The 71,152-nt window shown below is 42.0% G+C and overlaps 3 protein-coding genes across 5 annotated transcripts; 1 reads left to right on the top strand and 2 right to left on the bottom strand.

Moving 5' to 3' along the window:
- Positions 1-20,918: 20,918 nt before the first annotated feature.
- On the bottom strand, positions 20,919-46,222 carry HMMR (hyaluronan mediated motility receptor). Of its 2 annotated transcripts, XM_073355915.2 has the most exons (19): positions 45,579-46,222; positions 42,105-42,227; positions 41,162-41,250; positions 40,183-40,233; positions 39,338-39,394; positions 39,066-39,254; positions 37,173-37,259; positions 35,032-35,132; positions 33,246-33,320; positions 31,784-31,962; positions 29,609-29,757; positions 29,130-29,344; positions 27,335-27,451; positions 25,372-25,530; positions 23,767-23,919; positions 23,527-23,626; positions 23,189-23,365; positions 22,460-22,622; positions 20,919-21,957 (listed from the first exon to the last, which is right to left on the bottom strand). In XM_073355915.2, exons 1-19 carry the CDS (start codon positions 45,622-45,624, stop codon positions 21,938-21,940), a joined length of 2,250 nt encoding a protein of 749 aa, XP_073212016.1. In that variant the 5' UTR covers positions 45,625-46,222; the 3' UTR covers positions 20,919-21,937. The 2 variants fall into 2 exon arrangements, with proteins under 2 accessions (XP_073212016.1, XP_073212018.1); XM_073355917.2 differs by lacking the exon at positions 39,338-39,394.
- NUDCD2 (NudC domain containing 2) lies at positions 45,855-60,589 on the top strand. The gene is made up of 4 exons (XM_073355920.1): positions 45,855-46,133; positions 48,186-48,234; positions 52,058-52,209; positions 53,325-60,589. Exons 1-4 carry the CDS (start codon positions 45,945-45,947, stop codon positions 53,406-53,408), a joined length of 474 nt encoding a protein of 157 aa, XP_073212021.1. The 5' UTR covers positions 45,855-45,944; the 3' UTR covers positions 53,409-60,589.
- On the bottom strand, positions 57,944-66,254 carry CCNG1 (cyclin G1). 2 transcript variants are annotated; one of them, XM_073355918.2, is made up of 7 exons: positions 66,083-66,254; positions 64,954-65,217; positions 63,675-63,931; positions 62,554-62,632; positions 62,362-62,460; positions 61,289-61,483; positions 57,944-59,660 (listed from the first exon to the last, which is right to left on the bottom strand). In XM_073355918.2, exons 2-6 carry the CDS (start codon positions 65,215-65,217, stop codon positions 61,292-61,294), a joined length of 891 nt encoding a protein of 296 aa, XP_073212019.1. In that variant the 5' UTR covers positions 66,083-66,254; the 3' UTR covers positions 57,944-59,660; positions 61,289-61,291. The 2 variants fall into 2 exon arrangements, with proteins under 2 accessions (XP_073212019.1, XP_073212020.1); XM_073355919.2 differs by lacking the exon at positions 64,954-65,217 and having other exon boundaries at positions 66,083-66,253.
- Between the last annotated feature and the right edge of the window lie 4,898 nt (positions 66,255-71,152).

The raw sequence follows: 71,152 nt of genomic DNA, 5'->3' as shown, positions 1-71,152 counted from the left end.
TTGCAGCCATGGTAGATCTGGTTAATGTTAATAGCAGTATTGCCAACTTCAAGCATTCAAAAATTATCAGGCCTCCAACAGTCATAAAACTGGCTTAAAAATCATGAGGGTGTTTTTTTTTTTCCATTATAGAACGGGGTGGTCAAATTTCTTGGCCCGAGGGCCACATCAGGTTTGAGAAACTGTATGGAGGCCCGCTAGGGAAGGCTGTGCCTCCCCAAACAGCCTGGCCCCCATCCCCTATCTGCCCCCTCCCACTTCCCATCCCTTGACTTCCCCCGTCAAAACCGCTGACACATCCAACCTGCCCTGCTCTTTGTCTTTTGACCACCCCCTCCCAGGACCCCCCCGCCCCTAACCGCCCCCCAGGAACCCACCCCCTATCCAACGCCCCTGATCCCTGTCCCCTGACTGCCCCACTCCCTATCCACAGCCCCACCCCCTGACAGGCCCCCCCGGGACTCCCACACCTATCCAATCCCCCCTGTATCCTGACTGCCCCCCTCAGAACCCCTGACCCATCCAACCCCCCCTCATCCCTGTCCCCTGACTGCCCCACTGCCTATCCACACCCTGACAGGCCCCCCGGGACTCCCACGCCTATCCAACCCCCCCGACCTCCCCCGTCAGAACTCCCAACCCATCCAATCCCCCCTGTTCCTTGTCCCCTGACTGCCCCCTCCCAGGACCGCCCGTCCCTAACTGCTCCCCCGGGACCCTACCCCCTATCCAACCCCCCCTGCTCCCTGTCCCCGACTGCCCTGACCTCTATCCAAACCCCAGACCCCTGACAGGCCCCCTAGGACCCCACACCTATCCAACCGCTCCCTGTCCCCTGACTGCCCCCCAGGACCTCCTGCCCCTTCTCCAACCCCCCACTCCCTTACCATGCCACTGAGAGCGGCAGGACTGCCAGCCGCACCGCCTGGCCGGAGCCAGGGGAGGCAGCAGGAGCGGGCCTGGGGGCTAGCTTCCCCAGCCGGGAGTTCAAATGTAAAAGATTCACAGAAAAAACTCCAGGAGCAGTGTTTTAAGAAAAGCACAAAGTATAATAAAAAAAGAACGAGGAGTACTTAGAGACTAACAAATTTATTTGGGCATAAGCTTTCATGGGCTAAAGTCCACTTCATCAGATACATGCAGTGGAAAATACAGTAGGAAGATAGATATATATACAGAGAACATGAAAAAATGGGCAAGTAATCCTCATTCTTTTTGCTGATACAGACTAACATGGCTACCACTCTGAAACAAAATATGATGAGACTCATATTAAAATTAAGAGAGTTGGCACCATTTTAGAGGCCCCATCTCTGTTGCTTTTACAAGTAATAAATAAAAGTGACATTCCTAGTGAGCGAGAGTGAGACGAAAATATCGGTTGAGGTTTAGCCACCAAAGGAATAGATGGGAAGTGTAATGTTTGGAGCTTGTTATCCTTGGATTACACTGAATAATCTTTCACTGCAAACTAGACTCGTAAGGTAGTTTTTCTAGCAAAGACAGAGCTTGAGTCTCTCCCCAGCCAATGAATTTCAGTGAATTTTAAATGCGTGTTCCTGTTTGTCTTCCCAAATGTACCTGTCCATAACTTTCTAATGCTGGTGAATATGAATTCTGTAGGCAGAATTCTTTCTAGAATTCACTGGAAGTAGAATTGTTGCCTTCCATTCACTTCTACTTGTTTATATCAGAAGCTGTTTGTATCCACAGTGGCTCCAACTGCAAAAATTAGTTCTCCACAGGAAACAGCTGGCCGTTCTCCTCTTAGTACAAATGGGGGAGGGACAAGGATTGGTGCCACTCTATCCAGATAGTACAAATTAATCAGCCTCCAGACTCCGAGCTAGATAAGGAACAGATTAGTTCTTTCCTGCTCATAAACAAAAGTAGATTTAATGGTAAGGCAGCAATGATCACTCTTCTCAAGCAAATACAGCCTTATCAAACAAGACTGCTGGTCTCTACTGAAACATAAGGACCAGGAGTACAAGGTCAGATTCTACAGATGCTGAGCTCCTTCAATTCTCAGTGTTTCCAGTGGGAGTTGAGGGTATCTGTGACCAACACCTTGAAAGATAGGCTCAACATAAAGTGTTTCACAAATCCAGTTAAATAAATGTGATCTGTGCACATATGCTACAATTCTGAAAATCATCATCAGGATTAGTGTAACATTCCTACCAAATGCTGGGTGGGGGTGGAGGTGAAATTACCCTTTAGGATTTATTTTACAACAAAACAAAACAAAAACCCCACAATTGGGTTCCTTTACCATTCACTCGAGCTGGATAGGAAACTCTTTTCCCATCCCATGAGAAATTTCAGTATTGAAATTTTACCCAATACAAATCAGGATGAAAATTTGCAATTTCAAATATCGGGGTAGCCGTGTTTTTTCAAAGATATTCACAAAGCCATTTTTTTTTTTTTTGCTTATTGATTATGTCAACAAACATTTTGTTTGGATTATTTTGAAAAGCTTCATTTTGATTTTGACCTTTAAAAATTAAATCTTTTTAGTGTAAAACATTTTCAAACAAAAAAAGTAGTTTTGAACCAGAAAATTAAACACTTCATTTTGAAAATGTCAAAATGGAACGTTTTGGCAATTTCTAAACTTTTTTTCCAAATATTTTTCTACTGGGGAGGTTGATTGAAGCAGATACTTTCCCACAAAAATTTCAGTTTTGATGAAGTGACATTTTCTGACAAAAAATGTTTTTTTAGAAAATTCTTGACCAATTCTACTATTTACAGGCATTTATTCAGTTTTATGAATTTCTAGGTTTGGTTGTATCATTTGCTTTTGCATAGTTAAGCAAACAAAACTGATATTCACAAGGCCTTATTATTTCTGAAAGCAAGAATTGAGTTGTATTGTTTTGACATTACCCAGCAAATCCCAGGAATAATTGTTAATTGTAATAAACAGACATTACAGATTTTTTTTGGCGTAGGGAAGTTTAAAACCTTATAGAATGGATGAAGGTCAGTTGCTCTCTACCCCAAAATTTACAAGTGAGAAAAACTCTTTTACTGAATTCCATGATAAATAGTAAATAATGTTCTGTCTTTTATGACTCTGAGGAAAAATTCTGTCCAGGTGTGTGAATAATTTGGTTCTGTGCTTTATAGAAGTTGTGAAACTTGGATCCTGGTAATTTGGAAAAAAATCTATTGGTTATTTTTAATATTTATTTTTCTCATGTTATAATTTACGTTAATGAGTAACTTTGATAATGTTTAACCCAGTTTAAATCATAATTATATTCTTTTGTAGAGTTCTAAATTTCAGTGAAGGCAATGAGACTACTTATTTGCATAAAATTAAACATGTATGTACATGTTTTTAGGATCAAGGCCTACAATTATATAATAAAAAGAGGTCTTGGAATTCAAGACCAACATACAACTATTAATAACTCATTTCACACCTAAGAAAAACCATACATGCAATTACTTTATATTTTTTTAAATAAAAAAAGTAATTTAATGGATGATTTACAACTTTTAAGCCCCTTTGTAAACTCCATCCTCCAAGCTCCATCCTGCAAGCATTTATACACATGCTTAGCTTTACTACCATGTGTATACTAAACTTAAGCACATGCATAAGAATGTGCAGGATCAGGGACTTAAGCTTTTGTGAGGGAGAAGGTGACTGTAGAAAATCTTGAGCTTGTTTTTGTACACACCTTTTTTTTTCATTTAAAATGTAAATGTCAAGTTGTCAATAGTTTGCAATAAACAAATATCCCTGGATCAATTCAGATGATAGAATAAACAACTTTCCCCCCAATTATTCTTACCTATATATTTCTATTTAATTTTATATAGCTTTTTTTCTTTTGTTTTTCAGCTTCTCTTTTGCTTTGCAGTTTTGTTTTAGTTCCTAAAACATCAGCTATTTTTCCTCCCTAGATTTGATCAGATAAGCAGATTTGTTATTTGTTGAAGTTCATAGTAGGTGAAGATATGATTTGTGTGAGTGTAGCCAAAAGATTGTCTTTGACCTTCATCCTGCAAGCATTTGTAAACTCTTCTGTATAACACAAGACAATAAATACCACAAAACAACAGGGGTTTAATACGTTTTTCATTAGAGGAAGCCTTTTGGGGATTTAAGTTTTCTAAACATTGAAAACTTAAAGAACAAAAGTTGAAATCACATTATTAATGATTAATCATTATTATTTTTACAAACTTAAAGTGATCCAGGAAGCAGTAACACTGAATAGGTGTTAAATTGAGTGTGAAGCTGATATATTAGTCTGATATTTTTATGTGCATTTTCATTACCAATATACTACAATGACATTACAATGTAACTAATTTTATCTGTAAGTAATAATTGATCTTTAAAAAGCATAGAAGGATAAAGAATCTTGAAATCATACTTATTTTGTAATGTGCACTTAATTTTAGTAGCTTTTATATAAATCTAACCTGTATTTCCTATGCATTTTACATCATTGTATGTGTGCTTCTATACTATGATCAGATGGAACATCAGAATCAGTGCAACTGACATTCAGTTACAATGTAATTTACAAAAATAGTCACCCAGATATACAGCAAACAAGATATATAGCTGGTCGACTTTCTCTTTCAATTTATCTTTGGATCACTTGATGATGACCTGTTCTGTTCATTCCCTCTGGGGCACCTGGCATTGGCCACTGTCAAAAGACAGGATACTGGGCTAGATGGACCTTTGGTCTGACACAGTATGGCCGTTCTTATGGTATTCTGACAGACAGGGCAGTTAAAAAAGTCTCTCTCTGCCTCTCATTGCTCATCCCCTACCTCCAGGTTTCAGCAATACATGAAAGTATTTTGCTCATCCTCTTAATAAATATATAGAGCCTTACCTGTTCCATTTCTACCAGTATTTCAGGCATTGTCCCAAATACAAAGAACAAATTATCAGGCTTGCAAATTGTCAGAGTACTGCCTCTCTCCTTTGTCTGCCTTTCCCTGCAGAGAGCACAGGGATTGGAATAAGTGATAGCCCATTTGACCTTTGAAATAAAAATGCTATTTCCAGCCCCAGATCAGTGTGATTCTCAACCCTCTACTAAAGGTATCCTTGAATCCCTGTGGCAAAAAATTCAGATGCACGGTGAAAACTTAAATTTTGATTTCACCAAAGCCGGTATGAGATAGCAGAACCATTTTATGTACACAAATTATTCCAGGAAATAGCTTGCTGTTGAGATCTTGTGCAATTTCCCTTTTGTAGGAAACAGTAGGTGGGCCTAACTAAGTTGGTTAGGTAGTTAATTCTTGTCGCTAATCTCTTACATGTAACCATAAATATCACATATACATCACTACAGTACAATTAAGTTGCTGCACTTGTCAAAAAATCTCGTTTGTTTTTAAGCAGTGTATTTATATCAATAAGTTGTGCAGATACTATACTATGGAAATAAGCAATTCCTATGCTAATAGCCAAAATATTTAAAATATAAATCAGATTTATACTATTGACATCTGGGTTTTTTCCTGCTAATTTATGATTTTAAAGATTTGTTGAATGAAGTTACCTTTAACTAAGACCCTCTCTCACATGCAACACTACACTAGCAGCAGGAATCCATAGATTGTACACTGTTCCAGCCCTGAGCCCACTCCTCTTCATTCCCACGCCACTTCAATACCTTATTTTAATGTTCAGTTCACTTTGGGCTATTTTTCCAAATGCTGCAGCATTATTTTTTTAAAAATAAAAATTGAAGCAGAAGCACCAGGTGGGGTCTGTGATGGAGTTCTAGGGTTTATATGAGGAAGTGGGTCGGGCACAGTGTTATTCAGCTGATTATGTGGCCATTTTGATGTGGTCAACCAGTCAGATCGCACACCAAAAGATTTTACAGGTGCAAGAAGGCACCTTTGCTCTTCCTCCGGCACCAGTCTCATATTGAGGGCAGCTTAGCTGGAGCAGAGGATTTGGCCTATTATTCATCTGAGCTTTCAGAAAGCTTTTGTCAAAGGGCCAGATTTTTAAAGGTATTTAAGCACCTAAAGATGCAGATTGGTTCCCAGTGGGATTTTCAAAAGTGCTTAAGTGCCTTTGAAATCAATGGTGCTTTTGAAACTCCCATTTGGTGTCTAGCTGCATTTCAGGTGCCTAAATACCTTTAAAAATGTGCCCCAAAGTCTTTCACAAGAGACTAGTAAGGGAAAAGTCTGAATAGAACTCGCTCATTCAGGTTTCATTTGCATGACTTCTCCATGGTCATAAACCTGTTAGTTCTCTGGCTACCCATAATAAACAGAAAAATAAAATTTAAACCCAGCTTTCTTCTTTGAGGAGCGTCGCTCCAATGTAGGTGTCGGTTCGTCCTTGTGCCACAGATCGGAGCTTCTCAGTAGCAGTGCTCAGTCGGGATGTACGTGCACAGTAGTCGTCTCGCAGTGCCGTTGGTGCCTCATGTAGCGCGCACACAACCCAACCCTTCTGTTCCTTCTTAACTTTCTTTGCCTGCAGACAGAGCTCAGCGGCTACCTCTTTGTTTTTTCTCTCCATAGAAAGAGTCAGATTAGTTCCAATTTAGTAAATTTTGTTTAATTAGCGATACCACCTACCAGCAAACGAGCTGACAGAAAGTACTTTGTCCCAGCTAAGGGGATGGACTTTCTCTTCTCTCATCCACGACCCAAGTCCCTAGTTCTGGAAGCCGCCAATCACCGCCGCAAACAACCTTAATTCCAGTCCACTCCACAAGACAAAGAACACAAACGTTTCGACCTTCTCGGTAGAAAGGTATACTCGTTGGCTACACTCCAATTCAGGGTAGCCAATTACTCCGCTCTTGTCATAAATATAAAGGGAAGGGTAACAACCTTCCTATATACAGTACTATAAAATCCCTCCTGGCCAGAGGCACAAAATCCTTTTACCTGTAAAAGGTTAAGAAGCTCAGGTAACCTGGCTGGCACCTGACCAAAAGGACCAATAAGGGGACAAGATACTTTCAAATCTGGGGGGTGGGTGGGGGGGGGGCAAGGCTTTTTTTTTTTTTTCCTGTTCTGGGTCTGTCTGTTCTGTGTGCTTGCTGGAGACAGATCAAAAGAAGCAGGCAATCCAACTCCATTCGAATTAGCAAGTGCAAGCAAGGGAATGCGTTAGCTTATCTTTGTTTTGGCTTGTGTTTTTCTTTGTGCTGAGAGGGAAGGTGTATTCCTGGTTTGGTTTTTTTGTAACTTTAAAATTTTGCCCAGAGGGAAACCCTCTGTGTTCTTGAATCTGAGTACCCTGTAAAGTATTGTACATCCTGATTTTACAGAGATGATTTTACCTTTCTTTTTTTAATAAAATCCGTCTTTTAAAAACCTGACTGATTTTTCCATTGTTCCAAGACCCAGGGGTTTGGGTCTTTGATCATTTTGTAACCAATTGGTGAGGATATTATTCTCAAGCCTCCCCAGGAAAGGGGGTGGAAGGACTTGGGGGGATTTTGGGGGGAAGAGGAACTCCAAGTTGTCCTTTTTCCTGATTCTTTGTCTAAATCACTTGGTGGTGGCAGCATACTGTTCAAGGACAAGGTGGAATTTGTGCCTTGGGAAAGTTTTTAACCTAAGCTGGTAAAAATAAGCTTAGGGGGTCTTGCATGCAGGTCCTCACATCTGTACCCCAGACTTCAGAGTGGGGAGGGAACCCTGAAAGCCTTTCTAGCCAAGTACAATTTTGATAACTACAGTAAGCTGCAAGAATTCATTGAGGTCTTACTGGAGGAAAAACACCCTAAACTCAATGCTATCATGATGGAGGGGCAACTAATTGCCCATACATCCCTACAGGTTTCAGTGGACATACAGGACAGTGCTGTGAGAATGATGGCCACAGCTGTCATAATGCACAAGGCCTTGTGGTTGCAGTTGTCTGGGATCCCAAAAGAGCTCCAATTCAAGGTGGAGGATCTACCTTTCGATAGGGAGAAACCTTTCTCCACAAAAACTGGTGACGATCTTCACTCGGTGAAGGACTCTCGGGCCACTCAATGCACTTTAGGCAGATAGATGCCACTAAAACAAACAATGTTGGTATCAACCATACCAAAAGGGGTAGAGACACCTCTTTCCATCACCCACAACAATGGCACTTCTACCAGAACAGAAATAAGCAACACTCACAAAGACGTAGGGCTCTCCACTCAGTCCTTGTCTTCGCAACCATCTACCACTAAGCCACAGTTTTAATTCTTGGTCATGGCATGAATGACCTTCTCCACAATACAATGCTGTGAGATACTCCTACCAAACCTTATGGTCACTGCCTGCACCCATTCTATCATGCCTGGGCAGCAATAACGGACCAAAGGGTACTGGAGATTATAAGATTGGGTTATGCCATCCTTTTCCTCTCTCTTCCCTGTCCCCCATCAGAGACCCCTCTCATGAGCACCTTTTACAACCAGATGTAAACCAGTTCAATCCTTGAGGGGGCCATTTAGGGATTGGAGCAAAAATTTGGGGATTGGTTCTGCTTTGAGCAGGGGGTTGGACTAGATGACCTCCTGAGGTCCCTTCCAACCCTGATATTCTATGATTCTATATTCTATGATTCTACAGTTGGGTGCTGTGGAACAAGTTCCAACTCAATACAAAGGGAAGGGCTTTTACTCCCTTATTTTCTCACCACAAAGAAAAATGGTGGATGGAGACCCATCTTAGACCTTCAGAAGCTCAACAAATTTGTGAGGAATCACATATTCACAATGGTCACACTGACCACTATCATCCTAGTGCTTGACAAGGGGGACTGATTTTCAGTCCTCAACCTCCAAGATGCTTATTTTCATATTACCATACATCTGGCTCACACATGATGATTTCTAAGATTCATGGTGGGCCTCAATCGCTGTCAAGACAGACTACTATCTTTTGGCCATTCCACAAATGGGAAATACATGACAGTGTTCTCCAAGCAATATTCCAGGAATGGGACTTTCCATCGGTAGACCTGTGTATGTCAGCAACGAACCACAAATGCCCACTTTTCTGCTTCAGAGAGGGAATACCACCCCAGTCCCTAGGGAATGTCTTCCTCAACACGTGGGACACAGCACTCATGTATGCATTCCCACCAATGTCTCTAATCCCACGAGTCATTCACAAGTTACGGACCAACAGGACCCATATTATACTGATTGTTCCAACATGGCCCAGACAGACTTGGTTCCCTTACTTGATGCGCTTGGCAGTTTGTGCTTCACGAGTTCTCCCCTTGAGGGCAGACCTCCTCTCACAGAACAAAGGCCAGACTCTCCACCCAATTCCGGAGAAATGTCACCTCAAAGAATGTCTTGTATGGTTCCAATGTGACAAATTAGCCTGTTCAGAAAGAGTGAAACAGGTATTATTAAATAGCAGGAGATCCACCACTCACCATACCTACCTCCAAAAATGAAAGAGATTCTCACTATGGTGCCAACCAAAAAATTTAACTGCAGTCACGGCACCTCTACCGATCATACCGGATAAATATACTGGAACTCAAAGAAGCTGGCTTATTCATAAGATCAATCAAAGCACACCTAGCAGCTATTTCAGCCTTTCACCACAAGGTGGAGGGAATATCAGTCTTTGCTCACGCAACCACTAGACCAGAGGTTCTCAAACTGGGGGTCGGGACCCCTCAGGAGATCATGAGGTTATTACATGTGGGGTCGCTAGCTGTCAGTCTCCACCCCAAACCCCGCTTTACCTCCAGCATTTATATTGGTGTTAAATATATTTAAAAATGTTTATTTGATAATGGGGGGGGTCGCACTCAGAGGCTTGCTATGTGAAAGGGGTCACAAGTACAAAAGTTTGAGAACCACTGCACTAGACCAGGGGTGGGCAAACTTTTTGGCCTGAGGGCCATATCAGGGAATAGAAATTGTTTGGTGGGCTATGAATGCTCACAAAATTAGAGTGCGGGCTCTAGGGTGAGGAGTTTGGAGTGTAGGAGGGTGCTCTGGGCTGGGACCAAGGGGTTTGGAGGGTGGGAGGGGGATCAGGGCTGGGGCAGGGGTGCGGGAAGGGGTGCAGTTCCAGCTGGGGGTGCAGGCTCTGGGGTGGGGCTGGGGATGAGAGGTTTGGGGTGCAGGAGGGTGCTCCGGGCTGGAGCAGGTAGTTGGGGCATGGGGAGAGGCTCGGGATGAAGGTTCAGAGTGGTGCTTATCTCAAGTGGCTCCCAGAAGCAGTGGCATGTCCCTTCTCCGACTCCTACCCAGAGGTGCAACCAGGCAGCTCTGCACGCTGGCCCATCAGCAGGCACCACCCCTGCAGCTCCCATTGGAGCGCTTAGGAGCCAGAGCGGGGCCACACCATGGTTTCCGGGAGCTGTGTAGTGCGGCCCTGACCCTGCGCCCCAGCTAGAGTGCCGGAGCTGGGTCGAACCACGTGGTGCAGCCCCCGACCCAGTGCCCCAGCTGGAGCACAGGAGTGGGGCTGAGCTGCATGGTGCAGCCCGCAACCCAATATTCCAACTGGACCGCTGGAGCGGCCCCCAACCCAGCACCCCGACTGGAGCGGGGCTGAGCTGTGTGGTGCGGCCTGTGACCCAGAACCCCGTCTGGAGCACTGGAGGGGCCCTCGACCCAGCCAGAGTGGGACCGAGCCACGTGGTGCGGCCACTGACCCGTGAGCTACGCTCACGAAAGCTTATGCTCAAATAAATTGGTTAGTCTCTAAGGTGCCACATGTACTCCTTTTCTTTTTGCGAATACAGACTAACACGGCTGTTACCCTGAAACCTGTCGTTTACTTTTCTAACAGTTTTTGTGCAGCATTTCAAAGAAAATTAAAACTAATCCTTTTTCCACTTGCTCATAGTTTCACTTTCAGGCTCTGATGGAGGGAGGAGAGAGAGGAAAAAAGGTGCTTTTTATAAAAAGATTTTTAAAAGAGCATTACAGTTTTAAATGGATTCTGACTCTAGGAAACAAGATATACCTTTAAATTGTTCTAGGCCTCTAAGGCTGTTCTTGGATGCCAATATATTGCAGTGGGGTAGGATTTGGAAGATCATGTGGTTTATATAAATGCGTTACACACTTCTCCATGTTATGTGTGTCAGTATAACAAAACCCTTGATTATAAATTCCTCATGAAATAAGTTGTGCACAACTGCTTGGTAGTCTGTGGTAGTTTAATCTTTCAGGAGGTTTCTGTCTGTATTTGGAGGTAGTGTGGGGGAAAAAGAGAAAGTTACTCACCTTGAATGATGCTCATGGCTGGGTCTTTGCTGCTTGGCACCAAACAGGCAAAACTCCCCCCAGCTTAAGGTTTTGACCCATGAGTGGTCTAGGTCTTCTATTGCATAGTGCATACCACTCATGGTCCATATAGTATTTTCTCCCTCCTCATATTTCAATGATTATTCCTCTGAACAAATGGGGGGAACAAAACTCTAGGAAAAAGCCAGTTCTGGATGCTGCGCATTAGATAGACATGTGCTGCCTCTAAACTTCTAAGCCAAGCACAAGAGAAAAAGATACATCAAAATCTATTTGAGGGGTGGTAGGCTGGATAAAGAATTTCACAAGAGGATCTCTTCAGCTCAGCCGAAAAAGGCAAATGGTTGAGTAAGAGAGAGCCATTATCTAAAGATACTATTTGCATAGTTTCTTTCTCTCCAGAAGTCAGACTCCTAAATAGATTTCTCAAGATAACATTTGCTGCTCGTTGCAGTTTTTGTATAAGGTCACTGCCTAGAGTACTAATAAGAGGGTTTTTTTATATAGTCTGTTTATTCACCTCACATTAAGGGGCTGAGGGCAAGGGCAGTATTTATATGTGGTAGGAGGAGGCATGTGGTAGGCAGTATGAGCAGGCTCTCTACTCTGCCCAACTACTGTTGTCTTCCAGGGTAAAACACGCCCCTTTGGGAGTTCTGTGAATCTTGTGGAAAGGAGCAAAGAACCTGGTGTATGAATCCCTGGAGAGGGTAGTGTGATGCAGAGGTCTGTAGTCTAAGCTGTCCAAACTACCCAATGCCCAACTCAGCCTGTTACCTACAATTGTTGATAAAAGTCAGGAGCATTCAAAAAAACAAAAAGACTGTTACTGGATTGTCTAGGTTAAAAGAACTGGGATAAGGGTTCTTCCAGGCTCCTCCTAACAGAGTCACAGCTTAATATGATGAGCTGAAAGATCCTAAAAATGGGAGCAAAGGCTTAGTCTTGACATCACTGCAATGTGTGTTGATTAATTTTAACAGAATGAGGCAGCCCCTTCCTGGGCATGGTTTGTCTGAGCATCGCTCCATGGAAACAGGAGGATGGGTGGACCAGAAGGAGTGAGATTTAGCATCATGGCTGTCACTCCCCTGGTGTCCTGGAACCCCAGGATCCCCAGTGACACCACTGGGCCTTCGCTGGTCTGATCCTGAAAGGTGTCCTTATCCAACTAGGGCTGAAGGAACAGATGACATTGGCACTCCAGGTACTTCTGCTAAATCTTGAACAATACTTGGAATGTGAGGTTTGGGTTCCTTCTCTTACACAAAGGAGGGTTTCTCTTTTTCCTTTCCCCTATGTCCCAATTGCCTCTGTCTCAGAGCCTGGCTTAGCCAGCTGTGTCAACTGAGACTTTTGTAACAGAAAAGTGAGTCTGTAACCAGTGAGACAGCTAAAGGCAATGCCTCACCCAGCCCACCTCTGGTACAAGTTTGTCAGGTCTCAGAATGGCTAAAAAGTATTTTCCCCATTAAAAAAAAAAAAAAACTCCATATAGCTAAATGGAATAAGGACTATTGTTAAAATAAAAGCCTTACTTAATACTTGTTTGCAATGTTGTTGTAGCTGTGTTGGTCCAAGGATATGAGACATAGAATCATAGAATATCAGGGTTGGAAGGGACCCCAGAAGGTCATCTAGTCCAACCCCCTGCTCAAAGCAGGACCAATTCCCAGTTAAATCATCCCAGCCAGGGCTTTGTCAAGCCTGACCTTAAAAACCTCTAAGGAAGGAGATTCTACCACCTCCCTAGGTAACGCATTACAGTGTTTCACCACCCTCTTAGTGAAAAAGTTTTTCCTAATATCCAATCTAAACCTTCCCCACTGCAACTTGAGACCATTACTCCTCGTTCTGTCATCTGCTACCATTGAGAACAGTCTAGAGCCATCCTCTTTGGAACCCCCTTTCAGGTAGTTGAAAGCAGCTATCAAATCCCCCCTCACTCTTCTCTTCTGCAGGCTAAACAATCCCAGCTCCCTCAGCCTCTCATCATAACTCATGTGTTCCAGTCCCCTAATCATTTTTGTTGCCCTTCGCTGGACTCTCTCCAATTTATCCACATCCTTCTTGAAGTGTGGGGCCCAAAACTGGACACAGTACTCCAGATGAGGCCTCACCAATGTCGAAGTATGAAGGTTGAGGTAATAGCTTTTATTTCACCAACAAAAACTGGTCAGAGACCAGCTTTTGAGCTCAATAAAGCTGTTCTTCAGGGCTGGAGATTAGTGGGGAAAGTAATCAGAACATCACAGCTAAATACAAGGTGGATCAGATTGTTAATCATAAAGGCATTAACTGCATGTCACAAGAAACCATTCAAAATGAAAAGGAGTACTTGTGGCACCTTAGAAACTAACAAATTTATTAGAACATAAGCTTTCGTGAGCTACAGCTCACGTCATCGGTATGCATCCAATGAAGTGAGCTGTAGCTCACGAAAGCTTGTCCTCTAATAAATTTGTTCGTCTCTAAGGTGCCACAAGTACTCCTTTTCTATTTATGGATAGAGACTAACAGGGCTGCTACTCTGAAACTATTCAAAATTAAGTGGGCAATTAACACCTTAGCAGTCAGGACAGTTAGTGGGTTGCAGATTTCTGTAATGAGATATAAAACTAGTATTTCTACTGAGTCCATGATTTTTGGTGTCTAGCAGAATTATAAATTTAAACTTTGAAGCCTATCCTTTGAAGGTGTCATGCAGGTTTCCTTGGGAAGCTTTCAGGATTCATGGTTCCTACACATGGCTGTGTTGTGAGGGTTATTGATCATTGGCCACAGATTTTTGCATCTTTGTTATGGCAAAGTCTGGTGCTGCTTAACATCTTCATATCCTGAGAGGACCTGTTCAGTACAGAAAATATCCACTGACCACATACCCAGAGATAGCACAGAATGCGGTATACCATACGGGTATAAAAATGCCCCAACAACTACTATGTGGGTGAAGCCATACAATCCCTATGGTTTTGAATGAACTCACATGCAAAAAATGATGAGAAAAAACAAACACCCTTTCACTTCTGCATGAACTCTTCACTTTGCAAAACAAACACTTCATAGCTGACCTCAGTCCTTGGATACAGTGCCACACTGGAACCCATACAGAGTATCAACAGTTACAACCCATGCTTGATGGGGATCCCATCTGGAAATAAATCTTTCCTGAATCCTGTCTTCTGGCCTTCAAACAATTTCCCAGACTCACTAAGTTCATCATCAGAAGCAAGCACCCCACAGATTGGGATACATTGACTCATAGTAGTACTACCAGAACAACAGATGCAAAACCTGCAGCATATTGTCTCTGCTACAGTGACCAACAGAAGTTGGTCCAATAAAATATATTACCTCACTGTCCTTGTCTTAATTAAATGTTATTGCATTCCAGGGTGCAATCAAACTAGTGAGGAGTTGTGTCACCATCTGCCCTGTAACCTTAGATACCTCACAATGCTTTGCTGCTCTAGCTCCCAACCTGGGCCACTCACAAAACAGTCACACACTGGCTTCCAGCAGCCTTGGTTATTACTTGCAGAGTAACCCCCAGCACAATCCCAGTCTAGAATTTCCCCCAAAATGTGTTCTGCACTGTCTAGCCCGCTCCTGGACAGTCGATATTAGAGGTCTGTTGCTCCTGTAAGGGGTCAGTGTACAACAGTTTGCTACTTTAACTGGAGTTAAACAAATCAGTTTAAACAGAATGCTGGATGAGTTTTGATTAAAGAATAAAACAAAAGTTATTTAAATAAGAGATTTTGAGTACAAGTATAAGCCATTGAAGTCAGAAATAGTTACTAGAAAACGTTTATCTTGTAACCAAGACATATACTAGACTTGGTTCAAGGTAAAAATCCTTACAACATGCTCCTAACAATATAGCTGGCCAAATGCTCAAATCAGCATCTGTCCCCAAAGGGCTGCTTCCTTTGCCTTCTTAGGTGAAAGTTTGAGAGCTAGAAGGGAGATACCAGAGCTGTTTTTGGCTCTCACTTTTTAGTCCAGTCCCCATTTAAAGTGGATTCCTCAGAGGATTACCCCTCAAGGCAAAGTTCATTCAAACAGTATTTATTCAATGTGGAGTCTGGGGATGAAAGTGGCCCCAGGCTCTCTTCTTCCCTGTGTCTGGTGAAATGCAGATTTGCCCTGTCTCCATTTTGCTGTCTCAAGGACCTCATTTACTACTTGTACGTAAACTGAGGTAAACACATTCCTTTGTTTAAGATAGACCTGCTTAACCACTCCTGCCTAATCAGGGCGACATGGGTTTGAACATGTGCTCCCAACATCATATAGGGTGAATTTGTAACTTTACATATAATGTTGACACAAACATTTCACCATGGTATCATAGGCTAGTGAGTTAGTTTTCAAGTGAGACCTTACAAGCATATTTTGTACAAAGATTATTACAGTGGCATGTTGGCTGTGAATACAGGGGTGCATTTGTCACAAATATTTTACATTTCAGCTGCTTTAGCTATTTTTCCTGTCTTTAAATAAATAAACTTTAATAAAAAGTTAACAAAATTATAATAGTGTTTGTTATAATGGGAGTTGACAGTCAAATTGACATGCAAAACTGAAATGTTAAGTGTGGTCTTGGGTTTTATTAGCCTCCTATTGGGTCCAAGACACCCCTTTTTGAAATACTGAGCCCTTCCCACATGGCATCCATGGGGAGGGCTCAGTATTTGCTCCCTAAGCCAAAAATTGTGGGCTTTACATCCACCCTTGTCAACCAAAAATTGTAGATCCAAAAATCTTTCTAGGTGTACACAGCATAATTCACATGCAGCATTAAAAGGATCAGCAGTATAAAAACTGGAAACCTTTATTGTAAACCTTTATCCACTTCACACAAAAGCTGGTTTTAAAATTCTTGAACACATTGAGCATGTTTGGACTAAGCATGCAAAACAAAAGGGTTTTTTTTTTTTTAAATCATGAAATAAGGGTTTATAATTTTACTCTTAGTAAATGTTTTGTATTTTTCTTTCATATATTTTCAGGTTTGTAAGTTTTCTGATTGCAACATTCATGTAAAGGATAGACTTTTCTTTCTGCCTCCCCCCCCCCCTTTTTTTAAAGCAGTAAAACCTACATTGCTAAAAAAACCACCCATACGAAATTAACACCAGAAGTAACTCCTGTTAACAGAATGCCATCTTGATTCAGATCTGCTGGTACCACAGAGATTCTGTTTGCAGTCAAGGCACCTGAACTAAAGGCTAGTGCAGCACCAAACTTTTTGTTGTGGTTGATTAAGCATTTATTTTATGCATGTAAGTCAGCCTAGTATTGCAGGTTAAGATTCCTTAGATGGGCTAAATTGCCATGATGTCCTCACACAGATGCTGGGGGTAAAAAGGTGAACATCCCACCATGAAATAAAAATGCCTGCCTATTTTTACTGCCCCTGGTTTTGCAAGTGGCTGATGAATACAAAAAATGGCTTCAAAGATCATGAATTTGTTGCTTCTTTTGAAACACTATACTTGGGTAAAAGAAAATGGAGAAATGTTTAGCGTTTAACAAAGTTTAACCATTTCTGCATAGAATTTTCAGTTTCTGTAAGTGTGCAGCTTTAACTGTACAAGCTTAAAAAAAGGGAAGGGGTGTTATTTCCCACTCTCTTCCCCCATCTCTACCCATTCTGGACACACAGACCAAAAAAAAAGTGACTAGCCCTGCCATGTTTTTAATGCATCTATGAACAGACTGCCACTACTAGGTTAGTGTTTGTGTTTACTGCAAATACAATACATTTTTAAGCTTTAATATTGAAAAGAGCTAACAAGTTTTATGACATCTAATCAAATAAGGTAAATTCCAATTTTGGGACACAATCTGCAGACCTTAAAATACAAAGTACTTTGTTGTTTTATGTTAAAAGGAAATATTTTATATTTGTAATTTATGAACCAACAGAGCTATTACACAAATTTAGTTCATAACTAGACGGAATGTCATGCAGGGGCCTCGCTTATGAACTGTCCAAATTAACCTTTTACCTAAAATTGTTTGTAAGAATCAAGAACAAGTAGACTGGTACATATCGGATTGCTTACGAGAACAGGGATAAGGGGTCTTCCAGGCTTGGTAGAGCCACTAGTTGATCTAGCAAGCTGAAATTCTAAAAGTGGGAGGAAACATTTTTAGTTGAGGGCACCAGTGCGTTGATTGGTTAGTGGGATGAGGCTGCTGCCCCTTCCTAGACACTTAGTGGGTGCAAGGTGATGGGTAATAGGAAAAGAGTGAGCTTTATCATGGCTGCCACACCCATTGGCTCCTGGGACCCTGCTATCCCCCAGGATACCTGCGGGGCATCATCCTGATCCTGAAAAGCATCCTAAAGCCCTCAGGCTAGAGCATGGACAACAGCAGCACTGGCACCACTTTCAGCTAAATCCTGAACCCCTACTGAGAATCTGAGACCCGGGTTCCTGCTCCCAACCCAAAAAAGCCATGCCCTGCACAGCCCAATACAGTAAGTCTTCACTTACCCTTGTTACATTGATCAATTAGAGAACATGCTCTTTTAAAGTTGCGCAGTGTTCCCTTATATTGTTTGGCAGCTGCTTGCTTTGTCCACCGCTTGCAGAAAGAGCAGCCCGCAGGAGCTTGCTGGTGGGAGCTTGAAACCAGGGTGGACCAGCAAACCCCCCCCCCCCCCCATCAGCTCCCCTAAGTTCCCTGTGCAGCAGCTGCCCAGCAGGCTATCAATTGCTGGGTAGTCCAGCTGTCCCTCCCCTAGTGCCATGTGCTGCTCCTGCCCTCTGCTTTAGAGCTGCCCCCAGGAGGCTCCTGCTTGCTTTTGGGGGGGGGGGGGGGACGGAAGGAGAGAAAGAGAGGTGCTAATGTCAGGATGTCTGTCCTCCGTCCCCTACTTTAAAAGGCAGTGTGCTTTGAGTGGGGTCAGTGTACTTAAAGGGGCAATGTGTCTGTCACACACATACAGTTTGTCTCTCTCACACAAAGTGTATATTTATCTCGCCTCCCTCCATTCCTGCTGCCTTGTAGAGTGAGGCTACATTAGCCATGTGTTAACCACTGAGGGCTCAGCTGAGTGCTACTTCATCATGTAGCTGTAAGGTATTGAGTGGGAAATAGTCCACCCTCTTCCTTCACCTCAACCAAGCTTCACAATCATTGTGTACAGTATTAAATTGTTTAAAACTTATACTGTGTAGACATATAGGTCTTGTCTGGTGAAAAAGGTTTCCCAGGCCTTGAAGTAGCAGAGAAGATACTGTACCTATTTCTCCAGCCTTGAGGATACTTGTGGGAGAAAGAAAAACAAACAAAAAAAGTCAGTACCAGACAAGCTGTATTTTCCATCTTTACTGTTCCTTTGCTCCCTTTAGAGTGTGAATATACACACCCCGTCTTCTCAGAAAGTAGAGTTAATGTCAAACAGCTCTTCTAAAAACCTCTAGTTACAGGGAATAAGGAATACTGTTAAATCATTCATAATTTGCAAACTAGACACCATTAACTTAGGCTTGAATAAAGACTAGGAGTGGATGTGTCACTACACAAAGTAAAACTATTTCCCCATGTTCATTTCCGTGCCCCCAACATGTTCTTGTCAACTGCTGGAAATGGCCCATCTTGATTATCACTACAAAAAGGTTCCCCCTGCTGATAATTGATCAGGTAGGGTGAGTTCTCTCATTATAGTGAGAATGAGAACACCCATTGTTTCATGTTCTGTGTATATAAAATCTTCCTACTGTATTTTCCACTGCATGCATCAAATGAAGTGAGCTGTAGCCCATGAAAGCTTATGCTCAAATAAATTGGTTAGTCTCTGAGGTGCCACAAGTACTCCTTTTCTTTTTGCAAATATAGACTAACACAGCTGTTACTCTGAAACCTGTCATCTTCTACATGAAGACTCTGGTAGGTCTGTTCAAAGTTTGTCAGATCTTTGTTCTGAAAGAGCTTAGGCTCTGAATCTGTATTAGTCAGCCTTTCTTCCTCAGGCCTCCTGAAAATAGTAAACAAATCACTGACCCCCTTTTTTGGGGGCGGGGGGGAAGGAGAGGAAGGATAGCTACAAAGCTTCAGGGGGCTGAGTATCTACAGCAAGCCAGAAACACAAAAGATATATTCATCTCTTAATTCAAGGGTCTATGAATACTCCCACATATCCACAACATGACATGCTTCAAAAGATCTCACTTCTTCACAAGTCACCCTTTTCAACATATAATCTCATTGTGAAGGGAATTCCCACCCCTTCATCTACCATTAAGCTCAGAGTCAACATAAATGGGTACACAAAAAAAACAAATAAATCCTTGGTTTCATCTATTTGTGCAGTACATTCAGTTATTTGAAATCCTATCCGCTGTTATAACTGACAGGTTCTGTCTCGGGGTACGTAAGAGCCAAGTTTCAGTTTTACTTTCTCAACTGGGACAGCAAGTATTAGGTGTCTTTATGGTGCTACCTGGACAAATAGTATCGCTAGATAGAATGAACCATACACACATTTGATAACAAGGTAGGTGGTTTCAGACTTCCCCCTCCACCCCTCAAATCATGTACATGACTATCCATAAACTTCGTAGTAATAACCTCAAGGACAGTGTACATAGAAGATAATACATGTGATAACATGTCACGTGTTCTACAGCTCATGGGCACCTCTGTAATTTGCAGCCTGAAAGCTAAGATATCCTAGCCATTTCCAGCTGAAATTGTACCTGCTGATGTCTGAGACTGCAATGACTTGTAAGAAGGCAAGAGTTTGGTTCAGGAAGGGTGCATTTGCTCCCACACTACATTTGTGCATTTGGGGGGGAAGACTCTGCATTAGACCCCCCCGCCCCAAAAAAAACCAAACCCCAAACAGACATTCCTCACACCAAACAGTGCTTCTTTGCTTTAGGGTGGACTGTACAAAAAGTTATAATCTTTCCCTGAGCTTCTCCCAGATCATAGAATTTTGATATGAGATTGTGCTGTCAGGCAAGTTTTTGACGAGGTGAAATTTGTCTAGAAAAAGATAAGTTTACCCCTGCTGGCCCCCACAAGTCCCTTGTGGAACATTTCACCTCATATTGAATTGAGTATGTAACTTAGCATTATACTCTCTAATAACCCTTACAGTCATACAGGTACAGGCAGTAATAGAGGGCATAGCTAGCTTAAGAAGGGGTGGGGGGCGTCGGCAAAGGGAAGAGAGAGACTGCCCCACCCAGCCCAGAAGTCTTGTCAGAAAAACAAAAACAAACAACAAGTTAGATTTCTTTGTGTGACAAAATAAATGTTAATGGCACCAGTCTTAGAGAACAAGTGGACAACTTAACAAGACTAAGGGTATGTCTACACTACTGGCTGGAATGGTGGGCAGTGATTGATCCAACGGGGTCAACTTATCGCATCTAGTCTAGTCCCCCACCCCCGAGCACTCCCCCATCGACTCCTGTACTCCACTATTGCAAGAGGCACAGGCGGAGTTGACTGGGGAGTGGCAGCAGTCAACTCACCATAATAAAGACACTGTGGTGAGTAGGTCTAAGTACATCGACTTCAGCCATGTTATTCACATAGCTGAAGTTGCTTAACTTAGTTTGTTCCCCCACCCCGCAAGTGTTGACCAGGGCTAAGATTTAGGACTTCAGACCAATTCATTAAAACCATTTTTATTCAAACCAAAAAAACCTTATACATATTTACCAGTATAACATTTTAACAAAGCACGTGTATTGTCTTTCTATACTGCCAGTGTCTAAACCTTATATAATGAAACCCCTACTTATGCAGTGAACATCTTCCATCCAATGAAGACCAGCTGCCTTGTTTTCCCCATGTGTTGAGTTTGTGCAAACAGCTAGATAAAAGTGAAGTGTTAACTGCATAAGAGCCCAGTGAGTTTAGCATTCGTTAAAGGTCACTGACATACCTGGATATGGAAGCCCATCAGGATGTAGGGGCACAGGCAGGCAAACAAAATTCTCAGTCTGTCTGTGCCAATCTTGACCAGAGACTTCTACAGCAATATGTTTTGGTCACTAACCTCTAAGACTGTCAGTTAGAATGTCAACTGTGGTTTAAGGGGGCATGGACCCGGCTAGGAAATCAACTTTGCAACCTGAATTTCACATCTATTCTGTGGTGTAGGGAGTCACATGTGAAACCAGACAAATGACTGATCTCACAAAACATTCCTTCCATCAGTAAGCACACGTGAACAAACAGTGAAAAAGTTTAGCTTAATGTACAAGAATCATGTGCAGTTAACCTAAATAAAAAGCTTTATTTCTTGAATTAAAATTAAATACTTGTTACTTTGTTTAACTTGTTACCGGTTGTACTAAATGGCCATAGACATGGACAGATTTTTAAGTCTGCTTTTGGTATTTTGTTCTCTTCAGTTGAGACACAGTTTAAATATACTAGGAAGTGACATGCCAAATATTTCCCTGGGTCCCAGTGTGAAGCAGGCTTTGACCAGGGAACCTTTACAGTGCACAGTCATCCATTGCCTGCTGGGTAATAGGTTATAAACCTAGCATTGTTCTTTAAAAATATGAAAGAAAGCCTTTCCCTTAAGGGCTCTTACTAGACCCATCATTGTGCAACCTTGATCCTTGATTTTATAATGTACATATGGTCCCTTGAATCTTCTAAGCAGCACTTCGCTTTTCCCAGCAAGTTAACAGGCTCCTCTTGAAACCAAGAGCAGGTCAGCACTTGTCCCTGTTGCCTGCAATAGAAAAGCTGCTGTAAACTTCTTGTAAATGCTTCTACGACTGTAGATAAACAAAAAGTAACTCAAAAAGGTCACATTACCTAAGACATTATTAATTCCTGCAACCAAGTTCCGGTTCTGCATTTCCCCAATATGGAATGGGTAGTTTATATAATGTGAAGTCTTGTTTTGACTATATTGGAGGGATAATTGCAGGCAAGTGTGGACACTTACCCATGATCTGAACCATTGATACTCAGAGCTCAGTGATTCAGGAGCCAAATTAGCGATCAATGTTACCCAAAGAAGCCACAATAGTGTGAATTCATGGTTTCAGTTACTACTTTTTATATATACATTTTTCCCCTCACAGCAAAATGAGTGACTCGGTATTATTTTTTCCAACCACAATTGGTTAACAATTAAATCAGTGTTTTAATATGTGCTGGAAAGCCACAGGAGACCCATGCGAGCCTCAATTTGAGGATCACTGACCTGAACACACACCCCAACTTACCTTCTTTTAAAGGAGTCTTGGGAGCAACATTTTCCTTGCTATCATGTTGGAAAGCTTTAGAAGAATCAAAGCGCCTGATGCCCTGAATTTCATGCAGTTGCTCCTGAAGCTCTCTCTGTGCTTGTTTTTCCTTAGCTACCTGAGCACGGAGTTTTGAAACCTCCTGAAGTAGGAAACCATCACTTTAGTATAAGTCTGAGGTCACCACATTGTGAAGGAAGCAGGTATGAGACAGTTATGTTAAAATATGTTAAAGAACACTAGCCAAGAGAAGTCTGTAAAAACTGAAAGTTAAAGTTCCCAGACATCCAAAATCTATTACTTACATCTGACTCAAGAGCATGGCATTCTTGAAGCCCTCAAGTCTATTAGCGTCTCATAGCACCAATCAACCTCCCCTGCTTTCTTTGCAAGGCTCTAGCCAATGTGGCAATATGGATCTTGGGATCCATTTCTATTAGGTCTAGCAAGAGGAAAAGCTGAGAGATTTGTCCTCTCACAATTACCTGGTTTGTAAACATTAAACACTAGCCCAGATGTTGATGCCTAGAGCTGAAGCAGCTCAGTCCAACTCCAGGCTAGAGAGAAAGCTGTCCCAGATGATTTCAGTGTTAAACTCCAAATACATTTCAGATGTTTAGTGTCAGCATATAGATAGTTTCTTAAACTAAGGTGATGTTGCTTACTGGTTGGACATAATACATGCATTAGACACGTCAGTTGACAAACCTGTTTGAGCTGGGCATTCTCATCTTTCAGCTTCATAACATGTTTGATTTTCTGCCTCTGATTCTGATGACCCAGTAGCTTAGCATATGCATCACTTAATTTGTTCAGCTCTTCTTGGGCTACACCATGTTCATTCATGAGAGCATTCTTCTCTGCCTCAAATGCATCCAGTTGTTGCTGAAAGAGAGTTTGAGTAGATCTTTCAGTGGCATTGTAATATCTTCCAAGTTAACGCCAACTCTTAATAATTGAGTGTTGACCCACAGTGATGAATCTTAAATTTCGAGGTGCTGCTTTAAAAAAAAAAGAAAAAAGAAGTGTTTAGCACAGAGACTAACCTGAAAAGGCTTAGTTTTGTTGTGCAAGTCTTCATAGAGAGTGCGCCAGGTTTGTATCTCTTCTTTGAAGCCAGCAGCCACCTTTTCATCTACAGTTTTCCTGAACAGAAATACAAGCACAGTTTCTTAAAATATAAAGATTTTTAAACATCATGCGTTTGCAAAGGAAGCTTTTAAAAACCACTCAGTCTAGTCTTAGATGTATTCCCATTATTATGCTAGTCAGAGATCTGAAGTCACCTTGATCTTTCAACTTCAAGCTGTTTCTTGAAGTCTTCAGTTTGCTCTTCCAGTTTTGCCTGAAGTTTAGTTATCTGTGCTATGCAGGATTCCTTGGTTCTCCTTATTTCTGCTTCTTTTAGTGCTAGCTTTGTTTGGGCATCTAGAAGCATCCTAGGGAAGGGAAAAAAAAAACAAAACAAAACAGATGTTATTTCTTCATGAAATATTTGGAGAATTTCAAATTTAATCAGTAGTAAGCAAAGCTTGCAGCATTCCAGCTACTATACTTACAGAAAGAATGGTTAGACTGAAACAGCAAGGTTTTCACTGGCAATGTTGCATAAGGCAGCCAACAGAGCGATTGTAAGGGGCTATCATCAGATTAAGCCTACAATATTTGTAATGTTTCAGTAGTTCAGACAGTATCCCTTTCTGTGCAAGGAAAGCTTCTGTAAAACCTATTGTTGATCTGTCCAATGAGGACTGTTTTGGCACATTAAATTAACTCAAGGTATTTATGTCTTATTCCAGTAGTTGTCCGACACAAAAACAGTTGGACACAATTTTGGGTGTCTCTAGTAATGGATTACCCACTCAAGCTACGTCTCATACCAACAGATCTGCAAAGCTAAACTAAACAGGTGCGATTGAACAGTTAATATAAGCAGAAGCTTAGACTCCGAAGAAGAGCCCTTAAGTAAATCCAGCAGGAATTGTTCACTTTTGTCTCCTTCAGCATTTCAAGGTGGTGTGAACTTCAAAGTGTTTTAATGAAGCTATTTGTGAGATTCTAAACTGAACAGTTAGTGACTTCTGTAAGTCGCTATTTATCCAAGCTACAAACTTCACTGTACACAGAAGGAAAAAAAAAAAAATCCGTTGGATGTCAAGAGGCCAACTGCTCTTTTATAATCTTACCAAAGACTTTTAAAATGCTACTTCATTCACTGGTAATCTTGTGGTTTACTAGACATATCTTGTTGTAGTCTTAAATACTGGAGATAAAAGGTTAAATAAAAGTGAACTTGTGACAGCTTTCAAGACAGTTAAATACCAGTGTAGTGTATCTTGACGTCCTAGATTAAAGAGCAAGAGAAAGTTGGGTAGCACAGATTAGTCACAAAATGTTTTACCTGGATGGACTTTAAGGCAGGCATCTTGAGGGACGAACCCCAGAATTGCAGAATTAGAGCTGTGAGATTTAGGTCGTAGAAGGCATTTGGAGAAGTAGTAAGTAGGGGTAGAAAGAGAGAAGTCTGGAAGTTCCCTTTTCAGTGTAGCCAACAGCAAGAAGATTTTGGGTGACAAGCATTTACATACAATGGAATAGATTGATAGTCCATTAACCAAGTTATGATGAGGGATTTTAAGTGTGTCACTGGGGGACCAGGGATTGTCCTTAGCTATCCAACTAAATTGAGTCACCTCCCACCCTGCAGTGCATATACTGGTGGATTTTGCACAGCAACCTCTCAATGCCCTGCAGCTGAAGGTCTATTCATCCAACAACGAGTAACAGTTCATAACACTAGTTGTACTGGAAAAATATTCCATATGGTCTGGCCATAGGCATGTCAGAGATGCCCCCCAACCACTTTAAGGAATAATCAGATGGTCCATTACCTTGCATATTCCTCTTTTGCCTTGTCTTTAGCATGTTCCAGCTCCTGGAGTTGCTGTTGTGTATCCTGACCTGCTTTTCTCAGCTCAACTAGTTTCTCCTGTAGAGAAGAATTGTCCAGTTGGAGACATGCCATTTCTTCAGTCATAGATCCCTTGTAACTAGAAGGAAAAAGGTTTAGAATCTGTTACTTAAATGATAATCTTCATTTTGCAGTGTTCAGTCCTTTTGAAGACAGTAACAATCCACCATAAGTTTGATGCAAGTTGTATTTGAGATCCCCATTACAGAAGCGTAGAAGTGTAGAGCCAGGTGCTTCAAGTGGTCATCTAATCAATTCTGCCTCAGCATGCAGATGAAGTATTTCAAGACCATCTGTGAAAAGGTGTGTCTAATCTGTTAGAGACCTCCAATGACAGGGACTTGACAACCTCCTGTTTCAGTGCTTAACTATCCTTATACAGTTAGAACTTTCCTATTATCTAACCTAAGTCTCCCTTCCTACAGATTAGGACAAGAAGCAATCGGCTTAATATCAGTTGATTGGAGAACAAATCACTTACTTCTTTATGACAGCCCTTAACATATGAGATGATTTATCAGGTTCTCCCTCAACCTTCTCTTCTAGACTAAAGAGTATTTAAAGGAAAAAAAAACACAAAAAAAACCAAACACACAACACGCTATACCTTTCCTAATAGGTCAGGTGTTTTAAATTTTATCATTTGTCCACATATTTCCTAATGTGGGGTGCACAGAATTGGAAAGACTCCAGCTAAGGTCTCATCAGTTCCGAGTAGAGTGGAACAGTTATCTCCCATGTCTTACATATAAGACTGTGAATACATCCCAGAAGGACATGACCCATTTTTGCAACAGCATCACATTGTTGACTCTTATTTCATTTGTGATCCATTATAGCCCCAAACCTTTTTCTACAGTATTACTGCCTAGCTAGTTCCACCCCCCCATCTCTTCGTTGTGCATTGATTTTTCCTTTCCAAGTGTAGTACTTTGCACCAATCTTTATTGAATTGCATCTTGTTGAATTCTGACCAATTCTCAATTTGTCAAGGTTGTTTTGAATTCTAATCCTGCCCTCCAAAGTGTTTGCAACCCTCCCAGTGTGGTGCAATCCGCAAGTTTTAGAACCATACTCCAAGTCATTAATGGCACATCAAATATAGGTTTACAGATACCTACTGGAGTGCCCAAATTATAAGCAGAGTCTGCAATCCTGTTGAGATTGTACCAAAACTTCAAGATTCAATTCAATTAGTACAGATGACCAAATACAAAAAACCCTCTCCATTTCTGTCAGAAGTCACCAATGGGTCAGACATAACTCTCTGAATGCCCTTTTGTATGGCAAACAGTTACTCATTGTTTTAAAAGTTAGGAAAGTACTGGCAGACAAGCAAAGTGTTTTTAAAACTGGTAGTGGATACAGAAATAGCAAAGAGTTTAAAAGTACAAGATTACCAGTTCAATTTTAAAATACTTTGCAACATCATGTGTAGTTTCCAGGGATTAAAACAACAGTATCCCTTATTGGAGAACAGCTTGTGATCAGAAATTTAGCTATCATAATATTCAGCTGGATCTTAACAGAAAGTTAAGCTGCACTTGTCAATCCAAATAGTCCTACTGTAGTTTTGGTTTCAGGAATGGGAATATCATTTGGAAAGTGTCCCACTAACATTAATAGTGTTGGGTTACAAGTGTATGGCACGTGTCATGTACACAAGAAGTTGAGTGAAAGATTTAAAGCCCACATAGGTGCTGACTCCATGGGTGCTCCAGGGCTAGAACATCCATGGGGGGGCAGATGCTCAGCACTCTCTGGTCACCTGTTTGGCACCAGGCAGAGCGGGTGGGGCACCTACCTGGAAAAAGTGAAAGTCTGAGCCTGTGAAAGCACACTTACCGATATCTCCCTCCAGCATCTAGAGTAAATTTGCATACCTTTCAAATTCAGCGACATTTTCTCCAAGTTTACGCAGCGTGTTGCTGTGCTCTTCTTGCATCTGAAGAATAGCTTTACTGTGTGTTTCATTGGTTCTCTCCAACTCAGCATTCTTCCTGAAAATAGATTTTAATATTCTATTCTTGAGTCCAAATCTTGGTATTGGTCTAGGACAAACAGCCGTGGTTGTGCTTCCTGTTACCTCTGATCCAAACCAGTATATTTCTTTCCTCAAGACCACTTTCAAGAGTTAAACATTACACTGCCTAGCGGGTTTGATTTTACAAAATTTCCTTTCCCCAGAGCTTTAATTTCAGTTGTCTCTGTAGGTTGGGATTTTTACCATGGAAGTAGAAGGAATTTGAGTTCAGGTGGGAGGAAGAAGAGCTGCATGTAAGGCGCTTAGACCAATTAATCTCAACTCTGAGATTAAAACAAACTGTTTCTTCCCTGGTCCTCCCAGCATGTCTTCTTGGGATAGTTTAATTTCTCCAGAACCCTAAAGTCAATGTTATCCAGTTGGGCTAGAGTATTCTAGATTTTAAATCTTCATATGGAACAGAAATAGCTCTTTAGAGCTAGCAGGTTTAATAAGAGCTTAAATAGAGTACATTTGTGCACAACACCTTGCTTTATGTACTTTTTCATGATTCTGAATCAGTAAACTGTCTAGCAGTTCATAAATTACATCTAATTCTGAGATTAGACACCCTAATGTTGGATAGAAAAATAAAAATAGTAATTGATTTAACACCTTTGCTACAGGGTTAGCTGCTGTTCAACCAGTGTTTTTAACCTAACACTTCAGTCCTTAAGTTGCTGAGCAACTTGGTGTCCTTATAACTAAGGCCCTATCAAATTCATGGCCATTTTGGTCAATTTCACAATCATAGGATTTTACAAATAGATTTAAATAGCTGAATCATGACATTTTACTGAAAATTTCAGTGTTGTAATTGTAGGGGTCCTGACCCAAAAAGGGAGTTATGGGGGAGGGGATGGGGGTCACAATGTTATTGCAGGTGGGATGCGATACTGCTATAGGCAGTTGTGCTGCCACCTTCAGAGATGGGCAAATGGAAAGTAGTGGCTGCTGGTTGGGAGCCCAGATCTCAAGGCTCAGTCGCTGCCAGCAGCACAACTGCCATGGGGAGGAGGGATAGTGCAGTGTTTTGAGCATTGGCCTGCTAAACCCAGGGTTGTGAGTTCAATCCTTGAGGGGGCCACTTAGGGATCTGGGGCAAAAATTGGGGATTGGTCCTGCTTTGAGCAGGGGGTTGGTCTAGATGACCTCCTGAGGTCCCTTCCAACCCTGATAGTCTATGAACTGCCACTCTCTGGCTGTCCAGCTCTGAAGGCAGCACAGAAGTAAGGGTGGCAATACCACAATTCCCCCCTAAAATGACCTTGCGCCTGCCCTCCTGCAACTCCCTTTTTGGGACAGTACCCCCCCCCCCATTTGAGAAACATTGGTATCCCCTGAATCTGTACAGTATAGGGTAAAAGCACACAAAAAAAGGACCAGATTTCACAGTCCCACATTTTTCATGGCTGTAGATTTGGTAGGGCCTTATAACAGATACAATTGAGTTGTTAAAATTTAAGAGCTGCTTTTTGAAAATACTGCATTAGATCCAATTGCTATAGAAAAATGAGCTGGTGGCCACTGGTCAATTTAGTCCTGTGTATTCTAGTGAGAATTTTTTTTTTTTTTTTTTTAAACTAAACCTGGGTTTGGCATTTGTATTTCCAAATTCATTACAAGCAACAGTTAGAGTTACTCTTTTCACAAACCCTTTCAGCTTTGCTTCCATCTGTGCTAGCTCTTCAGCTCGGGACTTGTTCTCTTGTTCCAAGCGCTTTACCAGCTTATCAGCCTTTTCTTCCTTAATATGCAGTTTATCCAACTCATCCATAGCTTCTTCCAGTTCTTCCTCCAAAAGGAGCCTCTCATTTTTCATCTCTTCTTGAAACTCTAGCAGCTTTTGATACATGGAAGTGGAAAGTTCCTGCAGGCACAAACACATAGCTATTAGTACAAAGGAGTTTTGTTTAAGTTTACACAGTGATCTTAGTTTTCATGAACAAGATTAAGGGCTTGTGTACATGAGGTTGACTAGCTAACAGCTATTCTACTATAGCTACGCCAGTCCGTTTCCTCTGTGTAAACAAGCCCTTACTCATCAATACATTCACAATGGGTTTAATCTAAACCAGAGCAAGAATTCAATAGCATTTGCTATGGGAGTAGATCAAGTCTGTATTTCGTTTACCTTCTCTTGTTGCAGCTGAGAACAGATCTCCTCCTGTTTCTGCTGAAGTTTTTGGTGTTCTTGCTCCTCTAGGAGGAGTCTCTTTTTCAAGCTTTCTATTTCAGCATTCATACTTTGCTCTTTTTCTCTGTTCTCCATTAAGAGTTTCTCTATGGAAGAGAAAGTTGCCAATATAAAAAAAGCTTTGAGGACAGAATAATTAAGATCTGTGCCCTACAGTACATTATGGTGCTAATAAGCGATGGTCACGTAAACACCACCCTATACTGGAAACCTACTGACCGCTATTCCTACCTACATGCCTCCAGCTTTCACCCAGGCCACACCACACAATCCATTGTCTACAGCCAAGCTCTACGATACAACCGCATTTGCTCCAACTCCTCAGACAGAGACAAAACACCTACAAGATCTCTATCAAGTGTTCTTACAACTACAATACCCACCTGCTGAAGTGAAGAAACAGATTGACAGAGCCAGAAGAGTACCCAGAAGTCACCTACTACAGGATAGGCCCAGCAAAGAAAATAACAGAACGCCAGTAGCCATCACCTTCAGCCCCCAACTAAAACCTCTCCAACGCATCATCAAGGATCTACAATCTATCCTGAAGGATGATCCATCACTCACAGATCTTGGGAGACAGGCCAGTCCTTGCTTACAGACGGCCCCCCAACCTGAAGCAAATACTCACCAGCAACCATACAACAGAACCACTAACCCAGAAACCTATCCTTGCAACAAAGCCTGTTGCCAACTGTGTCCACATATCTATTCAGGGGACACCATCATAGGGCCTAATCACATCAGCCACACTATCAGAGGCTCATTCACCTGCACATCTACAATGTGATATATGCCATCATGTGCCAGCAATGCCCCTCTGCCATGTACATTGGTCACACTGGACAGTCTCTACATAAAAAAATAAATGGACACAAATCAGAAGTCAAGAATTATAACATTCAAAAACCAGTCAGAGAACACTTCAGTCTCTTTGGTCACTTGATTACAGACCTAAAAGTTTCAATTCTTCAAACAAACAAAAAAAAATATTCAAAAACAGACTCCAACAAGAGACTGCTGAATTGGAATTAATTTGCAAACTGGATACAATTAACTTAGGCTTGAATAGAGACTAGGAGCGGATGGGTCATTACACAAAGTAAAACTATTTCCCCTTGTTTATTCCTCCCCACACTGTGCCTCAGACACTCTTGTCAACTGCTGGAAATGGCCCACCTTGATTATCACTACAAAGGTGTCCCCACCCCCCGCAGGCTCTCCTGCTAGTAATAGCTCATCTTAAGTGATCACTTTAGTTACAGTGTGTATGGTAACACCCATTGTTTCATGTCCTCTGTGTATATAAATCTCCCCACTGTATTTTCCACTGAATGCATCCGATGAAGTGAGCTGTAGCTCATGAAAGCTTATGCTCAAATAAAATGGTTAGTTTAAGGTGCCACAAGTACTCCTTTTCTTTCTACAGTACACTGTGGTGCTCCATCTTCACTTTAAAAAAAAAAAAAAAAGAGACACACACACACCCCTTTCCCACAACTTGGTGAGCTGCTGAGTTTATCATATGAACATTCTTCCATCCTAGGTGACAAGAGCAAACATTAAGACTTTACCTCCCTTAGCATCAAAGGAAGTGGGGCAGGACGAAGCATAACCCTCTCCCAGAACAGCTACTGGGGATTAGAGAGGGGTGTGCAGAGATGAGAGTCACTTAGTGGAGTCAAGAGCCAGAAGATACCACGGTATGCAGCAGTGAATTGTGACAATGCAATGCTGCACTGCTGCCTGGAGAATGGCTTACACCCCATTAGCCACCATATTAGAATATGGAACTAGAACCAAAGTGATTTTTCAAGTGGAATCATACTTACCCTGGAATTTCCAGAGTGTAAACTAACTGGTTCAGACAACTCCCCATTCCCACCCCACCCCCATCTGCTGCTGGGTGAAGTTTTTAGTATTTGTTAGTAACAATACTTCTGACTAGAATCTGGGATAATAGGTAAAGAAGCAGATCAGTGTAACTACATACCACAGTTTTGACTTGGGACACACTAGCTGACATTTCAACAGAATCATGTTACATAAGGTCTAAATGAAATCAGTTTGGACATGGGCCCAGAGACTCAGCCCATAGGCTATAACAATTACCTTTTTCTTGTTCAAGCAACTGACACCTTTCATTAAGCTCTTTGATTAGTTTAGATAGCTCTTCTTCTTTTGTTGTAAAACAATCTTTCAAGGCCACAATGTCCTGGTCCTTTTGTGCCAGTATCTGCTCCATATGGAGAAGATCTAGTTTGTACTTCTCTATCTGTTCTGCAACTCCACTAAGAAAAAAAATCCAGAATTACATTTTGCTTAATTTTATATTTGTTTTGTCACAATTTTCACCAACATAATCCCCATGTAACATTGAGGTCCCAAGTATCTAAACAGGACTTGGGAAAGATTCCTTTCTAGGTGGAAGAGCTCAGGACAGGATCTATATTAATGGGCAATGATGGAGATCAGATCTTTATAGTTCACCTTTCAAAGTGGAAGCTGCATTAGAGAGTTAACTTGTACTGAAGATTGGTTGTGTTAACTAAAAGACTCAGATCATTCCTCCTATGGAAAAATATTCATGAAGACTCCTATGAAATTCTCTGAGTGCCCCCCAACCCCAGCCACTTGGACTGGTTGGGGGTTTGCCCTTCTCCAGAGAGAAGTGGAAACCAGTCTCAGATTTATGCAGGAACTGCACAGATCCAAGCAAGTCACAATGTCCGACTTACTGCATGAAGATACAAGGCTCTGCTTAAGCACCCCCCCACCCCCACCGTGCATCTTTGTATCTCTCTGCACCCCTTTAAGGGGCAGGGTGGATTTCCAACAAAGAAAGTGCTACAGAAATTTACTGCAGCCCAATTCCACACTAATTGTACATATGCCTTCTCTATATTGCAATCTGCAATACACTTAGCTGTCCCATTGATCTTGGAAGACATATGTATTGAAGGTATGTCTACACAACTGATGTTAAAGAGCTGCTGTGGCTGTGTAGTGCTGAAACTTTCCCTCGCGGAAGTAGTTTTATTACAGCACTGACTACCAGGGCTGCAAAAAACCAAAACATACCTTCCACGAGAGGAATAGCTCCCACGCTGTAGCACTGTCTACACTGCCACTTTACAGCACTGACATTTGCATCGCTCCGGGGGTTGTTTTTTCACACCCCTGAGCGAAGAAAGTTTTGGCACTGTAAGTGGCAGTGTAGACCAGGCCTAAGATGGAAAATCCAGCATATTAAAAAAATGAAAACAAAAACAAAAAAACCCACCACACTCTGCATAGACAGTGTTGACCAGACAGTTTGTACATAGTAGTGTAGAAATCTACTTCCATAGAGAGGTGAAACCTTGCTCAAAACTTCCAAGAGTCAAGCTAATGTGAAGGTTTTAAATTTAAGAAATGGACTAGAGATTTCCCCCCACCTATAGAAAGGGAAGAGTCATAATACTGATGTTGGTACAATTCAAATTAGAAATACCACTAAAGGCTTGATCAAGCCCCTACAACTAAAAGACTAAGTGACACTTGATTTGTCAAATCTAAAATAGAGACTTGTTACCTGAGTTCTGTAATATATTCCAAGAGTTTCTCAGTGTCAGACTTTTCTTCAACCTTGTCTCTCTCAGTAGCAGTTCTAAAAATAAGACATTTAGATGCTGCACTTAACATGACAGTTCTAAAACCAGATACTCAAGAAGAGCAGCACAGAGCTAGAGGTTAATAAGTAGCTGCCTGCAGACAACTAACAGACATTCTGCATTCATCTGTGGATTGCTAGTATTAAGGCATCTAATCATGCACCAGAAGACACCTAGATGACAAGTAATTCAGTACTACACAATAGGAAATGAGAGTTGCATTTCAGTAGATTTTGCATTGTCAATTTCAAATACGAATGTTCAGCCATTCACATATATGTGGGAAGGAACAAACAAACTTTAAGGAGAGCTAATGCTAACTCACAGAATAAGTTAATTCAATCTCTTCCATACCCAGCCTAGGGGCTCTCTGTCCTACAGTCTGGGAAGGAGGTGGCAGGAGATGCCGAGGTCCTGCCTAGTCAGTGACTGCTGCTTCTGGTAGAAGTGAGAAAATGGTATTAGGGATCTGAAAAATCAAGAAGATTTTTCTGCCCATCTGTGATGTTCATGATTAGGGACACTAGTTGTACGACAACCAGGTAGCCTTCTTCAAAAGGCTGAAGCCTCTCTCATGTCCTGGCCACATTAACAAGTCAACATACTGAGGTCTCTCATGACTAGTTGCATTCCTCAGGAACTGTTAGCTCTAAGTTTACCAGTAGAATCATCACCACCAGTTTCATGAATTTTACTTTTATTATCAAACTCAAAGTGCAATGTTAGTAGTCAAATGACTGAGCTGAGACATTGAAAAGTGTACAAACCATATTTAGTATAATGCTTGAGCTCAGGGTGGTATGGGTCACACTTGAGATTCATTTTGAAGTGTGCACTGATATAGAGAAGCAGTAGCCTGCACAGTGAGGTGAAGAACACTGGTTGCTGACTGGCTTCAGGGTAGAATTTGAGGTGATGGCTGGGGCCTGCCTCTCTGCCCTTGTGATACACCACCTCAACTTGAGGCACTTGATTTGCAGTCTTTAGAAGCCAACTTTTTCTTACATAGAAAGGCATTCTCCACAATGGGTATTACAGCAAGTTGGAGGGGGAATAGCTGGACCTTCAGGTCAGAAATTCTCACAACACCCTCGTGAGGGAGAGAAGTGTTGTTCCCCATTTTGTAGTTGGAGAATGGAGGCATAAGTTTCACTGAAGAGTCTACAGCTGGGTCAGGAACTGAATCCAGATCGCTTGAGTCCTAGTCCAGTGCCTTATCCTCTAAACTATCCTTCTTACCATATTATACATGCTAGTTCACCTGAGTGTTGGGCAACTGGTTACCTACAGTACACCAATAGCTCAAGCTGATACAAAAGAAATTAAAGTCTTGCAGGATGCAATCCCTTCTTTTTGCTATGGAATGGAAGTCACCCAAGGTTGACTGATTTTAATTGCAGTCACAACTGGAGTACTAGAGGAGCTATTTTGTCTGCTACAAATAGATGCTAAGGGGTAGTGTCATATACTAGGCACCTCTTACAACCCCTATACCGGATTTGCAGGGTGACTTTATTAGTTTCCTCCTACACCAGATTCCAATCCACTGGCAAGCTCCTGTCAACTCCCTGTTTTCAGTACTTCTCTTCTCCTTAGCATCTGAGGGCACTCATTTAAATTTGCCATATGTTACACACTTACAGTTAAGTATAAGCAACAATGAAAGAGTTGGTAATTTACACCAGAGGTAATTCCTCTGTTACTTACAGTTTTTCTTCCAGCTGTGCTACTTTTCCTTTGGAATGCACTAGATTCCTCTGGACTGCCTGCAGCTTCATTTCCATGTCTTCCTGTTTAGCAAGGACATTCTTTGAAGAGAAAAAACAAAGTCATTAGTTAATAGCTATAGCAGTTTCACAAGCATAAAAATACAGCCAGCAAGTTATATTCCTACAATGCATCGTGGCAGGCTTATTTATCCAGGGTAGTTTGCTACCATAAATCAGCATTTACTATTGGTACAGCCCAGTGCAGTTGGAGTCAGATTATGACTTTGGAATTCAAGATGAATATGAAGTGAAAACATATATCAGGAAGGTATATTAAAGGCAGCGATTTTTACAGAATTAAATGACACTATTTTGTTTTCTTTCTGGAGGCAGTGGAGTCTAAACACATAATTGGATTGTGATCCTGTATGATTGAAGATAACCATTTGTATTGCTGTTATACAGTTGCAACAAATCTTATACAAAGTGTATCATGTAAGCGGTCAATGGAAAAGTTACAATTTGTCAAGAACGATTATTCTGGTTAAATCCATGCATCACTGTATCTGAAGTTACAGATCTATATTTGTATCTCAAACATGTATTGTATGCCTTGGTGACACCTCCAAGCTAGATTTATATCAGGGCTAGCCAACTATGTGTTGGTGGCCCATTAAGGCCTGCCTCTTCAGTGGCTCACAATGGGCCATTGAATGGGCCTTTCCTGTGGTTGCAGGGGTGGGCAAACTTTGTGAATAGAAATTGTATGGGAGACCATGAATACTCACAAAATCGGGGTTTGGTCTGCAGGAGGGTGCTTTGCGACAGAGGGATTCAGAGGGTGGGAGGGGAATCAGGGCTGGGGCAGGGCCAGGAATGAGAGGTTTGGAGAGTGCTCTGGATGGAGTTTGAGGGGTTTGGAGGGGGTGGGGAAGATAGAAGATCAGGGCTGGGGTAGGGGATTGGGGCATGTGGGGAGGCTCAGGGGTGCAGGCTCCAGGCAGTGGTTACGTCCAGCGGCTCCCGGAAGCAGTGACATGTCCCTTCTCCGGCTACTATACAGATGCACGGCCAGGCAGCTCTGCACCCTGCCGCTTTTGCGGGCACCGCCCCTGCAGCTCCCATTGGCCGGGAACCATCCAAAGTGACAACTATCACCAGCAGGAGAGTGAATTTGTGTGTGGGGGGGTGGAGGGTGAGAAAACCTGGATTTGTGCTGGAAATGGCCCACCTGATGATCACTTTAGATAAGCTATTACCAGCAGGACAGTGGGGTGGGAGGAGGTATTGGTTCATATTCTCTCTGTATATATAAAGTCTGCTGCAGTTTCCACGATATGCATCTGATGAAGTGAGCTGTAGCTCACGAAAGCTTATGCTCTAATAAATTGGTTAGTCTCTAAGGTGCCACAAGTACTCCTTTTCTTTTAGCCATTCAATAACTTCTTTTTTTAATAAATTTTTTTAAAGTTAGCCAATCCTTAGTAAGCTGACAGTGTGATAGCTGGGTAAGATCTGAGATACTTACATATTGACCAGGGGTGTCTGATCTTTCAGGATTAGTAGAACCTCACATATAATGAATTGGGTTTTTCCAGTAACCTCTCACTGTACTAGACTGGTTTGTCTGGATGGGAAACCAATGGCTGGAATAATTAAGAGGGACTGTGTTTGGCTTTTTGGTAGTCAGTGTGGTGCTACAGAAGCTCTTTTGATAGGGATTTGGTGAATCTAATTAAAAAGGATAAACCACTACACTTTTGGTTAATGTCTACCCTGTCTCTTGCAGTCTGCCCCAAGTGTGGCATTCTCAGTGTGGTCCATCCCAGGCACATTGATGTTGTGACATCAAAGGATTTCTAGGAGCTTCATTATCTGGTTTCTGCTCTTGTCTTTGCTGTAGATTTGCAGTGCAAACTTGAAGTCATTTGAGTCCTTTGGCTCACTCCACCATTCTGTTAAATGGGAAGAATAGCTACTTCTGACAGTGGAGTTGGAAGAACCCATTATTTGCAAGTTGATTTGTAATTAAAGGCATTTAAATTGCAAGCTACAATGTAGAAATGCTAGTACCCTGCTTCTAATTCTGGAAGAGATTCAAGTTCCTGTCTTATGAGCAATTTCATTATAGTAATTTACCTTATTCTTTGCCTCCATCTTGTTCCTGAGCTTCATTAACTCCATGCATAGACTGCTCATTTTTTTCTGTGTGCCATCTTCAGAAAACTTAAAGAACCAGAAAGTTTAACACAGAATTAGCCCTACACAGAAGAGCAATTCACATATTCATTTAATAAGGGCCTTCCCTGACACTTAATCTCCCCCCCACTTAATCCTGCCTCCAAAAGAAGATATCTGCATTTCTTACCAGACTTAAGGGAAGCACTTGTAAATTGACTTTGCTTAAATTGCAAAGTGCACAAGCCAAGGCAAATGTACATTGAAAAAGCATATTTGTGGCTTTAGACTCTTAAATTATAAAGTTTTACAGCAGGGGTTGGTAATCTTTGAGAAGTAGCATTCATTAATTTAAGTTTTTACAGGGGCCTCCTGACAGAACCCCAGACTGGCAGCGGGCTGAGTGGGGTCCCAGACTGGCAGCGTGGGTGCCAGACAGAACCCCAGACCGGCAGCAGGCTGAGCAGCTCAGACTGCTGCCAGTCTGGTGTTCCATCTGGCACCTGTGCTGTCGGTCTGGGGTCCTGGCTGCTGGCCCCGCTCAGCCTGCTGCAGGCCTGGATGGCCAGGACCCCAGATTAGCAATGCATTGAGCCGCTCAGCCCGCTGCCAGTCTGGGGTTCCATCTGCCAGCTGGGGTCTGGCCGCTGGCCCCACTCAGCCCGTTGCCGGCCCAGGGTTCCGTCCATCCAGGCCGGCAGCGGCCAGGACCCAGGCTGGCAGCAGAGTGCCACTAAAAATCAGCTTGCGTGCTGCCTTTGGCGCACATGCTGCAGGTTGCTGACTCTGTTCTACAGTATCCACTACTGAAGTGTTGCAATGTAGCATAAGAGAAGTGTTGTAAAAGTTTCACTCTATTTAACTGAATCAGAGTTATGAATTTAACACAGTATAATAGGTCCCATTGCTGGTGAGGGCAGGAACCTGAAGGGTTGAAGTTAGAGCCCTAGAAACTTACTATACCCAAAATGTTTCTACACAAGCCACTAATAATTTCCACTGAAAGTTTACCATTTGCTTATGCATAAATTCTAGTTGCACCTTAGAATCAACAGCAGAATTGAACTTGTTACCTGTCAAGTCTAACCAGTTTGATCAAAAGAACTCAGCCACACAAGTACACACTTAATATGGGACTTTAGTCGGAGGGTAGGATATGCCTCAGTTGCTTATGTCAAGGTAATTAAAGCTAGTAGGTAAAATCCTGGCCCTACTGAAGTCAGTGGCAAAGTTTCCATAGACTTCAATGGGGACAGAATTTCACCCATTTATCTTTAACCTATCTTTCACCCATTTATCTTTAACCTTCTTCCACCTATGAACTCTTTGTCAGTGTCCTCCAAAGCAACAAACAATCACAAAAAAACATTCTCCTTGCACAGCATCTTGGTTGCTAGTTTAGCAGGAAATTTACCTTTCCTCTCTTATGCACTACATTGGTACAACTCACACAGGCACAAGAGGAGAGGACATTTTGCAGACAGTAACACCAAGCGTCCCTGTCTACCCAGCAGTATTACTTCAACTTTGTTATAACATAATTTGTTCCACATTACAGTGAGAAAGTGTGAAAGACAACAGTGCAACTAAAGTTTAAATTGCCATATAAATTTACAAATACAGCCTAGTACTCCATTCACACAAGCCTGAGCATTAGCCCTACTGGTCAACCTACCAACCCCAATCTAACGGATTAGGTCCAGTCTTTTTTCTTAATTGTATCCAAAAAAACCCCCAAAACATTTACTTTATTGCTTGTGAACAAGCTTGCAGATGTTACCTGCACAGAAAATGACAAAAACCATAGCAAGTCTCTGCTAACTTGATTAAGGGGATCCAATTCCAGACAAATACCTTTGATTTTAGAAATTCATTAGTTCTTGTTAATTCAAGAAGCTGTTTTTCCAAGGAAGCAACATTTGCTGAGAGAGAGGTTTTCTCCCTGACTGCTGCAGTTAGTTTTGCTTCAGACTTCATGAAATCCTCCTCTAGAGCCTGGAGTCTTTTATCTTGCTCTCCACGTTCTCTCACTAATGCACGAATCTAGAGGAAACATGTTGTTTGAATATTTATTACACTTCTCCAATTTCTAAAAAAAAAACAAAAACAAAAAAAAAAAAACCCACCCAAAAACATACAGCCATCCCCTGCCAAGTTCGGTTTGAGTGATGCTCATTGTTCTCCTGTGAAGACAGATTATCCTTAGTTATAAATAACTTTCAACTGTTGGAAAGGACATGTGAGTTACTACAGAAAATCTTTACCTGCCATTAAGTTTAGTAGATTTTGTATCCTTAGCATATCATCTGGCTACTTTACCCTACTCAGTTTATTTCAACTGGGGTGCAAGTCAGTAATGTCATGTCTTCTCTAATTTGCCGTGTGGGCAAAGCTGGCCCTCTGGACTGAGGGGTGGAAAGACACTTATGACAACATCACACCCTTAACATCCGAGCGAAGTTTTACATGAAGCCAAAATATAGTTTTGGTGGTGAAAGGGAGAAGTTTAACATCCCCAAACTTGAAGTTTGTATCTTAATTCCAAAGCTAAAACTTCAGCAGGTGATTATTACGTAGAACAATACCCCACCATTTGACTAGGAAAAAAATAAATCAGTATCTAAAAGCAGGATTCAGTTTTCTCATATTCATTCTGAGATATTTTCCCCAGAGTTTATTGCCAGCCTAGAAGATTCAGGTGACTGCATTAATGGAATAAGCATGTTATAAGAACCTATACAGAATAGGCAACACTTAAATCAAAATGTCCTAGTTTTATATACTGACAAACCCAGTAGTTAGGACATGGTTATTTTGATAAAATTTTGCTTTGGTCATTATACAGAGCTATTCATAAGATTCTTTGACTGTCAGGTTACATATTTTGTAAGGAATTAAAATTACTAGCTAACATGTGAAGCCAATAGTGGTCACATTATTTAAAAAAATCCAAAAAGACATCTGTTCATACCTCTTTCTCAAGCATCTTTTGTTTTTTCAGTTCTTTCATGATGGTTGTATCCTTTAGATAGGAAAAAAAAAATCATGTAAGGGTTACACATTTTCATACCTAAGAGCACAAAAACTAAGTACTAACAGGTATTCAGTTAAAGCTGGTTATTCCATTGCAGGGTTTCTTGAAAATTACAGATTAAAAAACTGCCACTATGAGATGCATGATATTGGGCTATTTGAACTTATGTAAATCAATATAAAATTCCTTATGATTATCATACAATACTGAAAACATGACATTGAAGTTGTGTTAGCAAGACTTCCTAATACTTCACAAGCACTTCATTTACTAGCCCATGGTTTTGTTTTAAACAAACCCCCCTTGCAATCCTGCATTGAATCCCCTCCTCCCTCAAAATTACAATATATTTAAATTGACTTTCACACACACTAAGTGGTTCTACCCCTACTGTTCACAGGACATCACTGAGGGAGTCTCTCCCTACCCAAACATCCTTGGCATTTGGGACCCTCAACCTCTTACGTCCCCATATCTGAGCTTTCTGCTTTTCACTTTATTCTATGGGGAAGGCAGAAGAGGCTCAATAGCTACTGAGTTCCTCACTCCTCTCTCTCCACACTCTAAACAGAAAGAGTAGCACTTGAACGGTCTATTCCCTACCTCTCTCTTCTCAGGAAAAAGCTGTCACCTCTCCAGTCACAGACAGAGTTTCTATTGATCCTGAGCAAGTGGATTATTCCAGGTCTGCCTAAGTTACATTCCATTTAAAAGGGAAAAATGGGACTTCCTTCTTAGTCCCTATAGGACCTGAGCACAAGAATGGGCCTTGAAATAAACCCAATTGTCCTACTGAAGGGTTCAAAATTTAGAGAATGCATTGTTTTAAATACCTGAGTTCAGAGTAGATTAAATTATAGGTTTGCTCAAAATTAACAGCATGGATATAGCTATACCAGAGACAGAAGAGTCTTACTGTTGATCCCAGAGATTTAAGTCTTCTTGCAGTTCGGGGCAAGCAGTCATTCGTTTCACTATTCAAATTTGGTTGACTTTCCATTTCCCCTGTGGAGACAAAATTTCACCATACTAATGGGTAAAGATTGACTGTTTTTGTGGAAAGACTACATTTAATAGAGTCTTTGATCTTTGTTAGAATGCCAACCTCAAATCCCAAGGTTTGATTAAAAAACCCAACAAACATTATCTTCTATGCCTGGCACCGTACAAGAGTTAGATGGACACCAATGGAAACTGAATAGACTATGAATTGATGAACTTACCACCGGTCCTGAGACATACACTCAGGAAGCGAAATATTGCCACTTTATAGGTTATGGTATCTCCTAAATTGCAGTGTGAAGGAGAAACCGACTACGTAGGGAGGTGGATGGAATGCATGAAGTAAATGGGGAAGAAAAAAAAAAGTCCCTAACGTTTCAATGAAAATAATGCAGTATTACTGGGAGGAGGGAAATTCAGATAAGCATACTTTTCAAATTGCTGGCAGCCTTTTAAAATAGAAGCAGGTAGTCAATGAACCAATGTGAAGCAGAAGCAAAAGCAAAGCACAGACCATAATCTCAAGCACTGAGAAAGCAAACTGAAGCAGCAGCATATCAGCACCAAAGCCATGTTTACACTACAGTGGCAAAAGGGCTACAGCTGTGCTGATGGAAGAAGTTTTTCCCATGTATGTAGTTAATCTACCTCTTGAAGAGGTAGAAGCTAGGTCAACAGAAGACTTCTTTTGGGTCTACACAGGGTTAGGCTGACCTTACTATGATGCTTAGGATGCAACATTTTTCCAGCAGCCCTGAACAATGTAACTAGGTTGATCTATTTTTTAAGTATAGACTAGGTGATAGTTTCAGCACTGCAAGTTCTTTTAAACTTTTTAAATTTGTAGGACTACTTACCTTTCTGCTTTCTCAACTGTTGAGATTTCTGCTTTCTAAAGCGTTGGGATTTGTCAAAGGACACAGGTCCCTTCAATGCCTCTGAAGATTTGAGCTCATAGAACCCTGGTGATGGGGCATAAGCTAGAAATGAGGGAATGAGATGTTCAGCACAGGAGATTACACTAGTTATGAAAATCTGGAAGAAGACAGTTATATTTATGGATTGATTGCCATCAAGCAGTTCAGACCTATATTTCATCTCCCAGTTTTTAATCTGCACAAGAGATATCCAAATAAGAGAGCAGAAGATGGACGTCATTTGTCCAAGTAAACTCTACTGCTGATATGATCTGCAGTAGAGTTATGTCCATAGCAAAGCATTCTTACCTGTTTGTGCATGGACCACCACCATAAACTAGATTTGTGGTGTGTTCTAAATACCGCAGAAAGATTTAAAAATTAGTTCATTAAAGTCTATTCAAGTAGTTATTGGAAACACATGAGCAATTAGAAGGCAATCTTGTTCCTTTAAGACTGGATCAACATTTCAGCACTTTTATTGGCACAAACTTTTAAAAGGTAGTCTTCCACTTTAAAAGGGAGGCTCATTTTGAACTCCACCATTTTTCACTTCCTAACACTAGACGATGCTGCCAAGTGTGTAATTTTAAAAAAAACTGCTTCCAAAAAAAGTGTCTTTGAAGAGAAACAGGAAAGATAGGAGAACACACTGGCATGGATTCATCATTGCTCTTACACTTACCTGACCTCAGTGATCTTCGGGTATGACAAGCTAATTTAAGCATCTCTGTCAACTTGTTTCAGTTTCCAAGACTGATTTACTGGCACAGAGGTCAGGGATTGAATGGATATGAATTACCACCCTCTGATCTCTCCAAATATATGTTGGTGGGACTGCATACAGCTGCAGTCACTGATAAATATCTATTGTGAAAGGAAGTTCTTAGTGAATGTCTTAAAGCTCTGTATTAAACTCACAGGTTAGGATTTTGTGGGGATAATCTTTGCTTTTTTATATCTTGTATTAAGGCTTTAAAAAAAAACCCCCAAAACAACAACAACAACAAAAAAACAAAACCACATCTAACTTGGTGCCCTTTTATTAGTGAGTGGCCTGTATCTGTAGTCCCATTTCAAGAAGAAATTAGATTCCACTCTAAAAGGAGGATTGGACAGTTACAGTGACCTTTGGTTGACTGGAAAAAGTTAGTCAGTAATATTCAGTGCTAATGACACATTACTGCAAGTGCCTCTGCTTCATGACAAGCACTAAGAAGCCAAAAAGTAGAGATGGAAGAACTGCTGTCCTTGGACGGCCATGATCTACAAAACAAGTTCTTAAATTATTTCCATAGTTTAGACCACCTCCTCTCCCACATGTTATAACATTTGTGGCAAATGTAACAGCTGCCTACAGGAGATGGAAGGGCATTTTAGCAATTTTTTTTTTTTTTTTTTTTTAAAAAGCCACCACCATGTGACTTGCCAGCGGATTCAAGGAACATAGTCTGGGAACCACACATATACATTAAGTACACATGGAGTACCTTGATATTGAAAAAAGAATGCAATGGAATTGGTGGAAAAATCAGAATAGTTTTCACAAGACACTCGTGCCACTGTAGAACTCTAGGAATCCTACCCACAAGGCTAGTTGTACCAGCCCATTAGAGGAATACTCAGGTTATTTATGTCCTAAAGTTTAGGATTTATTAGTCTGTTTCATAGAGATTAAGGCCAGAAAGGACCACAGATCATCTGCCTAACCTCTTGTTTATCTCAAGACATAACATTTCATATACCCCTGTATTGAGACTAATGACTTTAGACCAAAGCAATTTAGTCCTCAGGAGATGAAACAGTTGTGTGCCAGAGGAAGAGAACGAGAGAGAGATACCACCAATGCCTGGAAATTGATTAGGTGAGACATGCCCAGATGACCCTAGCTACCAAACCATGCCCCAAAGTGCAGAGGAAAACCTCCAGACCAAAATATTCCTGTCTTTTTTAAAAGATCTCCTGATCAGTTAGACCCTGAGCATATGACCAAAACATACCAGCCAGGCATCTAAGAAATAATTCTTTGCACTGTCTCGGAGTACCAGTTCACTCTGGCCACAGATAGTGACAGGACACCAGACAAATTGATGGCTTCGGGGGGGGGGAGGGGGAGGGAGAAGAGAATGGGAAGAAGAGCAGCTGTGCCAGTTATACAGTAGGGAAAAATTCTCTCCAGATCCCCGCAGGCAACTAGCCGAAGTATGAGAGTTGATTAGTAGAGCCGCAAGGGAGGAAATCCTGTTCTCTCCTTGAAGTGGATGAAAAGTGGGATTTGTAGATTCAGATTTCAAGGCCAAGAAGGGACCACTAAGACCTCCCCAGCATACAGACAATAGAATTTATCCAAGCAACTGGATTAAAGCATATATTTTTAGAAAGATCTCAAACAAAGCTCAATAGAAGAAGCATAATCTTCTCAGGTTTCAGAGTAGCAGCTGTGTTAGTCTGTATCTGCAAAAAGAACAGGAGTACTTGTGGCACCTTAGAGACTAACAAATTTATTTGAGCATAAAGCTTTCGTGAGCAACAGCTCACTTTGTCCGATGAAGTGAAATGTAGCTCACAAAAGCTTATGCTCAAATACATTTGTTAGTCTCTAAGGTGCCACAAGTACTCCTTTTCTTTTTGCGGATATTTACAGTGTAACTACAGGAGTCCTTGTCAAGTACGCTTGTGACATACCCACATGCTACACTGAGTTCCCTATACAAGGCATAAATAGGGCCATTTACATTCCAGCGAAGAGAACAGAGCAGCCCTAGGAAGAAGTTGCACAGTTAGGCCAAGTCCTAATGCATGCAATTTCATGGCTCACAGTCCAGAAGATGTGGATAAGGAGGTGCACCTTAATTCATAAGCACAACCTTACTGAAATAAATCTGCTGTATTAGTGGTCACAAAAATCCAAGAATAGCATTGTTGACCTGAGACCCCTTCAAGCAGACGTTTTAGCATCGCAGGCAGTCAGAACAAGGGCTGTAGGCCCGGGACAGCTGCCCCCCTGGATGCTAGCACTCAGGGGGCTTAGCACCCCATTTCCTCCGGCGCTACACCAACGCCGGCCTTCAGGGGTTGATCGGGTAGTTAATCAAGGCACAAAGGCCCGCAAGCCTGGGAGCCTACCAGCGCCTCAGGGATGAGAGAAACCTTAACTCAGCATCACTCAGCCCGCCGGAGCAGGGGGAGGCCTCAGGGACACCATCAAGCCCAGCCGCCCCACCCCCCAATCGCCTCCCCTGCGAGGCCACAGAGCACCCTTAACCCTCCTACTCGGGCTGGTGCACCCTCCCCAGAAGGGCCACTGGACGCCCCGGCTACCCGGGCTAGCGACTGCACACCGCACTGCCAGGTCCGCCCTCAAGCTGCCCAGGGCGCCACCAGGCCCGGAGCGCGGGCCCCACGCACGCTCACCAGCGGCCTCGTTAAAGCGCTTGAGAGGAGCCTTAAGGAAAGCCATGGCTGCACACGCCGCTACAGCCACTCACGCTCCCAGAGACCACTCTCCGCTTCAGATTCAAACTGCCAACCGCCTTCTTAACTCGCCCCCGACAGCCAATCACAGAACACCGCCTGCAAGCCTGTAGAGACAGCCAGCCAGTCACAGCCTCTGCCTGGAGCATGCGCACCAGATCCCACGGGAAACCAGTGATGTCGGCTCGCGAGCGGAAACGTGCGCAAAACCTGCTTAGCCCGCGACGGCGCATGCGTGTCGCGCTGTTTTCGGAGAGGAGGGGAAAAGCGCGCAGTTAGTTGAGCGCGGTGGGGCTCGTGAGTCCAATGTCGGGCCCCTTTGAGGAGCGGAGCGGGGTGGTGTCCTGCGCGACTCCATGGGGCTGCTGGTACCAGACCCTGGAGGAGGTGTTCATCGAGGTGCAGGTCCCGCCGGGCACCCGGGCTAAGGACATCCAGTGCAGCCTGCAGAGCCGGCACCTGGCGCTGGCCGTGCGCGGGCAGGAGGTGCTCAAGGTAGCGCTGCGAAGGGGGAGGCTGGCCGACTAGGCTGCCAGTGGGGCAGGGCCTGGCCTGGGCCGCAGAGCTGCGGGGCGGCCCCAGCAGTTGTTGCAGGCAGTCAAGCGCGGCGGGGTGCGCTCGCTCCGGCGCTGGTTCGCTGACACCCGGTCCTTGCTGCACTGGGGAGCCTTGCGGGAGACGCTGCTTCCAGCACCGTGGTATGAGACTGGGGGGCTATGTGTCGTTGACATGGCCCTCTGAGTAGTATCTCTTTTGGCTATAGGGAGTCTAGTGGCTGGGATGCAGCTCGCGCAGGGAGCTCTGAACATTTTCGACCCGTGTCAGCAAAGAGTTTGGAATTCAGATTTAAAAAATTATGTTTGTTGTAAAATCCAATGGAAACGTGCGAAAGGCCATACACAAGGTAAATGGGAGTAGGCTGTTTAACACTGAGAATACTAGACTGATAAGGTGGGTCAGGCAATATATAGAAAGCTTTCGAGTTTACACAGCTCTTCTGGTCTAGGCTGGTCTAAACTCCCAAGTTTGTCTTTTCATCAGCAGAAGTTGGTCCCTTAAAATATATTACCTCACCCTCCTTGTTTCTCTAATATTGTGGGACTGACAGGGCCACAGCAACACTGTAAACAATTCAGAATATTGTCTCATTTCTCAATCCTTGAGGTTGATTATTTTCCATTTAGGAGAGAGACAGTTAAGTAACTTTATGCCCAGGGTCTTAATTTTTTTCTTTTTTATGAAACCTGCTAGTACACCTTTCTTGTTTGGTTTTGCAGTTTCTAAAAAAAACCCAAAACAGTTAAAACAGTTTTGAGGGAATTAAAATGCTTCCTTGCAATGCTTGAAATGCAAACTGTAGTATTCTACTAGTACATGAGAACCTAAGTGAAACTGAGTAGAAATACAAGCATAGGGGTCCACTCATTCACTCCTCAAATTAGCATAATTGATTTCATTTGATTTAAGCATTTGAAGATGGAGATCTTGCATTTCCCCTTCAGTACAAAGTGCTGTACGAATAAATAATAAAAATAGTGTATTGGTAACATAGGTAATGACTTCTACAAAATTTATAAGGAGTCCGATGGCACCTTAAAGACTAACAGATTTATTTGGGCATAAGGTTTTGTGGATAAAAAAACACTTCTTAAAGTTTATGCCCAAATAAATCTGTTAGTCTTTAAGGTGCCACCGGACTCCTTGTTGTTTTTGTGGATACAGACTAACATGGCTACCCCCTGATACTTTATAAAATTTGTATTTGTCTTGGCATTGTCCCTTAAATATTTTTAAGTTACTGTATCTACTTACAAACAGTACATTACAAAGTTTGTCTTCAAGGTATTTCATTAGCAAACAGTAAAACACATTTAATGATGATGCATTGTAGAATATCCATGGGAATGAAAGAATCAACTTTCTAATTTAAAAAAAATTAGAAATGAGAAATTTTTCAAAGTTGTTGCAGTGTAAATTCTGTGGTATATGTCTAAAAGTTTTTGTTTCAGTAGTTGTTAAGAGAGACTGTACACTGTAGGATTTATCTTAGTACTTCAAAACATTCTGACTTTCTTTCCTTTCTCATTGGAAAGCCCATTTGCTTTCTCATTGGCGCTGGTAATTAGCAATTCTTTGCATCATTATAATTTATTTATATTGTGCCATAGGTGTGCATGGCACTTTACAGACATACTGGAACCTTGATGGGAAGTCACATTAAAATGGGAAATCCCCCCCCACCCCCCCAAGACAGTCCCTTTCATTGAGATACTGAAACAGTGACAGGTATTTTTATTGTATTAAGCAATTATTTTTCATAATTAATTTTAATAACTTTTCAGTGCCAGGTTGTTCCTTTTTAAACTGTAGGAAGTTTTCAAACTTCTGTATAAACTGGGAGTAATCCGATGAGGTGAGCTGTAGCTCACGAAAGCTTATGCTCAAATAAATTGGTTAGTCTCTAAGGTGCCACAAGTACTCCTTTTCTTTTTGCTAATATCAATCAGATACTGATAAACTACTTAACCTTGTAAATGTCTTTTTCAGGGTAGACTCTTTGACTGCACAATAGCTGATGAAGGGACATGGACGTTAGGTAACTATCTGCTTCTTTTAAATGAAATTTTGAAAGACAGTTAAATTTCTGTGTGTTCAAATCTTTCTCGAAATTAGAGTTTATTTCTTTTTAAGAACCAGAGTGTACTATAATTGAAGAAAGCAGATCATGACACAAACATACAGTTCTTGGATCACAATACAAAAACAGCCTAATGACGTCTTTGTTTTTTTAGTGAGAATCATAGAAATTAGAGATGAAAGGAAAATATTAAGTCATCTAGTCCATTTCCTACCAATGCAGGATTGTTCCCATTAGTATACTTTGGAGTGCTGGTTCCATTCATCTAGTTATAAATGTCATGAGCAATCAAACCTCATTGAGAGACTGCTGTCCAGGTTTTTTTCCCCCTTGACGTTCAGCCTAAATTTTCCTTTTCTTAATTTCATCCCATTACTTTGTTATATCTCAGTATGCTGTCCAAAGTAATTCCTTGCCCTCTTTAGTGTTGACCATTTTGAAAGTTGTTACCATGATCTCAGCTTCATTGTTTTCCCTTAGCCAAGATACACGTACAGTAACTCCTCACTTAACATTGTAGTTATGTTCCTGAAAAATGCGATATTTAAGGAAATCCAATTTCCCTGTAAGAATTAACGTAAATAGTGGGGGGGAGAGGGGTAGGTTCCAGGGACATTCTTTTTATCAGATACAAGACATTCTATATACATACAGTATACATTTTAAACCATTTTAAACAAGCAATTTAATACTATACTCAGAATTGATGACTGTGAAGCTCGGTTGAGGTGGTCGAGTAAGAGGGTGGATCGTCCGGCTGCTCCTCTTGCTGAACAACTAAAAAAAAAAACATGTTTAGAGATTGTTTTGCTTTCCTTTCCCCCCCACTGCTTTTGGTAAATTTCTTTATAGCAAGTCATTACAAGACCAACTCCCCTAAGCACTTTGGAGCTGCGTTCCTGTTAGGATCGTCATCACTAAGGATTTGCAAGCCAGCTTCAATAATTTGGAAAGCTTCAGAAGGATGTTTGGCAGTCAAATTTTGATGGATTGGTGTTTCTTTTACTTGGCCCTCTTCCATTGCTCTCATCACTTCTAGTTGCATCAGATCTTCATTGGTTAGCTCTTCTCCGTGTGATTGCAGAAGTTGTGTAACATTGGCTTCTTCCACCTCATCAAAACCTGCTTTTCTTTGCCAAGCCGAGGATATCTTTCTTCACAGCGAGGACAACATCTTTAAATTATTTTAAGTCATTGACACTTTCAGGCCACAACTTTCCCCACATACCATTCATGCATGCCTGAGTAACTTCAGCCCAGGACTCACCAATGTTATTGATGCACTTCAGGATGTTGTAGTCATGCCAAAATTGCTGAATCGTAGGTTTGCCTCTGATGAGCTGGTCGAAAGTACAGCGTAAGTAAAACGCTTTAAATGCACCGATGGCTCCTTGGTCCATGAGTTGGATGTGTGAGGTGGCAGAAAGTCAACTTTGACGTTTTCGCACAGGTCGTCCAGGTTGATTGGATGAGCCGGTGCATTATCAATAAGCAATAAAATCTTGAAATCAAGATTTTCCTTGGCACAGTATTTCTTCCATGCAGGGACAGCATAGAGAGTCAGTCATTCTGGAAAAAATAGCTCCAGATCTTCAAATGACTGGAAGGTGTTTTTTTGAAAATCCCTTGAGAGCTTGTGGTGTTTCCAATTGGTATAGTGTCAGAGGTTTCATCTTCATGTCTCTGGCAGCATTACCACCTAGAAGCAAGGTTAGGCGGTCTTTAGCTACTTCAAATCTGGGCGCTCTCTTTTTCTCTCGGGAAATGTAAGTCCGCTTAGACATCATCTTCCAGTAGAGGCCCGTTTCATTGACACTGAAGACATGCTTAGGGGAATAGTCACCTTACTCAATTATTTTCTTGAGATAGTGAGGGAATTTTTTAGCTGCTGCCGTATTGGCACTAGCCACCTCACCGGACATCTTGATGTTATGCAGGTGGAAGTGCCTCTTGAACTGATCAAACCATCCCCACCTTGCGGTGAACATCTCTGTCTGTGATCCTTCACCTTGGTCTCTCTTCAGATTGTCATATAAGCTAAGGCAAAAAGTTTGTATCACTCGCAAATTTAGTTTTGGTCCTCTATCTCCACTGAAAGAAGATGCGCCATGTTTTCCAGCAAACTACTTCTTGATTGACTTATTGTAGGAGCACTAAGCAGTGTTACACACCGAGCACTAGCCCTGCTCTTGTTGGCTTTACTCTGAATTGTTCTCACAGTCGTCGGGGTAAGACCTAGAGTGATGCCAGCGTCTACCACACGTTCACCTGCATCAAAATACCTTAAAATGTCTAATTTAGTACCCAAACTAATGGTTTCCTGGTTTTCTTACTGCTCGTGGTACTGCTAGGCGCTTGACTATCGCTTGCTGGACATTTTTGACTCATGATGCTGGGTGATACTCCTCTGGACGGCACATGCATGTACTACTCTTCACTCCCTTCAGCCTTGAGTGGTTGGGGTCATGCAGCATCAATCAACTATTGAAAGGGAAAGAACTTGGAAAACCCATGCCATTCTCTATGGTAATCTGCTCCCCTATTGGAAGCCCTGTGGGTTTAGGCTAGGACTAGTTATGGAGTTAGTTTCGCTTGCAGGTTCTTACTTTCACAGGAGCCCTGCTGGAGGACCAAAGGCCTGTCTTCCAGGGTGCCCTGGAAAAACTGGCCCTGCTGTACCTCCCATAGTAACCACACACTCAGCGCTGAGGCAGCACTGCAGCCAATGTAGCTGTGACTGTTGTCAGAGGAGGAAAATAAGATTTGCTGCAGGGCTGCACTCCTCCCTGCTGTGTGCATGCAGGGGCAGAGAGATAAAGCTGGCATTGAAATGAATGGCAAAGCGATGATGAATCGGGGTAGCCTGCACCTGGAGTGTGTTTACAAATATACAGTAGTTGGGAGGTGCCCCTGCCTTACCCCACACAGGCACAGCCCGCTGCAGACAATAAGGCGGGCAAGGAGGCTGAAGGTGGCTGAGTAGACTCCTGAGTAGGCTGAAGGAGGCTGAGTAGCAGCAGCGGCAGATTCCCCCATTGAGACTCAGGTACAAGCACAGCTGCCAACTTTGCTGGGGGGTGCTCCGCCCGAGGCCTGCCCCCACTCCACCCCTTCCCCCAAGGCCCCACCCCACCTCTTCCTGCTCCATGCCCTCCCCTGAGCATGCTGCATCCTCACTCCTCCCCGCCCTCCAGCCTCCTGAACACTGCAAAACAGCTGATTGCAGTGGGCAAGAGGCACAGGGAGGGAGGAAGGAGGGTGAGGTGGGGGGGTGCAGGGGAGCTGATAGGGGGGTTGCTGACCCACCCTGGTTCCAAGCCCCCACGAGGACGGGCTGCTCTTCCAGAGAATCCTGCAAGGTGTGGACAAAGCAGGCGGCCAAATTGCACAACATTAAATGAGCATGTTCTCTAATAGAACAGCGCTGTAACAACAAAACCGATAGGACCTTAAGTGAGGAGTTACTGTATTAATATTATTAATCTTTCCTCATCAGTCAATCCCTCTAGAAAGGTTCCACTTAGTTTGGAGGGAGGAAATATGTATGTACCATGTTTTAAATATATGAATAAAGGGATCTTTTTTCCCTTAAAGTTTTCTTGTTACACATTGGTCTGGACTTCTGAGTTTGTCTTCATTTTCAGTGAATGAAATATCTTTTTGCATAGGCTTTAAGAAGAAGTTTCACCAGAAAATTCACTGAGTTATTAATGTTGAATTTGGCTGAAAAAGAGTATAGCACTTAAGAAGTCCAATGGTTATTTCTGTTTTTCTTATGAAGAGGACAGAAAATTGATACGTATTGTTCTAATGAAAACCAATCGAGATGCTGGAAATTGTTGGACCTCTCTGTTAGAAAATGACTATGCTGCTGATCCTTGGGTACAGGACCAGATGCAGAGGAAACTTACACTGGAGAGATTCCAAAGAGAGGCAAGTCAGAGGACACTAATTACTGTTTGTGTCTTATTTATACATATTCTGCTCAGGTTATGGCCATGACACGGAAAAATTCTTTTACATTCATCAGAAATACACAAAGTTAACCCATTTTTACTATTTTATTTTAACGCATTCTGGTTGATTTGTCACTCAGTGGGTTGAATCTTCATTAGGATACTGAACTTTGCCTACAGGATGCCATTCGGTACTTTGAGAGAACCTAAAACTCTTCTTTTAGAATTTAAAAAAGGCATTAGTTTTGGAAAGTAATGCATAGTTCATTCAGAATCTTGACATTTGACTTCAGTAAAAGTTGCAGGTACCCAACAGCAGGAGAATTGAGCCTTGAAAGAGGACCTGAATATGGCAGTCTCTCTCTGAATGATTACATATCTGTATTTAAAGTTTATTTTTCAAAATCAAGTCTCCTTCAGTACGTTTATACAGAATGTTCAGTCAAAACTTTGTTTGTTTGGAAGACAAAGGAGAGTAAACTCACTGGGCAAATAATTCCTCCTTTATTTTGAATAGATTTCATGCTAAACTTGTTTCCCAGTGCTGTGACTACTACTTCTAGCACTTCACCATCTTTGTGTACTAGCATTAGTAATTCAGCAGAGCTCTGGGAATAATGCTTATTAGCTAGCAAGTGCTGAATCAGCACAATTTTTTGTTTAACAAAAACCAGCAGCATTTTTATAAAAACTAGCTGTCCAGTACTGCAGGAACTTCCCCTTTCAGATAACCATTTAAAGGGACACTGTAAAAGTCAACAGCTGTACTATTTAACCCCACTCCCTGAAACCATTTTAAAGATTTTCTTGATATGGAAAGCTTGCTGCCTCCCAAACTTGGGATGGCAACAGCCTGCAAACTCACTTCTGCAGCTGGGCAAGCCACCAGTTTCCCTTTGTGTGTAATTGCTGATGCGTGTGTGCAAAAATTTTTCACTCTCCCTAGAGAATTTCAACTGTGCCAATTCCCAGGAACACAAGAAGCAGAAGGCTGTGTGCTTTTCAGTTTGGGAGAGTGTTAACAAACTTTGATTTATACAGTGATATTTTGAGTATTAACCTTTATATGAATTTTTTTTTATCTCTGTACAGAATCCTGGCTTTGACTTCAGTGGGGCAGAAATTTCTGGGAACTACAGCAAAGGGGGACCAGACTTTTCCAAACTTGAGAAATAAACTTCTTTCAGCGGTGTTCCAAAGAACCAGAGAGAAATAATATGTTAAACTGAAGGAGTGAAATATGTCTTTGCTAAAGACTTCACCTGTCTACAGAATGAATGTCATCAAATACTGTCTCTGTGGATAATTACAGGGGAATTCCTTTCAGTAGGATCAAGACAAACAGCAAAGTTATAGAGGGTCATTTTTAAATGTGTGCTAACTTTGATATTAATGGAAAATATGCATACATGATAAATGTACTTTAAAGGTGTCATGACTGTTTTTAAACAGTATTTTCTTTGTGGAAATATTCCACAGTGAAGTGACATAGAGGCACAGTTATAGAATGCTACATAAATGTCAGCACTCATCCTCTTGTGGAGAATTAATCCTACAGGCAAGCCACCTACCATTATCCTTAACTTTGAAAGAACTGTATTTTCTAAATTTTAAAAATGTACTTTTGTAGCTCTCACTTGGTTAGCAGCCCTCTGATGTGTGTTAGTAAATTCAGTTTTAAAACCGCAGTGGCAGAAACAAGAATATTACTCTTAAGTGCAGAAAATAAGGTTTGACATTTTAGTGTTGTGCCAAATGTTGCTGAAGGACAAACTGTGGCAGCAGAAAGTCAAAAGGTTTAGGTTGAAGCCTGGGCTCCAGTACTTGTAGGTCTACTTACAGTATAGTAACTTAATATTCTTAGTGGAAGGAGAAGAGGTTTTCATTTCTGAAAGGGTGGAATACTTTGCCTGTGGGATGCAATTTTGTGTACTTAGAACCCAAAACTCTTCTTTTAGCACAGGGGTGGGCAAACTTTTTGGCCTGAGGGCCACATCAGGGTTCCAAAATTATATGGAGGGTAGGGTAGGGAAGGCTGTGCCTCCCCAAACAGCCTGGCCCCCATCCCTTATCACCCCCTCCCACTTCCTGCCCCCCTCAGAACCCCTGACCCTTCCAACCTCCTGCCACCACTCCTTGTCCCCTGACTGCCCCCTCCTGGGACCCCTTGCCACCTGACAGGCCCCCCAGGACTCCCATGCCTATCCAACCACCCCCTGTCCTCTGACTGCCCCTTATCTAACCTCCCTACTCCCTTACCATGCTGTTCAGAGCACCAGGACTGGCAGCTGTGCTGCCCGGCTGGAGCCAGCCATGCCACTGCGCAGTCTAGTGCCCCTGGGCAGGCCGGCGGCTTTCGCAGCCACACTACCTGGCAGGAGCTTGCAGCCTTGCCTCCCAGAGCACTGGCAGGACGGTGAGCTGAGGCTGTGGGGGTGGGGATGGACAGCAGGGGAGGGCCCGGGGGCTAGCCTTCCCAGCCAGGAGCTCAAGGGCCTCCCCAAACAGGCTGTAGTTTGCCCACCTCTTTTAGAATTTAAAGAACTGTTTCAACGTGAGAGCTACAATTTGATTTCAGTAAAAGTTGTAAGTACCCAACAGCAGGAGAATTGAGCCTTGAAAGAGGACCTGAATATGGCAGTCTCTCTCTGAATGATTACATATCTGTATTTAAAGTTTATTTTCCAAAATCAAGTCTCCTCAGTATGTTTATTCAGAACATACAATCAAAACTTTGTTTGGAGGACAAAGAAGAGTAAATTCACTGGGCAAATAATTCCTCCTTTATTTTGAATAGATTTCATGCTAAACTTGTTTCCCAGTACCATCTTTGTGTACTAGCATTAGTAATTCAGCAGAGCTGTGGGAATAGAGTTTATTAGCTAGCAAGTGCTGAATCAGCACAATTTTTTGTTTAACTCTTTGTTTTTAACTTTTGTTTTATTCTCTATCCCTTTTTCAATGATTCCTAACATCCTGTTTGCTTTTTTGACTGCTACTCCACGCTGTGTGGATGTCTTCAGAGACCTATCCACAATGACTCCAAGATCTCTTTCCTGATTAGCTGTAGCTAAATTAGCCCCCATTATATTGTATGTATAGTTGAGGTTATTTTTTCCAATGTGCATTACTTTACATTTATCCACATTAAATTTAATTTGCCATTTTGTTGCCCAATCACTTACTTTTGTGAAATCTTTTTGAAGTTCTTCACAGTCTGCTTTGGTCTTAACTATGTTGAGCAGCTTAGTATCACCTGCAAACTTTGCCACTTCATTGTTTAACCCTTTCTCCAGATCATTTATGAGTAAACTGAATAGGATTGGTCCTAGGACTCACCCTTTGTCCCTGTCCTTTAAATAGTTCTCAATCCAGGAAAGGATCTTCCCTCTTATTCCATGACTCCTTAATTTACTTAAGAGCCTTTGGTGAATGACCTTGTCAAAGGTCTTCTGGAAATCTGAGTACACTATGCCTACGTTTGTTGACCCCTTCAAAGAACTCTAATAGATTAGTAAGACATGATCTCCCTTTACAGAAACCATGTTGACTTTTGTGTAACAATTTATGTTCTGCTATGTGTCTGACAATTTTATTCTTTACTGTTGTTTCAATTAATTTGCCCGGTACTGACTTTAGACTTACCAGTCTAATTACCAGGATCACCACTAGAACCCTTTTTAAATATTGGTGTTACATTAGCTGTCTTCCAGCCATTGGATACAGAAGCTGATTTAAAAGGACAGGTTACAAACCATAGTTTACAGTTTTGCAATTTCACATTTGAGTTCTTTCAGAACTCTTGGGTGAATGCCAGCTGGTCCCAGTGACTTGTTACTGTTAAGTTTATCAATTAGTTCCAAAACCTCTAGTGACACTTCAGTCTGTGACAATTCCTCAGATTTGTCACCTACAAAAGATGGCTCAGGTTTGGGAATCTCCCTAATATCCTCAGCCATAAAGACCGAAGCAAAGAATTCATTTAGTTTCTCTGCAATGACTTTGTCTTTAAGTGCTCCTTTTGTATCTTGATCATCCAGGGACCCATTGGTTGTTTAGCAGACTTTCTGCTTCTGATGTACTTAAACATTTTATTACCTTTTGAGTTTTTTGGCTAGCTGTTCTTCAAACTTTTTTGGCTTTTTTTACTGTATTTAATTTGGTAGTGTTTATGCTCCTTTCTATTTACCTCACTAGGATCTAGTCCAGTTGGCATCCAGTATCAAGTGGAGTGCCCCAAGGGTCAGTCCTCGGTCCGGTTTTGTTCAATATCTTCATTAATGGTCTGGAGGATGATGTGAACTGCCCCCTCAGCAAGTTTGCAGATGACACTAAACTGGGAGGAGAGGTAGATATGCTGGAGGGTAGGGATAGGATATAGAGGGACCTAGACAAATTAGAGGATTGGGCCAAAAGAAATCTGATGAGGTTCAACAAGGACAAGTGCAGAGTCCACTTAAGACAGAAGAACCCCATGCACTGCTACAGACCAGGGACCGAATGAGTTGGCAGCAGTTCTGCAGAAAAGGACCTAGGGGGTCACAGTGGACAAGAAGCTGTTGTTGCCAAGAAAGTCAATGGTATTTTGGGTTGTATAAGTAGGGGCATTGCCAGCAGATCGAGGGATGTGATCGTTCCCCTCTACTTGACATTGGTGTGGCCTCATCTGGAGTACTGTGTCCAGTTTTGGGCCCTGCCCTACAAGAAGGATGTGGAAAAATTGGAAAATGTCCAGCAGAGGGCAACAAAAATGATTAGGGGACTGGAACACATGAGTTATGAGGAGAGGCTGAGGGAACTGGGAATGTTTAGTCTACGGAAGAGAAGAATGAGGGGGGATTTGATAGCTGCTTTCAACTACCTGAAAGGGGGTCCCAAAGAGGATGGATATAGACTGTTCTCAGTGGTAGCAGATGACAGAATGAAGAGTAATGGTCTCAAGTTGCAGTGGGGGAGGTTTAGGTTGGATATTAGGGAAAACTTTTTCACTCAGAGGGTGGTGAAACACTGGAATGGGTTACCTAGGGAGGTGGCAGAATCTCCTTCCTTAGAAGTTTTTAAGGTGAGGCTTAACAAAGCCCTGGCTGGGATGATTTAGTTGGGAATTGGTCCTGCTTTGAGGTCCTCCCGTGGTCCCTTCCAATCCTGATTTTCTATGATCTGACTTCCACTTTTTAAAAAATGCCTTTTTATTTCTCACTGCTTCTTTTAGGTGGTTGTTGTCATATTCAAAATTGGAGTCTCTCAGTAGATGGTACCTAAGGTTTGTTTTTGTAATGAAAACAATAAAGCACATAGGAACATGTAGCCTACTAGTAAATAGTGCAGTGTCAGTGCTGCAGCCACTATGGACTTAGCCTGACTTTTTCTAAAGTGTATGGTAATCCTATTTCAGCTAGGTCTCCTGCTTTGACATTTAAAGTCTAACTAGAAAGGGGAAATGAAAACCAACCCTATCATCTGTACATACAGTAAATCTTGCTAGGTTTGTGAGTCTTAAGTGTCACATGTAAAAAATTTTCCTTAGTAGACAGCTGCTTTAAGATAAATGACAATGTGATCTCTACAATAACTCTTAAACTGTTGGTGCTAAGTTTACTTTAAGAACATTTGGAAGTTTAATTACTGTTCTGTGAACAGTAGTGAAGAAACTCTGATAGAGTTTTGTAACAGGTATTGGGAAGAGGGTCAAAAGGACAATTACGCATACCTGCATTTCAATACATTTTATTGAAAGGTACATTCTTTAATGAATACTGAGACATTGTTACTTCTAAGAATGGCACAGTGCATCTTCAGCAGTTGCATTCAACGTGCATAGCATGTCCGATCCTTTGCTTACTTTTCACCAGTTAGCAGTGGTAATTACATACAGCATACCTATCTGCATGGTCAAGGCTAGTAACATTCATCTATAAGTTCATAGTAGAATTTTTTCCCCCTTAAGTTGTTCACTACTTAGCAGTAGTTTAAAGTGCTCTGTAGGAAGTTTGACTATGCTTTACTACATTAGAAGGAGGGTGTGGAATATCCCCCCCAAAATCAATGTTGGCCTTTGGAAAATAGATGTTTGTGTACCAGCCCCACATTTTATTTAATTATTCACAGTTCTTTTCTCCCACTGCCCAAATTAGTTAAGAGTGCATGCAGGAGTTCTTAATGATTGACCAATAAGAGGTTCCATTGCAATGTGATGTAAAGCATTCAGAGCTCACTACCTACATCCCAACTTGAGCCATTCATTTCATGAACTACAACACTGCAGCTTTACTTGCTCTTAGGCATTCCCTTTCTGAACATCTTTAGAGGGTACTACCTCATGTTTGACCTTCCTCTACTGATGAAGAGCTAGCATTGACACATAAGGTTTAGGTCTTTCAGGGACAAACGAAGAATGAAGTAGCAGAGCCAATTCAGAACTCAAAATTAGAGGTATAGATACAGTTTCCTATTGGGCAACAAAAGCTGATGATCATCTTACATTATGGTGGTACTTGCACAATTTCTATTGAGGGCATGCAAACTGCACCTGTGTAATAATCAGAATTTGTCCCCTTGTCTGTAAGTGACCCTAGGGAAAGCGCTATTGTCAGGCTCTGACTTTAGACAGAAATAGCAAAGTAGCAGTTTTACGGACATTGCAAACTGATATAGGGTGCAGTTTGCTTGTTAAGCCATGCTTTCAATCTCCACCATTCAAAGTTCACAAAATTATACTTTTCACAAAATGAGGGTAGAAGGATGGCCAAGTTCAATAATGATGCAGAGTAACAACTGCAGGCTTTCCCAGCATTTCTCTGATTTGTATTTTATCATCTTAGCCAGAGTTCTTAACTCTGCACTGCATCAAAGGACCAATGCCTTGTGCAGGAGAACATGGCTACTCAAAACATGACAATACAAAACATTTGACTTAGGTAACTGCATCCCAGAGACTATTCAGTGCAGTATCAGGGAGATTTGTCTGAGACAATTTGGTAGCCTCAGCAGTCCTGAAGCACATTATGCCTCCTATGTTTCACGTACAAGTTTTAGGAGGTGGAGAATCAAATTGCATGAAGTAATCCAACTAAACAGCCACAGTTGCAGTAAGCCAAAGTTAAACTACACTAGCTGTTCTATCAGTTAACTACCAAGTTGTCTGAGGCTATTCACTACTATAAACAGCATGATACTTTACTGTTATACATATGTATATTTCATTCATCCTTCAGGAATTATTTACTACTTATTACTCCTGTAGTCAGCACCAATTCAACTGCATTTGCTGGAAAGGTCTATTAAAGAAACCTTCTGGATGTTTCAGTTTTCCAAGAGTTGAACTTCAGATGCTAGAACAGCTGCTATGGTTTAGGCTTCAGTTTTCAATTCCACAGCCAAATACTGTAAACCAGCCTTCAGGACAGTCATTTTTCCATTTTAAGATTCCTGTGCAGACAGTATAAGAGACATTAAGTTAACTAAACAGCTGTTTCTACAAATGGCTATGTGCTGTACAAATATAGTACAGTAAGACAATTTCTGCCCCTGAAAGTAGAAAGAGGATGGGGTAGGGGGGAAAAAAAGGATATTTTGGGGAAGAGACAGTTAATGGCTGTCCCTGTCCCCCCCCCCAAACAAAAAAACACACAACACACCACAGCAACTCGGCAATGAAAGTTAGTTGGGTAATAGGCTAAAACAATAACTAACTTTTTTCCCGCTTAGACTCCCCACCCCAGAAATTTCAGGCCTTTAAAGTTTGTTTCAGCAAGACGAGTTTACCATACATTGGTTAGATACTGGCAGTGTTCCAATAAAATGTTTTAAAACAACTTGTTTAATCAATGCACAGGACAAAGTTAGAGGCTAGTTTTGCCAGACAGTTTAAACATGGTTAAGCTTAATGTAGATACAATAGAACCTCAGAGTTATGACCTCAGGAATGGAGGTTGTTCGTAACTCTGAAGCGTTTAACTCTGAACAAAACGTTATGGTTGTCCTTTCAAAAGTTCACAACTGAACATTAACTTACAGCTTTGAAACTTTATGCAGAAGAAAAATGCTGCTTTTAACTATCTTAAATTAAGTGAAACAAGCACAGAAACAGTTTCCTTACCTAGTCAAATCTGGTTGTTTTTTTTTAATACACTGCCTTGACTTTTTAGCAGTTTACATTTAACACAATTCTGTACTGTACAATATTTGATTTTTTCCCCAATCTCTGCTGCCTGACTGCATATTTTCAGGTCCAAATGAAGTGTGGGTTGACCGGTCAGTTTGTAACTCTGGTGTTTGTAACTGAATTTCTAATGTAGAGCCTTTGGAAGTGTGAGGGGAACCAATGTCTTTACACATTAAATACCCGATCAACTGAAGTAGTATGTATTTTTGTTGGAAAATCATTGTTTGATATCAGCTTTGTAGACTTCTATGACGAGTATCTCAGAATCTGTATTGCATGGCCTGTATGCATGTTAGGAACATTGTCCTAGGACTTCAGGACAACCAGAAACTTGTTACAGGCAAGCCAATTTCAGTAACTTGGTGTCTGGAGGACGAGCTAACGAACCTTCACTTTAATTTTTGGTGCACTGATTGACACATTGGACCTGCTGCTCAAGTATAGACACTCTTCCTCCTTTCCTTTTAAGCATCAGAATGTGAAGCAGGTTAACAACCTGGCATCTGTGTCGCATCCCACCACTTGCTCTACTCACCTAGCTGTGCTCCAGACTTCAGTGAGAGAGATTCAAGTGGCGGACACCAGAGTATGGGAAAGAACTGGTACTCTGCTTACAGGAGACATTAGGAGGGTTGCCAGTTTGTATTTTCAGACTCAGGCATTAGTGTTGATGCACCTAAAGGTCAGCAGAATGTGTCCAATTTAATCAAAACATTTCAAGTGGCCTGTCAATTCTTGAAGAGTTGCTTTGTTTGAGAACTAAGTTGAATATCTAGGCTGTGCCTAGGGGGCTGAAGAAGCCTCCAGTCTAGTAAGCATGAAGAAAGTTTTAGTGGTTTAAGGATTCCTGTTTGTGCACAAATCTAAGTTGAAAGCAGTGAAAGAAACTTACCTGTTACGAGCCAGTCTCTGGGATTGTGGGGAGGTGTGAGATTCTGTAGTAGCTATGCTTCAGCTGCCGTGCTGTACGTCCTGACACAATCCACTTCAGCTTCTGAACGTTTGGTTTTGAACACTTGCTTGATGAGTATTCTGCAAGGCACTTTAATACCAGCTCCTTCCAGAAAGTTAGGTCTCTGCTATTTGTCTGAATGAAGAAAGGTTGAAGCTAGAATTAGACACCCATTTCCCAGTTGTAATCCACCCCCACCACCTACAAGTGTGCTAAATTAAGAAAGGCCTTGTACCATATGCTAATTGGGGGAGGTATGAAGGGGACAAGCGTGGGCACCAATGGACTCCCAAAGGCCCTTAGTTCTTAAAAGGTTCCCCCAGCTTCCACTGAAGGAGCCTTGCTGTTCCCCCCACACTACCCCTGACCTGGAGACTAGTATCAGTGTACCCCAGCACATGAGTTTTTTTTATCCTCAGTCAAGGATCAACCAGAACTAGCCTCCATTTCTTATGCTATTGCAGCCTCTGCAACTGTTTAAGTTGAAACATTGCTCTTTAAAAAAAAAAGAAAAAAAAAAACTACACGAGCTTGGACAAAATACTCCACGTTACTTTTGTGATTTACTGTGCACCTCCAACAGAAAGGACTAGTTTTTCCCTTGTGACAAGTTTCACAATAGTTCCACAGAATGACACCATATAAGTTGTGGATTACAGTAATAGTCAAGTTGAGCAGAAACCTGATTTGTCAGTCTTCCTTCACTGTTTATTTACATCATGGATACTGTGAGGCACTGTTGTGCCCTTTCATGTGACTGGCTCATAGGGGGATGAATGCTGAATAAAAGTTACAAGCAAGTTTTTCAAAACTCCATCAGGGAGAAAAAAAAGTCAACTCCAATTTATCAGTTCAAGTAAAGAATTACTCCATTTTTAACAGTAGCAAACCAGAATCCTTTCTTTGGAGGAGCCTTCAAGACAAGGAGAATTATGTTCAACAACCTAATGTTAAACTTGTTCAGAGGCTCTACACTTAGTTGTTGTTAGGGTCATTTCCTCCCCATGACCTACCTTGGAATGTATTTGAAGGCATTCTATTGCCTCCTTCAATTCTAGCAGTTTCTTTTCTTCAATCTCTAGTGCCAATATAGATAATGCCAAAACAGAAGGCTAAGGGGAACAGAAAGTAAACGTCAATACTGACAGCCAAGCCTGTTAAGCTTCAGTAAACTCAGTGCACTTATGTTATTAAAAACCACTTACTTTGGCTTTAGAGAACATGATTCTGCAGTGACATGCCTTAAGCTGGGCTTCAAGTCTCTCAAAATTAAGATGCTTTCTCCTGTAAAAGAATGGTATTAAGAGTTTAGTATATAAAAATCAGATCAAGACTGCAACAGCCTTAGAAATTTGCTGAGTGTTTAAATACAAAATTACTCAGACATTCTCTTGGATACAGTTTAAAGGGCTCCATCAGTTTCAGAAGTGTTTGTGAAAGAAGAATGACAGGCTTCTTTTAAATTCAGAGGTGTTAGGTATGTCTACACTTAAACCACTACAGCAGTGCTGCTGCTGCAATTCAGTGTATACAGTAACCTATGCCAGTTGCAGGGGTTCTCCTGTCAGCGTAGGTGATCCACCTCCCCCCTTCTGCTGTCAACCTAGTACTGTCTACACCAGGGGTTAGGTTGGCATAGCTACATTCAGGGTGTAGAGTTTTCACACCTGAGAGACGTAGGTATGCCAATGTAAGTTCCCAGTGTGGACTGCCCTAGGACTCAGTTTTTGTACTATAAAATTAAGTGTTGCAGCTTAATGTGCTATTTCTTTGTTTTATGCATAGATATTTTTCTATATACATTTGCAAGACTGGCAACATGGTAAAGTTAAAGTAGTTTTGCCTTTATATCCCTGGTTGTTCTGACCCAGCTAAGGGGTATTACAGGTTTGATGTGCTTACAATATTTGTTGACCAAGCAAGTTTTGATCTTGAAGTAACCAAGGACATTCATGAACCAGTTCTCTTTACAGAGAAGACGTTTTGAAAGACTATCGGCCAGACGCTACTGCTGCTTGATCAGCAATGCATTAACCTGCACCTGTTCAGCAAGGCTGTTTCCCCGATCTAAAACTATGCTCTGGGTCATTTTTATTCTAGCTGTAAACAATGTTGTCACTGAAGTTGGAAAAAGCTCTGTTCATCAGAGCACAGTATCAATCCACAGGAATTCATATCAGCCACTTTTTACTTGTTCGTAACTGTTTGCATTCTCACTTTTGATTTAAATTGTATACATGAAAATAGATTACTTGAACGATTTTCCCCACCAGCCCTTTCCAGTGGGCAGTGAAGCTTCAAAGTCATGGTGAAATAGTTGTTTTACCTTTCACAAGGTAAATTCTCATGGATGAGCAAGTGATAGAGTTGTAGAAACTGAAAGGCAGTTGTAGCTTTGATTCTCCAGTATAGCTTCTCTAACACAATTTTCTCCATTCTCATCATGTCAGATACAGTGAACCTATACTGGCTTATTCGAATTAAGTCAGTGGCTAAGGGAATGTTTCTTTCTTCTTCTTCTGTTGCTTTCACAGCCAGGTAGAAGCAGCTTAGTCCAACACAGCCTAAGTGTTTAGGCTGCACCTAAAAGAGAGAGATCAAGTTTCTTATTATAATGAAAGCATTTTATAGTAAGTCAGAAAAAACAAACATGTATTCAGCTAAATTAGATGTTAGGCTCTTTTTTAAGACAAGCTCTGCAGGTAGCAATCCGCATCCACGCACTAGGATATCAGATGCCCAAAATTACTTATCACTCTGCCTTGGAGGAGAAATAATAATAATCTAACTTTAGTGCACATTTCTTTCAAAACACTGAAAGAAACTGGCATGTGCTCAGAAGCGAGTGTGCTTAGTCCTTTTTTAATCTGATGGGGTTGGAATATGCATGGTCTCCAACTGTGGTATGCTTAAACTGCCTTAAGACTGAGTTGGAACATTTTAAATCGCTTACTTTTGATTATTATACAAGTATCTTTGATTACTTTTATTGCTGATAGCATATACAATGGCATAATGAGATCCTTTGGTCACTCTGCAATTATAGGAGTACTCTTCAGTCCCCAAAACTATTAAAACTCTCAGTGCGACCTACATCTGAAGTCTGTTGAGCACCTGGCATTTTGGACAAGAACCTTACAGATCTAGAGTAGTAAGATAAAAAATAGCTTACAGGAATGTACATCTTATATTGAAAGGAGTAAGAAAGCCTGTGTACAAAAGAGCAAGAGTAGTTTATTGTTTAAGACTAACCAGAGATGTGAAACTGACGTGTCTGCACAAATTGAGACATAGGCCTCACCTACATCCGAAAATTAAGTAGACTTAACTACATCACTAAGGGGTGTGAAAAATCCCCCCCCACACCAAAAAACACCATAGTTAAACTGACCAAACCCTGGTATAGACAAGCCCACAGGCTGTGTCTTCACTTGGAATAAAGGTGTTCTTAACCAGAGTTAAAATCTTATTGAAGACAAGACTATGTAGTTTTCACATAGGTGGTTACATTAAAGGCTACGAAGCCTAGCTAACATTTTTTTTTCTTAAGTGAAGGCAAGGCCATAGAAAGTTAGTGCATTAGAGCTTATGTTTCCAAAGCATACCTTCATTTTTGACAGAAACCGGTCTAAGAAATTAACGGCTAAGGAAAATGTTTCTGTATTGAAGCCAAAGAATTGAGTTAAGCTGAGGAGATCTTTTACTTCAAAGTCTCGCAACCTTGCAGTCATTCGGAGGCCATTGTCATGAGCAGTTTCAATTAGTCTCAGGCCAGAAGCCTTTGGCTGATATCTTAACTCTTGTTCCAACAGAGCACTGAGCTGGTATAGCAATTCCTGAGCTTCAGTTGTTACAAGCATTTCAATCATCTGTAATGAGAGAAAAATACTTAATGCAAGACGCTACTAAGAAAAGTCCCAAAATGTCTTTATGGTACGCTGGGGAGTTACAGATTTGCCCCAACATCAATCAGTGGCAAAGATGCTCTTTCAATTACACAAAAGCTCTTCAACGTTCATAACGTTAGCTCGAGCTCCTTAGCTTTATAGAGACTCTCTCCATTGTTCTGGACTGACATTTTCTGCTGCTATATTTCTGAACGTAGACTTTTGATTTTAACAGTACACATTTTACAGAAGATTATTATTATTTCTGGATTTGGGTGGCCTTGTGTGATGGCCAGCAAGCAGCCTTCCCCTTTAGGTTACACCCTGAAACGCCCACATTATACAGGAATCTGGGCTGGCATTTTATGTATGCAAGGAACCCAAACTCAAGTTCAGAAGCATTCCGCCGAGAGAGAGAGAGATGTCAGCACTTTGCAGACAGCTGAGCTGGAGCGCTGACTGAAGAGCACAGACACATTGCACACGCGTCAGCTGCCCGAGCCCCTCCAGTCACTCGGCACCTCCCCCTCCACAGGGACATGCCTGGGCTTGTCCGCCCCGCTGGGGAGAAAGGGGACTCGGGCTTATAGACCCCGAGACACGATCTAAGTGCGGGCGGGGGCTTCAAGCCCTCCCCCTCCCAGCAACTGTAGCCCCAAGCTGTACCACCACAGACCGGCTGGGTCATGGGGCAGAGAACCGACCGCCCAGCCTGGAGCCCCTGGTCCCCCAAACCCCCACGCGACCTGCCCAAGACTGGATCCTCCCACCTCCCCCAGCCCACACCCAGAAACGATCGATCCCCGCAGCCAAACCCGCACCCGACATTCCCCCGCCGACCCCTTACCGTGTGACGGGGGCGGGCACCTCACGGCTAACTACTTATAAAACGTTACTTAAAACCCCAGAGTGGTTAAAAAATAAATAACCGCGCGACGCCACGCAGAGCCGGCCCGAGACCCCACTGCGGCGGCGCCTGCCCCACCACCCTCCGACCCCAGCCCTTATGTAGCGAGGGGAGGACGAGTCCCGCCCCTGCTCGCCTCCGGTTGGCTGCTTCAGGGGCTGATCCACCAGCCAGTCGGCCAATCAAGACGCTGACTGAGAGGGAGGGCGAGGCTGGAGTTTACCGGCCTCTGAAGAAGCCTCGGCGGTCGGGAAGGGGAGGACTCACTGATCCTTAGCGCCGCCTGGCTTGGTCGGTAGGGGGCAGAGGCAGCTCCTAGCACCATGGAAATGTCAGACTGATGCCTGGAAGCAGCTGATGAAGTCGCCACTGGCACCTTGCTTCCCTCCTGCCTAGAGTCCCTGGCTTCTGGGCGCTTTTCTGCTCGGGCTGTGCCAGGAGTCAAATGGCCCACAAGCCATCATGAGCCCTGGAGGGCTAGAATCTGAATCTTTCCAGCACCACCAAATAAGTCTGCTGGCTCCTCTTTGTGTGTTTTTAAGTCCCATAAGCTTTCCCCAATCTGGATACCATTTGACAGAGGGATTCTTTCGGCTGGCACCTTTTACATATTTCTCCAGCTACCCAACAGCTGATGCTCTGCCTTCATTCATCTTGTAGGGTCCTGATGTTTCCTGCTTCTCTTCTAGAAAACTTCAGAGTTAAATTGTTGAATTTTGTTTTAAATTTATGTTCCTCAGGTATTTGCTTTTGAAGGCATTTAGACATCTGTCTATAACTTTGGTGGATTTCCAGCTTGCACATCTGTATGTCAAGGTAGAAATAACATCTGAGTTGAAGCTTACTTTATCTTTTAATGAAAGCTGAGTTTCTCACCTAATTATATAGCTCTGGGAGCTGGGACTTTAGGGAAAAAAACATCAAATAATGAGAGATTCAGGCTGAAATCACGAATGTGGGCAACACAGCAAGCTCACCTGGCTACGTCTAAGCAATATAGTATTATGAGTAGGCTTGGCAGAATACATTTTAAAAATAATTTAAAAGGATAATACTGATTTATTAAACTTTTTTAGATTTTTATCTATTTAAATTTTCATATTTGTGCAAAATCATGGGTGTTTTAAGCATTGTTTTCTATTTTTATCTATTTAAATTTTCACAGTTATGGAAAATTATGGGAGGGATCAGACAGTTATTTAATGACAGACACTGAGATTCAAAAGTTAAAGCTTTATAGACCATTAAAACACAAATTGTCAATATCAAAATATACAAAGTAAATATCGTTAAATCAACAAATCATACCTATTTTTACTATTTATTTGCGAGTTCATTGGTAACAAGCCTAATCTGAAAGTCTGAATCACTTGATTTTGACTCTTATAAATTCTCAAGCTGTATTTTTCTTACTTTATCTATCTGTACATTTCTGTTATTATCAATGGAAATTTTTTTCATTGGTTTGTGTGCATATGGTACAATCAATGTTTACCAACATTTATCAACAAAGATCTAATTCTTCCAAGCCTAGCTATGAAGCAGCTTGGCCAGGCTATGTCCAAATAGCACTATGTTACAAGGTGGCACCACCCAGCCATGTCCTACCACTTTCATGACTGGAGGGATATAGTATTGCTTACTCTCACAGTTTTACTGCAAGTCTCATGCTATTTGGCTGTGTTTAAAGCCCTAGCTCCTAGAATAATGTGAATGTTTGAAAATCTCAGTTGTCACAAAAACAAAAAAACAAGTTTATAACCCCCAGGTTTGCAAAGCAATGTTGGTGTGTACCCCAAAGGGTCAAAATACAGAAGTCTGATAAAAGGACCCTTTATTAAATCTCATGAATTTTAAACCCATTTTATGACTTTTGAGGGCCTAACTCATGCTTGTTGAATACTTGGGACTGAGAGTACTGAGGCAACCTGGGCTGACTTTGTCCAAATGCTATCGTGCTAGGAGACAACCTCACTTAGTCATTCTAAAGCACCACCATCCAAGAGGCAACCTCGTCCAACCATATCCAAATGCCACCTCTTCATCAGGTGACTTGGCTGGTAGTATCAAAGTGCCATCACATCAAAATTCAATTTTGTTCAATTGTTGTACCACCACTAGTCTATAATGTTCACTTACCTATCACTGTGGTATTAGGTGACTTGCTCTAACTGTGATTAAGAGCCACTACGACCACAAGGTGCTTTGGTGCAGCCTTATCAATTTTCTTGGTATCTAAATATTTTTAGGGCTAGGAAAGCATCATCATGTAATACCATTTTTGATAAATTGAGTCACAACCAGGATAGATGTTCCAGAAGTTCAAAGATGAAAAAGATGGCAGACCTTTGCTAGATCTACCCATGTGTTTATAAAAGGCCTAATAGAGCCTAAAAATAAATGATCAGAGCTTTAGAAGAAATGCTGAACCCTACCCCAAAGGCTGTTAACAATTTCACATCTTGATACACATCAGCATACACCTACACGATGGTGCATTTTATCTCTCTTTTGAAATATAAAAGTAACTTGAGGGTTGGGGGTTGGGAGGTAGAGGGGTTTGCTGACTGCAAGAAATATGGAATGACAATTAATGTCAGGAGGACAGAAAGGATAAAAATAAGTAAATTTAGCAATGGACAAGGTAGGTAACATCTTTATCTTGATGGTCAAGTGGTGAGTAGTTTCCCCTTTTAGGGTGTCTAATAACATCAAATGGAGGACAGAACAAAAAAAATCGGAAGGATACAGCTTGCAAAAGATACATTCAACAATTTTCAAGGACTTCTGTATTGTCAAAAGTGAAAACTACACATCTGCACTAGATTGCTGAAGTGCAACAAATGATCAACACTCTTGAATGGATATGAGAGCTGGGCACTTAAAAAAGACACCGAGAGATGACTCTGGGAAGTGGAATTTTGGTGTTATGGAAGAAAATTAAAAATTTGCTGGATAACCAAAACTATGAACAATGAGGTGATGAGAAGGATAAGTTTAAAAAGATCACAATTACATGAGACCCTTGGTAAGAGAACAACATCTTTCTGCGGACACATTGCTTGCTGATCACAGAGTGACTCAATTCCAGTACTCAGACTATATCAGCCAAGATTGCAGGCAAACCAGGAAGGGGAAGAAAGAAAGCCAGCTATGTCAGAAATATCACCAGATGGGCTGGTATCCAAAGGTGAATGGAAGTTTTACAACACAGTCGAGACTGCAAAAGATGAAAGGTGGTTGTTGACAGCCTCCGTATCGGAGATGTTGCTTGTAGAAAAAGAGTATTTCGTAATAGTGAAAAACTTTGAATCCATTGTATACTTTCAGGGACTGTAAAAAATGATACAGCAAAAACCTAATTAAAAAAAAAAGTGCATGACTGTCTTTGCACATACACATATGCACCTGCCCTTACATATGGACTTTACTGCATGTACTGAGAAAAGCAGTGGGTTTGCACTTGCACCAAGCTAGACCCCAGGAACATACAAACAGAATATGCAACTAGAAAAAGGGTCAAAGGGTTAACTGGATCTATCCAGTCTCTCTGTCCCCAGACCCAATCTGGGGCAGGAGCCCAATCATCACCTCCAGGTTTGGTTCACCAACATCCAAGGGACACAAACAGTGAGTGTAGCGGGAGCATGAGAAACAATAAAGGGACAGCAGAGAGCAGGCCTTTATCTAAACTGAGCCACAAGAATGCAGTTGGTGCCTGCTTGCCACCAGTTTACCATTCGTGGCCTTCCTGGAGTATCATCAAGGACAAAGGAGAAGGGAATTGACCTCAAAAACTCTTACAAATCAAATTACAGCAGGCTTAAATGCCTGAGGATACAGTCTCCAGCCAGGAGATCTGAAAGTTACTTAGGGAGTGGGGATTCACTCTCTAGGCCAGTGGTTCTCAACTCCGGTCCACTGCTTGTTCAGAGAAACCCCCAGGTACCCTGGGTTGGTTTGTTTACCTGATGTGTCCGCAGGTTCGGCCGATCGCAGCTCCCACTGGCCGTGGTTTGCCGCTCCAGGCCAATGGGGGCTGCGGAAAGCGGCGCGGGCCGAGGGATGGGTTAGTCACCCTTCCCGCAGCCCCCATTGGCCTGGAGCAGCGAACCAGGGCCAGTGGGAGCCGCGATCGGCCGAACCTGCAGACGTGGCAGGTAAACAAACCAACCCAGCATGCCAGGGGCTTTCCCTGAACAAGCGGTGGACCAGAGTTGAGAACCACTGCTCTAGGCATATATGGCCATTTTCCTGAGCTCTGGGAGCCACAGGTCATTCTGGGATAAAAGGCCAAAGAGCTGAAAGTTGAATCACATTTTTGATCCAATAATTGTGGATCAAAAAAGAAGTAAGGCTGGGGAGGAAAAACTGGAGGCCTAGGCACAGGGTAGAAAGGTCCAGGCTAAGAGGAAATAAAACCAAGCTTTTGCCTTTTAACATTCTGAGAAACCAGCATGCCAAGGGTTCAATCCTATAACCATTATTTATGCTAGGAGGCCTTACTTATATGTAAAGTCAGACACTTAGGCACAAAGCCACCCAATTTAGGATTAATCCATTTTTCAGATAGAGTCATTGGCAATCATGTATAGCGGGGTGGCCCACCTGAGCCTTCAAAGGAGCCAGAATTTACCAACATACATTGTCAAAGAGCAACAGTAATGCGTCAGCAACCCCGCATCAGCTCCCCACCCCCACTCCCAGTACCTCCCACCCACTGGCAGCCGCACTGATCAGCACCTCCCCCTCCCTCCCTGTACCTTCTGATTAGCTGTTTCATGGGGTGCAGGAGGCTCTGGGGGGGAAGGGGAGAGGAGCGAAGGCACAACAGGCTCAGGGGAGAGGGTGGGAGGGGGTGGACTGGGGGCAGGGCCTGTAGCAGAGCCAGGGGTTAAGCAGTGAGCACTCCCCGGCACATTGGAAAGTTGGTGCTTGTAGCTCTATCCCTGGAGTCAGTGCCTATACCAGGAGCCACATATTAACTTCTGAAGAGCAGGTTGGCCACCC

Source organism: Lepidochelys kempii, chromosome 8, assembly GCF_965140285.1.
Source record: "Lepidochelys kempii isolate rLepKem1 chromosome 8, rLepKem1.hap1, whole genome shotgun sequence".
In the NCBI taxonomy this organism is placed as follows: domain Eukaryota; kingdom Metazoa; phylum Chordata; order Testudines; family Cheloniidae; genus Lepidochelys; species Lepidochelys kempii.
The sequence above is the reverse complement of the archived record's forward strand: the minus strand, read 5'-3'. Positions and strand labels throughout refer to the sequence as shown.

Excerpts from the sequence above, each read along its gene's own strand:
- HMMR (XM_073355915.2), bottom strand. The coding sequence starts at position 45,624 with ATGGCTTTCCTTAAGGCTCCTCTCAAGCGCTTTAACGAGGCCGCTG. Across the intron at positions 40,234-41,161 it reads TTAAATCTCTGGGATCAACA|GATACAACCATCATGAAAGA; the intron begins GTAAGACTCTTC and ends TCCTATCTAAAG. Across the intron at positions 39,395-40,182 it reads AAAAGATGCTTGAGAAAGAG|GAGAACAATGAGCATCACTC; the intron begins GTATGAACAGAT and ends CTGTCTTCACAG.
- CCNG1 (XM_073355918.2), bottom strand. The coding sequence starts at position 65,217 with ATGATTGAAATGCTTGTAACAACTGAAGCTCAGGAATTGCTATACCAG. Across the intron at positions 62,633-63,674 it reads GAGAATTTACCTTGTGAAAG|GAGAAAGCATCTTAATTTTG; the intron begins GTAAAACAACTA and ends ATTCTTTTACAG. Across the intron at positions 61,484-62,361 it reads GCCTTCAAATACATTCCAAG|ACAAATAGCAGAGACCTAAC; the intron begins GTAGGTCATGGG and ends TTCTTCATTCAG.
- NUDCD2 (XM_073355920.1), top strand. The coding sequence starts at position 45,945 with ATGTCGGGCCCCTTTGAGGAGCGGAGCGGGGTGGTGTCCTGCGCGACT. Across the intron at positions 48,235-52,057 it reads TGAAGGGACATGGACGTTAG|AGGACAGAAAATTGATACGT; the intron begins GTAACTATCTGC and ends TTTCTTATGAAG. Across the intron at positions 52,210-53,324 it reads TGGAGAGATTCCAAAGAGAG|AATCCTGGCTTTGACTTCAG; the intron begins GCAAGTCAGAGG and ends ATCTCTGTACAG.